The sequence below is a fragment of the Miscanthus floridulus genome, chromosome 13 (genome assembly GCF_019320115.1).
Source record: "Miscanthus floridulus cultivar M001 chromosome 13, ASM1932011v1, whole genome shotgun sequence".
Taxonomy (NCBI): Eukaryota; Viridiplantae; Streptophyta; class Magnoliopsida; order Poales; family Poaceae; genus Miscanthus; species Miscanthus floridulus.
This window is the reverse complement of record NC_089592.1, coordinates 77,963,545-78,035,633: the sequence shown is the minus strand read 5'-3', so window position 1 is coordinate 78,035,633 and position 72,089 is coordinate 77,963,545. Positions and strand designations below refer to the sequence as shown.

The window sequence follows — 72,089 nt, the reverse complement described above, 5'->3', positions numbered from 1 at the left end:
AGGCAATTTATAAATCTACTTCTTATACTATGGCCTCTTTTTCTAACCTTAGCAAAACCTATGCAAAAGATAATCTATTTAAATATGCAACTATGGTTTTGCTAGTGTGTTGCTATCTCTACCGCAAAAGGAGTAATACAATCAATGTAAATACGAAAGCTAAAGAGCAAGGTAGAAATATGCAAACTCCCGTCGATGACTCTGGTATTTTTATCGAGGTATCGAGAAGAGCGCAAGCTTCCCCCCAGTCCTCATTGGAGCCCCTCGCAAGGAATCCCTCACAAGGGCTAAGCTCCTAGTTGGGTAACTCCGTGGATAGCCTTGGGCCTTTCCCACACACAAGTGGGTCTCCGACGTGCCTTCCGGCAAGCCTCTCCGGGATGCTCCCCGCCGTCTTCACTATCAAGCTTTCGATCGAAACGCCGCGGGCCTTGTTTCCTCTAGTACATGGTGGCGGCCACACCATAAACTCGGTTGGTGTGATCTCACAAGACTACAAGCCCCTCCGATGTACAACAATGGTGCACACAAGCACCAAGTGGTAAGAGGTATGCAAACCTCACTAAACACTAGGCCTAAACCTAGAGCAAGCGCATAAATGATGGTCTAATCAACCTAAGCATTTCGCAAAGCACCTACGCTAATCACCTAATAAAACACTAAGCACTATGCAAGTGGAGATCACTAAAATGGTGTATCAACACCCTTGATATGTTTCCTCAGCTCCACCCATGTCAAATGGGTGGTTGAGGGTTGTATTTATAAGCCCCACTGAGAAAGTAGCCGTTGGGGACGAAATCTCGCTTTTCTGCTACTGATCGGACGCTGGAGTCATCCTGATCGGACGCGTCTAGTCATCTCAACCATTAGAGCCGCGAACAACTGATCGGACGATGCCAGCGTATGGTCACTTGCCACCGAACATGTCCGGTCGCAAGTTTGCCGCTCTGGAACCTCTCCGTACTCGATCGAATGCTGCTGTCCTACGTCCGGTCACTTGCTGAGTGTGTTGTCAGACTGATGAACAGTGCCACCGGTGCATCCAGTCGATTCACTTGTTCAATGTTCGGTCGCTGCTACTGATGCCTGCTGTTGCCGAGCCACTGATCGTAGCGTCCGGTCACTTTCTTCCAGCGTCCGGTCGCTTATGTGAGCTCATTTCTTCACGATCTTGCATGCGGCTTGGTTCCTATCTTCATGCTTAGACTTTGCTTGATATCTTGGGTCTTCTCTTGTGCTCCTAAGGTCTTGCTTGAGGTGTTGATCATCGGATCATCACGTCGCCTTTGTCCAAGTCACGTCTTGCATCCTATTGAACTACAAAACAATCACTTGCAAATTCATTAGTCCAATTTGGTTGTGTTGGTCATCAAACACCAAAATCCAAAGTAAATGGGCCTAGGGTCCATTTTCCTTACAATCTCCCCATTTTTGGTGATTGATGACAACACGACCAAAACAAGCAAATAATAAAAATTTTGAATTAAAAACCTATCTACTTGCTAGGATGCAATGCAAGGGGCAAGATTATATGATGCAAAAAGATGCTACTTGTAAGTCTACATAAAAACTCATCTTGCCTTGCAAATGTCCCCATGTGGTATTATGGATTTAAGCCTTGCTTCCTACAAATTCTTCCCATTACATAGGCTAATCCATAATCCACTATCCTCCTTTTCTCGGACCATTACTACAAATTAATGCTTGCTTTTGGTCCTCTAAATTCTCCCCCTTTGGAATCAAACACCAAAAAGGAAGACATTAGTAGCACAAGGGAGGGTCAAACTTTGTGATCCTTTAAGTGTAGAGTAAAATAGATCACAAAATTTGAGTTTCACATTATATAGACTAAGCTCCCCCTAAATATATGCATACATATGATAGAAGGCAAAGCATATGCATAATTGGCAAAGTATTGCACAAGGGAATTTAATCTATATAATGCATGGAGAAAGCATATAAATATCAAAATGAAATCAACATGATGATATTGGTTTAGAAATACCACATGTAGAAATCAATTTGATTTCTACCACTTGCAATCAGTGGTGGATATTTGAAGTATGATGCTTAACTCCGGGGACTCCATTTTCCTTGTAATGAGACTACTACACACATGATAAGCTTGAAAAGGTGTTAGTCTCAAAGCATCCAACTTGTAGAGTAACCTCCTCCTAAATTTGTGCACACAAGTATGGAATACTTGTAGGAAACATGCACATTGATTTTAGAATAAAAAATACCACTTGAAACATGACATCACATGAATGTGAGAGTTATTTTTGAAGGCGATATTCAGGAGAAATTATCTACAATTTGGACTTTGGCACATATTAGATGGACAATTGAAGGACAAGCTATGTGTCGTGCTCCTAAACAATTTTAAATCATGTAGGATTGCTCCAAGGAATTAGAATAAAACCGAGCAAGCCTACCATATGAAGTACCTAGTGTATGCATGACAAAATATATAAGAATGCAAATGCAAACCTAGGCATGAAGAGTAATTAGATGCTAAAAGATACCAATTGTAGGAAAATTTAAATCTAGTACCAATTGAAGTAAATTGAATCTAGTTACCTAACATGGGAAGGGGAATTTAGGTCCATAGTATTCACTAACCTACTTGGCAATGTCTTTGTCCATCTTGATGCACCCCATGAAATGCATCCACACTTTGCCAAGTCTCCAAATTCCCCGAAGTCCATTGGACTTCTCACTTCCCTTTCGGGATCCAAACCTTCTTGGTGCTTTTCATATTGGAAATGAATTCCTTTGGCACCCAAAAGCGTTTGACTCCATTGTTGGCTTGCTTGTTTACCTTGATAACCATCACCTTGTCATTTTTCTTCTTCTTCAAGAGATAAGGTGTGGAGGCCTTCTTGTCCACTTTGTTGGTGTAGGTGTTGGGGAGCTTGCTTGTTTGCTTTTTCTCCTTCTTCTTTGCTCCTCCCTCATTCTTCACCTTGCACTCATAGGACTTGTGGCCTTCTTTGTGGCACACATAGCAAACCACGGTTTGTCCTTCATCAAGCTTCTTCACTCCCTTGATAGTGTTATCTTGATGAAGTTGGGCCTACTTCGCCTTGCCTTTCACTTGAGTCAAGTCCTTAGTGAGACGGGCTACTTCTTGCTTGAGTTGCTTATTCTCCTTTGCAACCTCTTGTGTGTATGTATCTACAACAATTTTCTCAACACAAACTTGGTTGCACAAAGGTGAGTCTAAACATAAATCATTACAAGAAGTAGAGTCATCTTTTTTAGACATGTTAATGATAGAACTTTTCTTTTTAGATGCCTTGGTGGGGGTTGTGCTAATGGCTTCAAGATTAGCAACTTTATTAGTTAGCTCATCATAATGTTTGCACATGGTTTCCATTTTAGCAAGCAAACTTTTATAAGCATCTTGTGAGCTAGCTAACTTTTCTTTTAATTTTTCATTTTTCTTTACAAGTTGCTCATCATTGATTGTGCATGCATTTGTTGTTGCACTAGCCTCAAGTCGCTCAATTTTAGTAGATAGTTCAACATTAAGATTAGCAAAGTTCGCATATTATTCAAGCAAAGTTTTATATGCTTCTTGTGAACTATCTAGCTTTTCTTTAATCTTTTCGAGCTTCTTTTGTTGACTAGTGCAAACTTTAGCATAATTAAGATTTTATTGCATAATTTCTTCATAAGAAGGCATTTTATCATCACTATCACTCTCACTAGAGGATGAGCTTGTGTTACCTCGTGCCATAAGGCACATACGAGAAGAGCTTGATGATGAGTGCTTGCACCCTTGCCTCTTGTGATGGTGTTCTTCTTCACTTGAAGAATCATCCTATGTCCTTATTGATGTGAGGGCTTATTTCTTGCATGCCTTCTTCTTTGTCTTGGGTGTGGGCTTATTTGGACAAGCTTCCACAAAGTGCCCCAACTCACTATATCCATAGCATCCTCTCTTTCTTTGCTCATTTCTTTGATTTGTGAAAATGAGATCTTGGATTTGGATGGGCACACCCTTGACATTGAGCTTTTGGATCATCTTCTCCACCTTGTTGATTAGTTTGATTGATTCTTCATCAAGGTCAGAGGTGGAGGAGGAAGATTGATCATCATCATCCTCATCATCTTCTTCATCTTTACTTGAGGAGCTTGAGCTTGAGCTTGTCTCAACTTGCTTGCCCTTCATCTTCTTTTTCTCGCCACATGCGAGAGCTTTGCCTTTGCTTGATGAAGAGGCTTCTTCTTGACCCATCTTGCATGACATTTCAAATGCCACTATCTTGCCAATGACTATGGCCGGAGTCATGGTGCTCAAGTTCTCCATGTTGTGAAGGATGGTGATGATGTTTGCATATTTCTTTTGTGGTAGCACAGAGATGATCTTCCTTACGATGTCCGTATCATCTAGCTTTGTTAGTCCTATTGAATGGAGCTCATTGATAATTAGATTCAAACGAGAATACATATCACGAATAAGCTCATCATCATTCATTGTAAAGGAATCATAATTTTGTTTAGCTAGACAATGTTTTTGCTCATGAACATTAAATGTGTCGTCATGGAGCTCTTGAAGTTTTAACCAAATTTCATGTGCCGTATTTAAAGTGAACACTTGGTTAAACACATTCATACTAAAAGATTCAAACAATCAATTTTTAGCTCCAGCATTGAAGTGCATTTCTTTTTCATCACTCATTGTGGGTTTTTTGGGATTCTTAATGGGTTTCATCCTGTCATGAGTGACTCTCCAAACATCTAAATCAACCGCCTCAAGGTAGCAAGCCATTCTAGCTTTATAATAGGGGAAGTTAGTGCCATCAAAGTGCGAAGGCCTAGAGATATCCATCCCAACCACTCTAAATAGCGTCGGCTCAACGGCGGTTAAGCCAAAGGTTCAAAATTGAGCCAACCCGCTCTAATACTAATTGAAGGGAGACCATGACGCCTAAGAGGGGAGGGGGTGAATTAGGCAATTTATAAATCTACTTCTTATACTATGGCCTCTTTTTCTAACATTAGCAAAAGATAAACTATCTAAATATGCAACTGTGGTTTTGCTAGTGTGTTGCTATCTCTACCACAAAAGGAGTAATACAATCAATGCAAATGCAGAAGCTAAAGAGCAAGGTAGAGATATACAAACTTCCGTCAACAACTCCGGTATTTTTACCGAGGTATCGAGAAGTGCGTAAGCTTTCTCCTAGTCCTCGTTGGAGCCCCTCGCAAGGAATCCCTCACAAGGGCCAAGCTCCCAGTCGGGTAACTCTGTGGATAGCCTCGGGCCTTCCCCATGTGCAAGTGGGTCTCCGACGTGCCTTCCGGCAAGCCTCTCCCGGATGCTACCCGCCATCTTCACTATCAAGCTTTCGGCCGAAACGCCGCGGGCCTTGTTCCCTTCAGTACATGGTGGCGGCCACACCACAAACTCGGTTGATGTGATCTTACAAGACTACAAGCCCCTTCGATATACAACAATGGTGCGCGCAAGCACCGAGTGGTAAGAGGTATGCAAACCTCACTAAACACTAGGCCTAAACCTAGAGCAAGCGCATAAGCGATGGTCTAATCAACCTAAGCACTTCGCAAAGCACCTACGCTAATCACCTAATAAAACATTAAGCACTATGTAAGTGGAGATCACTAAAATGGTGTATCAACACCCTTGATATGTTTCCTTAGCTCCACACATGCCAAATGGTCAGTTGGGGATTGTATTTATAAGCCCCACTGAGAAAGTAGCTATTGGAGATGAAATCCCGCTTTTCTGCTACTGACCGGACGCTGGAGTCATCCTGACTGGATGCGTCTAGTCGTCCTAACCATTGGAGCCATGAACAACTGATCGGACGCTGCCAGCGTTCGGTCACTTGCCACCGGACGTGTCCAGTCGCAAGTTCGCTGCTCTAGAACCTCTCTGTACTCGATTGGACGCTGCTGTCCTACGTCCAGTCGGTTTGCCGCCAGCGTCCGGTCACTTGCTGAGTGTGTTGTCGGACTGATGAACAGTGCCACCGGTGCATCCGGTCGATTCACTTGTTCAGCGTCTGATCGATGCTGTTGACGCCTGCTGTTGCCGAGCCACTGATCGGAGCGTCCGGTCACTTTCTTCCAGCGTCCGGTCACTTCTATGAGCTCGTTTCTTCTCAATCTTACATGCGGCTTGGTTCCTATCTTCATGCTTGGACTTTACTTGATATCTTAGGTCTTTTCTTATGCTCCTAAGGTCTTGCTTGAGGTGTTGATCATTGGATCATCATGTCGCCTTTGTTCAAGTCACGTCTTGCATCCTATTGAACTACAAAATAATCACTTACAAATTCATTAGTCCAATTGGTTGTATTGGTCATCAAACACCAAAATCCAAAGTAAATGGGCCTAGGGTCCAATTTCCTTACACGTACCACAGGGTGCCCCGCATCTTATGTGCAATGTATTACTACAACCATGGCTTGAAATGGTTTGTGGACACCGGAGGGATGTATTTTCAGGGCCCGTTGAGGCATGTCATCTATCGTGTGTTCTAGTCATTCGTGCAAGCGGAACATGCTTTCTAGTTTTGTTGACCAGTCGTACTTGTTGATGGCACTTTCTTGACAAGAAAGTACAGGGGCACCTTGATGATGGCTATTGGTGTTGATCCTGAGGACCAGATAGTACCCATGGCTTTTGCTTTGGTAGAGGGAGAGAATAATGACTTGTGGCCATGGTTCATGTGGCTTCTACATGTACAAGTGCTTGGCACATCTCACACTATATGTTTGATCTTGGATCGTCACCTAGGGCTTCTTAATGCTATAGCTGAGCATATAGATGGGTTCCCGCCTCTAGTGCATAGATGGTGCATGAGACACTTTGCCGCTAATTTATGGCAGCATCGGAGGAAGAAGGAGGTATGTGACAAGGTAAAGGCTCTATGTTGTGTACATATAGAGCACCAGTTCAAGGAGATAAAGAGAGAACTAGACAAGATGCTAAATGAAGCGGGAAAGGCCTAGTTAGAGGCGCAGATGGAATAGAAGGCTCAGTGAGCGTTAGCATATGACGAGGGGGTTTCAGGTATGGCATCATGACCACTAACTCCTTAGAGTCTTTCAACCATGTATTCACTAGAGTTTGATTGTTGCATGTGTCTAGAATTGTTGAGTTCTCCTTTTCATAAGTGCAACGAATATTTTATCAAGAGGTGGGAACTTGCGCAGAGGAATATAGCTAAGCAAGGGTGTTTTGGAAAGGCCAGAGCAGAACATTTGAAGGAGGCTGAGGAATTGGCCAAGCAGCACACCGCTGAGCCATATGGACCCTACCACCATATCTTTAGTGTACGGGGCAAGGGTGGCACAAGCTTGGGCAGCGAACGTTATGGTGGATGAAACTACCGAGTTGATTTTGAAAAAGTAGAGTGAAGTTGCAATGTCCCTCAGATCATGCATGCCCCTTGCTCTCATATGATCATGGCCTGCAGGGTTCGCAAGTATAACTATGAGGATCTGCCATATATGTCACCCTTGTATCTCCATTCGAACATCGTTAGTATTTAGGAGATGAGCTTCGAGCCATACCTTGACCCAACACAGTGACCACCTTATCTTGGTTATGACTACGTGCCGCATCTAGATCTAATGAAGGTAGGTAAGGGTAGGAGGAATAAGAAGTGACTCAAGGGGGACATGGACGCTATGAGAGGGTACGACGAAGACATGTATGGAGGGGGAGACTTCAACGAGACCCATGGCAGGAATCTTTGCTCCATTTGCAAAGAACCTTGTCATAAGGCTAGCAGACATAGAAGGCAAGGGCAGCAGGTGCATATAACATACATTTTATTATATTAATGTTAATCGTTTGCTATGCTATTTAAAACTACTATGTTAGCACATTGGAACATTGGAGCTATGTTTATTATGATATATGTTTATTCTCTAATTTTGCATAATAGTTTAATCCTTTTACATTTACTTTGTTTTTATGCACTAATGTTCCATCAAATTATAGTACTCTTAATGTTTGTTCTAACATATCTAATTGAAATTTGAACCAGGATGGGGGATCATCATCCATAGTACCCCATTCTTGAGGTGCACTACGATAAGGACCACCGAGCCAAGCGCCTATCAGAGCTTCAAGAGGACTTGGTACCTCTTAGACTACGCACATTCCAGCCGCACCGCTGGGACGAGCGATACCGGCCGTACATACAGCATGCTGGCTTCCTTGAGATTGTCTGCGTCTTCAACACTGGGCTACCGATCCTTGACCCTGCACTTCTCACTGCTGCTGTCGATAGGTATGATTTTATACACGTTTGCGATAGTACAAAGCATTGATTTGTCTCATTGTTTGAATTAAAAACTTCTTGTATTGGATTAAAAACCCACAGGTGGAGGCCAGAGACCCACACCTTCCTTGTGGCGAGATGACTATCATGATGCAGGATGTGAAGATGATTCTGTGTCTACGGTTGGGGGGTCTTCCAGTGACTAGGATACTTGATAACGATCACTGGATGGACTTGGTGGAGCAGTTCTGTGGCAGAAGACCACCCGAGGATGAGGATGCTAAGAGAGCAAAATAAGAATTTCTATGTTCCAAACATTTACCATTTTGACACCAGCACATGCTAGTCTTTGGTTGGTCTCTTATATCACGATTATATTTTATGGTCTAATTCTATCGTTGATCTACATATTCTGCAAATTATTTTGCTATTTAAATGAAGGGTGTAGTACATAACTTTTATGATGCGTATTGTCTTTGTCTAATTTAATGTTTACTTTTGTTCCCTCAACTCTCATGTAATTGTCCTTCAAAAAAATTAGGAAAACATTCGGTGTCAGTTTGGTCTAGATAACAGAAAACTTCGGGGCGCCGCTGCACCCAGACGCTCCAGCATAGGAGATCAAGAGGTATGCTAGGGTGTGGCTGTGGCACTTCTTATGCACCTTCCTGTTCCCCGACGCATCGGGTAACACCATTAGTTGGGCCTTCCTCAACATACTAAGCCAGCCATGGGAGAATATAGGAGCGTACAGCTAGGGCAACGCGGTCCTAGCATAGATCTATCATCAGCTCTGTGTTGCCTGCTGACGCAGTATAGGGGGTGCCAACTGAGAATGTTGTTGCCACCTACTACAAGTTTGGTGTTGGGAGCGATGGCCAGTCAAGAGGCCCGTTGTTCACGGTTTACCTATAAGTGCATCAATTTTTTATTTTCCTCAAACTTGATGTCGCACTTGTGATTGACTATCCTATTTAATGCAGGCATGGAATCACGTGGACATAGGACCGACTGCTCTATATGTCTGGCAAGAAGCGAAGGTAGTTAGAGGGAACCTAAAGCGACGGTACATGCAGTACTCAGCGATGGTGTTAGTTCAGAAGATTGCAGCCATGCCCACTGCCGCTGTACACAACCAACAGAAAGTTGCACGGGTGCGACAACTAAAACATAATAATTTAGCAGTCATGTGCATACATACAATCACTAACTTACATTATACTTGTAGGTATGATCGAAGGAATAGGTACAAGGAGAAGAATTGGGCCATGATGCACACCCCGTTCATCCACAAATGTGACAGTTGGCAAAGGGTCCTGATCGCCGAGATACTGCTGCCTGACCAATGCAACTTCGATCGCTACCTCCAATGGTTGCATAGGAGTACCCACACACATATGCAGGCACCCTACACTAACAAGCCAATTGATGAGGATGAAGACGAGGATGACATCACTGATGCATACGACGATGCGACAAGGATGGAGACACAACTTCAGAGAGCCCCGCTACAGAGATACATGGTAAGAAATTTGAATTTCAATACAACTGCACGTTGGCGTTCCTATGAATTGTAGTGATACGAACTTAGCTCACTTGTGTATGTAGGCATCATAGTTGACAAGTCTATCCAACGAAGCAGCCGTGTGACTTCATGAGACTAGAGGGGAGCCACACGGCATTCTACATGTCTTTGTCGATGTACATTCTATTCTCAAAGCCATGACAGTGGTTAAATGGTTCCCATGACTCATTCATCCGTGTTTTTTTGTAGAAAGTGAGGAGGAGCTATAAGAAGCTGGCACAGAAGCTTAGCTGCATGGATACTCTATGGGAGATGCCCTATGACCTAGACCTATCTAGTTCCTTACGCTCAAACACTATGCCGACACGAGCAGGTTCCTCCGACACGATGGCTGGTGGGACCTCTTATGTTCGTACTCCCGACAGTCGCGGCAAGGGTCCTATAGAGACCGACGTTGAGGAGGACGGGGATGAGGAGGACGAGGAGGAGGACTACGTGAGATTGGGATGTCTAAACTTGGTGATGCACTATTTCCTACACAGTTCGACACAAGGTACTTGAAACAACCCTTTGCCATATACGTCACAATTACTTAAACATTATAAGTAACGATGCCTATATTGAATTGTAGGGTCCTATTTACACTCAACAGTACCGCCGGGTGTATCGCCAGCGAGACCGTACCGACATTGGGTTCACCCCTAACGTGCTGCCTTCATGTCCGAAGAGGCAGCGACGTCCACGGTCACCATATACTCCTGGGTCATAGGAGTTCTTTAGGATGCACTTGTACTTGGACACCCATATACTGATGGAACATGTAGTATGTCGAGTAATGTCAAACTTATGTATTGATGAACTTGTGTCGTAGTTATAACTTGCTAAACTTATGTCGAATAGTGGTATTGTCGAACCTACGATGAACATGGGATGCGTACAAGTTAGTATTGCTTAACTTGTGTATTGATTGTCTCATGCACTTATCCTTCCTGTTGACCTATTCGTTAAACCGACATGACAACATAATAGAAGTGCCTTGTTCCTTTTGATGCCACTTTGACCGCCGCGCCATGCTAGGCGCTAGCCAGACTCCCTTCTGAGCGCATCAGCAGTAGCATCAATAATACCATTTTTCATGGCGAAAGTTTTATGAGATAACACAATGTCCGTTACAAAAATAAAATAGTGTTTGTTACATGGGTATAATACGTAAATAGTTCAAATGAAACACAATGCAGCACTGAGAAAGTTCTACTATGATACAAATACCAAATCTAAAATATTGAACTAGCACACCTATACCAATCCTCAGTCTAAAACATACTGAGTAAGCAACTCGTCATCTGAGTACCAATCCTCTACCACAACCTCATTGCTATGGCTAAGCTCATCAGCATTGCCCTGATATACCTGTCGCTTGTAGTAAGCTACCTCTGCTTCACCTATGGCCTCTATGGCCTGAGTCAAGAACGCGTCCTCCTCTGTCTGGCTCATGTGGCTAGGCTCACCTACATTGCCTTGATCTATCTATCGCCTATAGTAAGTGGCCTCTGCTTCATTTGCGGCCTCTACAGCCTAAGTGAAGAACGTGTTGTCATCCTCCTCCACCTGCAAGCTTGCCTCTATTAGAGCGATGAGCTCACTCAGTCTGCCAGTGTCATCCTTAGCCTCCTCCACCTGCAAGCCTGCCTCTGCTAGAGTGATGAGCTCACTCAGTCTGCCAGTGTCGTCCTTAGCCTCCTCTGCCTACAAGCCTGCCTCGGCAAGAGCGATGAGATCGCTCAACCTGGCAGTGTCGTCCTCATCCTCGCCCCCCTCATCAGACAACACAATCGAAGATTGAACGGTGCAACCAGCTCGCAATATGTGCTCATGTAACTTCTTTTCCTCAAATCTTTCATGAGCCACCTTTGTGGCATGGTCCTCGCTACATCCAATCCCTTTATGTATGAAATGCAACAAGTTAGCAACGCGATTATATTACATTTAAAAGTAGGCAATGAAAATAACAAGGCTTCCAATGACTCACTGGCACACAATGCAACAACATGGTCATTCAAGACCTACATATGTACTCTTTCCTCCAACCTTGCCTCCTTCCTTGCCCTCTCCTCCTCTAACACCCTTCGTCTCTCCAATCCCCATTTGTTAAGCCCAACATCGATCGGATTACGAATACCGCGCTGTCTAGCAAACTCACGCATCTTGTTTTTATGATGTTTAACGAATAGGTTGACGTACTCAGGTCCATATCCCCTCTTCCATGCAATTACTTGCCTCCCTTTTAGTTCATCTAAGAACTTAGCTTGACCATCATAACATTCCCACCTGCATTTTCTAGTGCTCTGTTCAAACAAAAAATTATATCATATATGTCTTAGCAAAAGAAATAAAATACGATTTCATGTTTACCACAAAAATAATCAACCTCATCATAGTCAACCATATGGCTACAATAATGGCCTATTCCAAGCTCTGAAAGGACTAGACCATAGTTGGATTTAACACCACATTCGCACTTGACTGGAGGTGCTTTATAAATTAACCTTTTATTTTTCTTTTCCTTTGCCTTTGGTGGCTCCGGCCATTGATTCTTAGGACCGTAGAGCCACTCATTGAAACAACACTTCGCAAATCCATAACGCTACAAGAGAATACATTAGTACATGCACACATGTAGAGCTAAACATTGAAACAGATACACTTTCCACTTACTTCATGTTTGTTCGGACACACAAACTCCAACATATTCTCAGGGTTTATCACAGCTCGATCTCCACATTCGCACAAAGGAGGTTAATCGAGTCGTCTAACTATGGCTAGGTGCTTCTCCTTAGCCATCATTGGTGGGGGTTGGGGGGTGGAACCCATCGCTTGAAGTGCTCACGTGGATGTCTCCTTCTACACCAATCGTCAAAAAGGAGGTACCTAGGGTCAAACTTGTCTGCACCATCAATCCACTGAAAGAAAAAGCACCTCACATGGTCCTACACAACAAGATTCCAACAAAATAATAGTAGTCTACTTACACAAATGAAGAAAAAAAGATAGTGGAAACAATTACTTACATTAAAATGACTGCATGTGTAGAAGCAATGCGACGCTGTGTCTAGATGTCTCGATTGAAAAACGTCAGCCGAGAAACCACAGTCATACTTAGGGATAGGGAGGTCATGAGGGATGGGGGCATCTTTGCTAGACGCGTTGGGGTATAATTCTCGAGGACAACCCCATTTTCGCCAAAACTCCTCCCGATACATTTCTTACATCTAACAAAACAATTGTAATTTAACAAACAAAAATCAAAACATCACAAATTAATGTCAATGAGAACCATTTGCATTACAACAAATAAAATATAACCTACACTTTGGTGCAAACTCTATCTTAGATGCAAACATGAAAACTATATAAAACTATACTTTGGTCAGTAAAAAATAAAATTTAGTACATCAACAGTGTGTCCATATATTTATTCATGTATAAAAGTTGAGATGCAAACTCAAACAAGCAAAATGCATGGTAATCATAATTCTAACTAACCAATTAACCTTAATGAAAGGATCAAGATGCCCAAGAGAGGGGGTGAATTGGGCTAATTCTAAATTTCTTTGCAATAATTAAACCCTACGGTTAGCCCAGCTTCACCCCTTGTGCCAAGAAAGTGCTTCTAATATTCTACCACACAAAAAGTCTTGCAACCTAAGTTCCAATCCTACTCTAGCATGGCAATTCTATGAATGTAAAGACAAGAATTGAATTGCTTAAAGTAAAGAGAGAAGGAGGAACGCGGTGATGTTTTGCCGAGGTATCGGAGAGTCGCCACTCCCCACTAGTCCTCGTTGGAGCACCCACGCAAGGGTGTAGCTCCCCCTTGATCCACACAAGGATCAAGTGCTCTCTATGGGTTGATTCTTTGACACTTCATCGCGGTGAATCACTCACAACCGCTCACAACTTGAGTTGGGTCATCCACAAGCTCCGCTAGATGATCACCAAGCTCCCAATCACCACCAAGCCATCTAGGTGATGGTGATCACCAAGAGTAACAAGCACGAACTCTCACTTGACCACGACAAGCCTAATGAGAAGGGTGGATGCACACTTTGCTACTCTTGCTTTCACTAATGAGGGCTCTCTTTTGGATTCTCAAATCTCAATCACCTCACTAGGACCTTGCTCTTCTTGGCACTCTCAAGGATGTTTCTTAGCTGTTGGAATGAGCAAAAGTGCCCCCTCACATGAATGAAGTATTTATACACCCATGTTTAAAACGAACCGTTATGTGCCTCTGTGGGGTGACCAGACGCTCCGGTCAAGTTGACCGAACACTCCGGTTAGTTCTCCCTAAAACCCAGTGTTTAAGTTGTGACCAGATGCGTTCGGTCATGATTTTCCTTTTCTGGAACCTTATCGGAGTCGACCGGACACTGGCACCCAGCGTCCGGTCACTCACCTCTCAGCGTCTGGTCATGCCAGACAATTTCACCTTGATTAAATGAACTGACCGGACTTTGCGCCAGCGTCCGGTCACATTGGAACCAGCGTCCGGTTAGCATTTGACCCTCTATTCACTTCCAACTCTCAATCATGTGTGAATGAAGTTTGCTCCAATTGATCTAATGGCTTTTTAGGAGCTACCTAGTGCTAGATTTAGCAAGTGTGCACCACACCTAACCCACTAGACTCACCTAGGTCAAGCTACCCATCCATACCCCCCTTAATAGTATGGCCAAAGGAAAAACAAAGTCCTAAACTACTCTAAGTGTCTCTCCAACTCCAAACGACACTTAGAACTAGTCCATCCTTAACCTTGTCGTCCATCCTTTGAAAACCAAAACAATTTCCATCGTAGGGGCATGACAACCATGATTGCCCAATCAATCTCTATTACCATGACCTAACTTAATTGCCTCTATAAAACACACATTAGTCATAGTAATTACGTATTGTCATTAATCACCAAAACCCAACTCGGGGCCTAGATGCTTTCAATCTCCCCCTTTTTGGTGATTGATGATAATACCACCTCGAGTATGTGAAAGAGATGAGGTTTTTAACATGCTTGGTTCATATAAGCTTTTGACAATAAGAACAAAAGAGTTAGGCAAGCTTATATGACCCAAGCCAACATGATGTACTCAAAAGATATGAAATAAGCATGAGTACAAGTAATAAAGCTCATTTGCATCAGAGTAAAACACGGAAGCAAAGCAAATGAGCATAACACAAGTGATATGACATATAAATAATTTAAAGTAGAGAGCACACATGTCATATATCACATAACTATCACGATCACGTAGATATCACTATCACATAAAAATATAGTTCAATGCATGAAAGTAAACACATGAATGCATAATAGTATATCTAGTGTATCACACATAAAAAACCAAATATAATAGATAAGCTAAACTCCCCCTAGATAAGTCGCTCCCCCTAAGTGTAACATACTCGATCCCTCTCTCCCTTTGGCGTCAAACACCAAAACCTAAGGGTCGATCGGTGGGGCTGTAGTGGACGGGTCGGGCACTGAGGTACAAGGAGCGAGCTAGAACTGTATGTCATCATCATCTGATCCTGAGCTCAGAGCTATCTAACCCTCTATAGCTAGAAGCGATGCTAAAGTGGTCTAGGTCGGATCAGGGACTAGTGCAGCCTGAGACTCTGTAGGTATGACTATAGCAGGCAGCTCTGATAATGTAACTGAAGAAGGGAGCGTCTCTGTAGTCCCGATAATAGGTTCAACTATGGAAGGACCTAGGACATGTAGATATGGCAGAGTAGGCTACCCTATCAACTCACTAAAGGTAGCACCAAGGCTCTTAGAAACAATAGTATCTAGCACTAGCAGTGAGGAAGTCTAAGCCAGTGTGAAGCCCATCTGAAAAGGTGTGAACTGTGGGGCTGGCACTAGCGAGGCAAGCCACTAGGACACCTACTTTGTAGGAGAAGGAAACTATGCTGGTGGCTATCCCTGACTCTAAAGCCCACTAGGCTATAAAGCTAGAGTCATAGAAGTGGTGGTAGGCTGGCTGATCTAGGGCGAAGGCTATGGCGGTAGAGCCCCAATAGCTATCACAACATGCTGCATAAATCTAAGGAGCCGTTGCTGCATGAGGAGTTGCTGCTGATGCATGGCCTGCTGCTGCTACTACTGTATAGCCTGCTACTATTACTAGAACTCATCCTATCTAGTCTGGAACTGTGCAAATGTAGCAACAGTCTCCTAAGCCTGGCGAGCCTAATCCTACCTCATCCGCTCAAGGATAGCAAGTAGAGTGGGGTCTATTTGTGGTGCAGGTGGAGCTGAGCTGGAGCTACCAGCCTCATGATCATGTCATCGTGAAGGCATCTAAGGGATAGCCTGGTAGTCATCATCTGAGCTGTCACTGGGGCAAAGATGGTGATAATTAGCAATTCCTCTAGGTGGACATCTATGACAATGGAGAACCTCAAGAGCCTACGGTTTGATACATCTTGTTTCCTCACAACCATCACTAGTGGGGAGTGTTGAATAATCTACTGCTTTCTTGTGTGAACACACAACAAGGGGAAGGCATCATCGAAAAAGCCCCCTGCTGTGATACTGTAGCACTGCAGGTGCATGCACCGAATGGCTCACCTGCAGCACTATAACCACATGTAGAGGCCAGCGCAGAGTCAGCCCTATTGTGTTATGTAGTTACTGTTACAGCATGTGCACTGTACTAGGACTAGATAGATAGAGTTGTATAAATAGACTACCACAACAACTCTATAAAGAGAGTTCATATTTGCCATCTCCCATACAGGTCTTCAGCCAACGCTGGTGTCTTGTACTGTGTGTGTATGCTCTATTCTCCCTCTTCTTCAACCTCTAGCCATAGTGTGTGGGGACAGACAATGCTTGTTCATGGTTGGCTTAGCTAGTGGGTGCTTGGCAACACTAGTGGGTGATCGGCAAGACTGGTGAGTGGTTCACTCACCTGAGCCGATGATCCTATGGGCTAAAAAGTGGTATCAGAGCCGTACAAACGCCATCGCCGGACTAACCGCTAGCGATAACGGGCGGTTTAGAAATGGGCGACAATAGTGGCACTGCTGTGGCTGCCTAGCCATGGCCAGAGGTCATTGTTCACATGGTGCGGGAGGTCAGCGGCACTAGTTGGCCGACGCTAACTTGCACCAACTATGGAGAGTGGTTGGTGACCATGAAAGTTAATCTTAGAGCCCGACGGCTCTAGAATGCTGTTGACAAGGGCATCGACAATGAAGAAGATGACATGTCAACATTGGAGGTTGTCCTCGCTACTATACCAATGGAGTAAAGGGAGCTATTGGGGACAAAGAGCTCTGCTAAGGAGGCATGGGAGGCTATTGCGGCGATGCACGTCGGTTCCGACTGCGCAAAGAAGGCGATAGCCTAGCTTCTGAAGCAGGAGTACGCCAACATCAAGTTCAAGGATGGTGAAATGGTGGAGGACTTCTCCCTCCGCCTATAGATGCTCATCAGTAAGCTAAAGAGCCATGATGTCACCATCGATGAAGAGGAGGCAGTCTCCAAGTACCTCCACTCCGTGCTGACAAAGTACATCTAGACCACTCTCTCCATAGAGACGATGCTAGACTTGTCCACCCTTACCATTGAGGATGTGACAAGCCGTCTGTGGGTGGTGGACGAGCACCTAAAGCAAGCGACAACAACGAAGGACAGCGGCAAACTGCTGCTGACAGAAGAGGAGTGGGCTGCTCGGAGGAACTCCAAGAGGGCAGCCTCCTCCAGCCACGGTGGCGATGGCCAATGCAGCAACAAGGCTTCTTTGGAGAAGAAGAAGCAGGTCGACCCCAACACCTATCGGCGCTATGGGAAGATGGCCCATTAGGCACATGAGTGCCCAAATCGCAAGCAGGAGAAGAAGGCTAAGGCTCATCTGGCGCAAGCTGATGATGAGGATGAGGCCACTATCCTAATGGCAATGTTCTGTGCACTGCATGATGTCAAGGTCGAGGAGAAGGAAGAGGCGATGATGGTGGAAGGACCTAGGAAGGCCCTGAAGACTATCAACCTCGACAAACCACGCGCCCAAGTCCTCCTCGGACATGTGGCCGCTGACCAGGAGCAGCGGTGGTATCTGGACTCTAGTGCCAACAACCACATGACGAGCTCCAAGGCATCCTTCTCTAAGCTCGACAATGATGTTACAAGTATGGTGAAGTTTGGTGATGGCTCATGGATAGCAATCCAAGGGCACGGCACCATCATCTTTAGGTGCCATAATGGGGAGCACCGCACACCAACGGATGTATATTACATCCTGTAGCTATGAACTAGCATCATCAGCATTGGTTAGCTAGATGAGTGCGGTAGTGAGGTACTGATCAAGGACGGAGTCCTTAGGATCAGGGACTAAGAGTAGCAACTTCTCACCAAGGTGAAGAGGTCCCTAAACTGGTTGTATCTGCTTGACTTGAAGGTAGAGCAGCTGGTGTGCCTGGCTGCAAGGCACACCGAGGAACCATGGATGTGGCATGCCTAGTTTAGACATCTCAGCTTTGATGCACTTGGTCGGCTAGAGAAGATGGTCCGAGGGCTACCCCACAACAAGCATGGAGGTGAGCTATGTGATAGCTACATGGCCGAGAAGCAGAGGAGGCTACCTTCTAAAAGGCAACCAAGTATCGTGCGAAGGACGCTCTCGAGCTCGTCCACGGCGACCTCTATGGGCCGATCATGCCTGCTACAAATGGTGGTCGGTGGTACTTCCTCCTGCTCATGGATGATTGTAGTCGCTACATGTGGCTGCAACTCCTGACAAGCAAGGACGAAGGGGCAGTGATGATCAAGAAGTTCAAGATGTGCGCGGTGGCCGAGAGTGGCAAGAAGCTCCATGTGCTAAGAACTGATCATGGCGGCGAATTCACTTCGGTGGAGTTCACTGCGTACTGTGTGGATCAGGGTGTGGTACGACACCACACTGTGCCATACTCGCCACAACAGAATGGCGTGGTGGAGAGGTGGAACCAGATGGTGGTCAGCATGGCCCGATCCATGATGAAGGCCAAAGGCATGTCGACAAGGTTCTAGGGTGAGGTAGTGACCACGGTGGTGTTCATCCTCAACCGCTCTCTAACCAAGGCCCTGATAGGCACGATGTCGTTCGAAGCTTGGTATGGGCGTAAGCCGAGCAGTCCTTCCTCTGAACATTTGGCTACATTAGCCACGTTAGAAAGACGAAGCTGAACCTCACCAAGCTAGAGGATAGGAGCACACCAATGGTGTTCTTAGGCTATGCGGAGGGTACCAAGGCGTATTAGCTCTACAACCCACGTAGAGACAAGGTGCTTGTTTTGTGCGACGTAGTGTTTGATGAGAATGTGGCTTGGCACTGAAGCAGTCCGAGCACAGGGGAAGCTGACAGCTTCACCAACACCTTCACTGTCAAGCACTTAGTCATCCATGGTGGTGGAGATGCTGGGGAAGAGGTGCCGAGCACTTCAGGGGGGTGTCGAGCACTCTAGCGGTAGAGCCGAGCACTCCTAGGGTAGTGCCGAGCACTTCGGGAGGGATGCCGTGCACTCCAAGAGGAGTGCTGTGCACTCCTAGAGGGATGTCGAGCATGCTAGGAGTGGTGCTGGGAGGTTCTATAGTGGTGGTGACCAATCCAGGATGGGTGCCAAGCACTCTTGTGGTGGAGCCAAGATGTCTTGTGGTGGTGCCGACCACACCAAGACTGAGGCTAAGCACTCCTATAGTGGTGCTGAGCACTGCAAGAGTTGAGATGAGCTGTCTAGGAGTAGTGCCAAGCACTGCATCCAGAGTGTCGAGCACTCTAGGTGCTGTGTCGAGCACTCTGGCGGAACAGGGAACTCCATCGACACCGATCGAGTTCGCCTCACCTCCAAGTGACATTATTGAGTTCATGGATGCCTTCCATGAAGGTGAGGAGGTGTGGTTCCATAGGCTGGACGACATTGTCAGCGGCATAGGACCCTCAGGACTAGCTAGTCAGCTGCTCAATGACATAGAGCTACTGCTCATCAGGGCAGAGGAACCACCCATGTTCACGCTGGCCGAGCGGGATAGAAACTGGCGACGAGCGATGCTAGAGGAGATGAAGGCGATCGAGAAAAATGAGACATGGCAGCTCATCGATCCACCTCTAGGATGTCGTCCGATCAGCCTGAAGTGGGTGTACAAAGTCAAGCGGGATGAGTTTGGCGCCATTGTCAAGCACAAGTCATGCCTTGTCGCTCGAGGCTTTGTTTAGCACGAGGGCATAGACTTCAAGGAGGTCTTTGCACCGGTAGCGCGCATGGAGTCGGTCCATTTGCTACTAGCCTTGGCAGTAGCAAAGGACTGACACATCCATCACTTAGACATTAAATCAGCCTTCCTTAATGGTGAGCTGGCGGAGATGGTCTTCGTCAGGAAACCTCTAGGTTTCGCCATCAAGGGAGAGGAGTATTGGGTGCTTCAACTATGCAAGGCGCTCTACGGGCTATGGCAGGCCCCACGAGCATGGAACACCAAGCTTGATGCCATGCTGGGCGAGCTTGGGTTTCAGCGGTGTGCAAATGAGCATGCACTCTACGCGTGGCGATGGGGGAAGGAGGAACTCATGCTCGATCAGAGCACGTATGCCTCCAAGCTATTGGAGTAGAGTGGCATGGCTGAGTGCAAGCCATGCGTGACTCCAATGGAGGAGCGGCTAAAGCTGACGAAGGCCAGCACCGAGGCGAAGGTGGATGCAACACTCTATTGAAGCATCGTCAGTGGTCTACGCTACCTAGTCCACATGAGGCCGAACATTGCGTTCGCCATGGGCTACGTTAGTCGCTTCATGGAGGATCCCAGAGAAGATCATTGGGCTACGGTGAAGCAGCTACTACGCTACGTCAAGGGGACAGTAGATCAAGGGATTATCTTTCCCAAGACTGGTGGTAGTAGGCTATAGCTCACTATGTTCAGTGATGCAGACATGGCAGGGGACATCGATGGACGACGGAGCACCTCTGGCGTACTCGTCTTCCTAGAGTCAGCCCTAATTTCATGGCTATCGCTGAAACAGAAGGTGGTGGCACTATCTACGTGTGAGGCAGAGTACATAGCGGTGGCCATAGTGGCATGCCAAGTTGTGTGGCTACGCCAGCTGCTGGGTGAGTTGATCGGTGTGGAAGCTCACCCACCAGCACTGATGGTGGACAACTAGCCCGCCATCGCCCTCGTGAAGAATCTAGTTCTGCATGATCGAAGCAAACACATCGACATGAAGTTCCATTTCCTTAGGGACTGTGTCAATAGAGGGCAGATCATCATCTAGTTCATCAAAACTGGTCAACAACTTGTATACGTCCTCACCAAGCCGCTCGGACGTCTTCGACTCATGGAGCTAAAGGAGATGATCGGCATGGAGGGGGTACAAGGGATAGTCGTAGGATTAGGGGAAGAATTATTAGAATAATCTACTGCTTCTTTGTGTGAACATACAACAAGGGGAAGGCAAAGCCAAAAAGGCCCCATGATGTGATACTATAGCCGCTATAGGTGCGGGCGTCGAATGGCTCACCTACAGCACTGTAGCTACATGCAGAGGCCGGCACAGAGTCAGCCTTGTTATGTTATCTAGTTACTATTGTAGCATGCGCGCTGTACTAGGACTAGATGGATTGAGTTGTATAAATAGACTACTATGACAACTCAGTAAAGAGAGTTCAGATTTGTCATCTCCCATATAGGGCTCACTATACCAAACACTTTTTACAGCGACTACAGAAGAGTCGCTATAAGTCGTTATAGCGACCGATAATCGGTCGGTATAGCCCTTTACCAACTGACGTCATTAGACGGTGTAAGTGGCGTCGGTATAAAGTTATACCGATCGACATATTTATACCGACCGATAGTTGGATGCTCTTAGTTATACCGACACTTGATCTGTTACAATCTTTACCGACCAATGGTTTGATGGTATATATCTTTTTATCGACCAACAATCCATCGCTATGAACTGACGTGATTATATATAATTAATTTACATTTACCATATAATTTCAAACCTATTCAACATCCACACCAATCCACATTACTCATTAACCGCATAATAATCCATAGCAATTCATGTTACTCATCAATCGCATGTGGTTAGATAAACATATCTCAAGTTTCATTGAAGCCAACATTTGCACTTGTACAGTTGTACATCTTTACAAAAGAAAAAGTACATAGGCAACCTAGCTAGCATGGTCAAATGGCAGCCACATGTCATATGTTGGCTTGGACAATCTAATTAGTTCACTACAAAATGCCTCAACTCCAATTACTCAAACAAAATATCATCGGTGAGTATTTCGATTTATCTTGTTGTTGACATTATCCAACATCTCACAACCTCTAGGTCCTCCTAGCTGAACAAAGTCAGGGTGACATTTGTTAATAGAACAGAATTACATAAAGCTACAATACATCTCTGCATCGACTAAATCTAAGTCAAAAACGAATATTAAAATCATCTAGATTTTTGTAGTCTCTGTTGCAAGAAATGATAAAACATATTTGACGTTTGTTGTTAGAACGTGTCATGACCATATTTGAAAATCAAGTTGTAATAGGAGGCAAGAGGGTTATTCTTGTTGACAAACGACAACTAAACATTTTCCATTCATTTATCTGACATAAGTTAACACAGGTTAAGATAAACCATTCTACTATATCTGTTTCATAAATGGTTAAAAAATACCTATAGAGGGAAGATTGATCTTGTTCATTTGATCTTCTGAGTAGAAGGGAGTTTAGCCTCCAGTTTCTTTTCATGGACACTATTTGTTTTCTGAGGCCTTAGTGATTGGAAGTGAAGTTTGAAAATGCATCTTGAAGGAGAAAACAGTTTGAGGAGCATGATAATATGGGATATTGACTTTTATGGTGTTTTCCTGGAATATGAAGTGGAACACCACTTGCAAGATTAGTAGCTTCTTGTCAGCCTTTGCATGTAGTAAATTATTGGCAATGTTCAGATGAATATGAGATGATAGGTTAATTCTATAAGGTGACCCTGAAGTGGAGCACCACTTGCAAGATTAGTAGCTTCTTGTTAGCCTTTGCATGTAGTAAATTATTGGCAATGTTCAGATGAATATGAGATGCTAGGTTAATTCTATAAGGTGACCCTGAAGGCCTGAACATTTACTATCCCCTGTTTTGGTTGACTAACCACACAGACCATATTTGGCCTCCTAGCTGGTGTTTTGCAAGCATATGCTACTGGAATAATATTTGTACTACTCAAGTGGAATTCTGCTTTCCAATATTTACCAAATTTAATTATGATTTTACTACTTCTAAAATAGACATATAATGGATTAATAGCTAGATCTTACAGGAAACTACTTAGATTTTAGTGCTTTTAATCTATTGTCAACACTCTATAGTTTGGAAATCAGCTGAAATAAACTTAAGTCACTCAGAGGAGAAACATACCTGAAGTACCATGATTGGTTGTTGATGCCTTGCTAACCTTCATCTATCACAAATATCAATAGTTAGAAGTCTGGTCACTAATCACATATGAGAAAACAGGAAACAATGACTAGGCCAGTTTATTACTCTATTGTATGGCCATGCAATTGGCAACTTAAGAGCGTCAGCCATCTTCTCCACACCAGTATAAGGGAGAGGCAGAATTGTATCCCTTTTGATCACAACATTCACAACAACTTCACAATAATGCTTTCCAAGAGCTACACCTCCAAGAGTGGTTTTAGGATTTACTGAAATAATTGTTCCCCTAGCCACAACTGTATCAGATCTGACTACTTCATATAATATCACATCCCTTCCAATCTAAATCAAGTAATGCATCTATGAGAATTAAATTAATGATAAAGCAAATAATGCAATTATGATAAGAAACTTTGTAGCATGGATGAGAGCATTACATGTTCTTCATGTGAATGAGAGCTAGGGGCATTTACATTCATTGCCTGTGCTAGTTTGGTTGCCTAGGGTTGTGCTAGTTTGGCTACCTTAATATGTGCTGGTTTGGCTGCCTAGGGTTGTGCTGGTTTAGCTGTTTGAGGCTGTGATGGCTGGGCTGCATGGGGCTACATTGTAGGGGCTGCATTGGTGAGGCTACACTGATGAGACTGGACTTGTGAGGCTACATTGGGATGCACTACTGGGAATAGATTGGTAGGGCTATATTGAGAGGATGGGGCTGCACGGGGCTGCATTACAAGGGCGGCATTGGAAGGGCTTTGCATAGTTGGGGCTACAGTACGGCTATCCACAAGCAAGTTTTCACCCACATCAATGGCATCATTGCTCTCATTATCTTCGTAAGCTTCATCTTCTTGAAAATGAGCATCATGATATGCCTCATGAACATGTTCTGTAGATCTTGGGCTCTACAAACAAAATGGAAAAGATAATGAGATAAATCTGCACAAGGTATTAAGAGGCCAAACAACTAGCTGATGTATTGTTATAGTAGTATATACCACACGTTGTGAATTAGATCCATTCTGTGACATTACTTATGTATTTCGCCATTCTTGTGCAAACCTGTTCTCCATCATTTGCATTTAAGTCACCTTGTTGAATAAAGCAGCAGCAAATACATCACCTTGTTGAATTGTTCTTTCTGTCAACTCTGGACAGGCCTCAACAGTTGCTTTAAGTTTGCTCTACATAAATGAAATGTCAATATTTACATTCCATAAAGATTACATACTATAATTCAGCAATCATACATGAATAACTTACAATTATTGGTTCTGCATTCCTTATTGCAACACCATTTTTTCTTGTATGAGTTTTGATATAGAGTTCATCCCTTCGAGGAGGGCATCCAAGTTCATCAACCTATAAGTGTTTTAGCTTTTAGCATAAAAAATCTACACAAAGCACCTATATAAGACACAATGGGAAATAAGTAATTATAGTTCTATGTAGTATGTACCATTTCATGTCTAGAACAAGCAAAACTCTTAGTGCCCGTTGTATGATGTATCTCCAACTTAGCACGGTTCGCTTTGGCAATTTGCGTCTGAACCTAAGATAGAAATTGTTACATTATGCAAAGATATTGAACAATACAAGTTACGTATGTATATAATAAGATTAGCCATACATCACATTTAGGAGACTTCCAATCATTTATGAGAAACTTCCAATCCTCATCATTAACTCTATCACCGTGTCTTTTCTTCAATTCCTCATCTGTTAAGTTCTCATTAAAATACTGCTCCTTTAGGGTTGCCTTCAATTCCTTCCACTTCCTTGCAACAGTGATTAAAAACCAATTCTTACCAGCATCATCTATATCATAGAATTTCTGTTTTTTCATGGAAAAGTACAAACTCAGTTGTACACAAGAAAACAACATACTGCTCTAGCAGATAAATAGTGACATATTGTTCTAGTAGATAACCATATCACATGTTCTATAATATAATCTAGATGATTGCTGTGTAAAAACAACATACTGTTCTAGCATAAATAAATTGACATTTGATTGAGTTATTTTTTTGGCATCAATAAAAAATAGCATACTATTCTAGCATAAATTTACATGTACTTCATCCCAAACTGCATTCTTTTCTTCAGCATCAATAAGCCTCCAATCAGAACAATGAACTGATAATTTCTTCCTCACCAGGCAACCAATAACTCTAGAAAGTTGCCTATAATTATTCCCTACAGGCTGACCATATTCATTAAGGGTAATTATGATTTTTGGCATGTCAGGTGTCCTTGCAAATACAGCCTCCATTCTAGTGATACTCCTCCCATTCCTTTTCTTGTGTGGACTAGTGTGAACATCTGTTACAAGAAATTTTAATCATGAGAAATAGCTCAAATGACAGGACATGATATTGTTGCAATAACAAGATAGAAGACATGGTATAATACCTTCTTTGTCACATAAAAAGTCTCCAATTGATTCACAATTCAGATCTTCATCAATCCACTCGTTTATTGCACTCTCAACATAATTTCTTTCTGGGCTTGGGCACAAATTATGGTGTTTAGTTGTAGCAGCACTTGTGTGATGAGTTCTCTACAAGTAACATGATAGCATAAGCACTTGTCATTTAATATTCAAACACTAGTAACAATCTTTCTATAGAACCTTTGTTCTTCTCTTAGCTTGACCATGTTGCACTTCTGGCCTAGGAGGGATCAGGCTCACTAGCATCTCTTTGTTTCTTGCAATGTTTGCATTCCTTTCTAGTTCCATCTCGGTGAGGGGAGCATCCTCATTATTTCTTCTAGCGCTTGCCATTTTTCTCCTAAAAAATGAAAAACAAATCAGCAACCTTTTACGATCAAATAAATCACCACATTATTTAAACAAGACTTACTTTTTGGACCCCCTTTTAGATTTTTTGTCAACAATTATACCATCTATGTCTGTTCTAACAGAAGGGACAACCCCATTAATAATATCCACAATCACATTATCATTTAGATTAGGAAATGACATAATCAATCCATTATCACCATCAATGTGTTCATTATCCAAATTATCCAAGTCATACACATTAATAGGTTTTGACTGAACAGCAGCAACCCAATTACTATCGCCGACTTGATCAGGAACATAGTAAACTTGAAGTGCTTGTGAGGCTAGAATGAAAGGCTCATCTGATATCTTTTCACCTGTATTGAATAAATGCTTAAAGTTGACACTTGTGATCCCAAATTGATCAGTTTGTACCCATTTGTCCTGCACCCGGTTATCAACCCAATCACACATGAATAGCACCAGATTTCCTTTTTTATGATAGTTTACTTCAAGAATTTCCTTTAGAATACCATAATAGACCTTTTTCCTATTATAGTATTATCATTATTGCCCCTCTCAAAACTTGTTGACTCTGCAACTACAGCAACCCCACTATTTGAACAACTCTACCCTCATCATAGGATCTTGTGTGAAAATTAAATCCATTAATGTTAAAGCTACTGTACTTATGTGCAGTCATCGTTGGCCCCTTGGCCAAAATTTTAATCTCATCTGTTGCTTCCTCATCCATTTCTTCCACCTGTATTCATGAAAACCTGCTATTAACCTAAATGTGAAATCCATGTAAAGTTACATTTACTGAGATTTCTTCTTACTTACATGCAACCTGAACCACTCATGAAAGGATGAATGATGCATGCGGTTGATGTCTCGTTTATTTTGAACACCAATTGAGGATAGATATTGAGCATGCTTGCTGTGAATGTGTTATTTTATCAGTTGAGCAGGCGATGGAAATTGATCAAATGAAATGTTAAATAATTGAGATGTCTTACTCCAAGTAAGGTCCTATATCAGCATAGTTGAATAGAACATATCTATGAGCTTGTAGCCATGTCTTGTGATCTATAGTCACCGCACACTTTCCAGCCAATCCTCGACCAATGTTACGGAAGAAAGGAGTTGTGCTACAATCTTCATGATTTATAATTTGATGGTTCAATTGATTTGCACCATGTAGATAGCGAGAACAAAGTGTAAGGCACTCAGTAAACATAGACCACTCCATAATTGATCCCTCAAGGTGACTTTTTGTATGAATAGAACCCTTTAATCGCATTAGATATCTATATAAAAACAAAAGGCACATTGACAATGTTATAAAAATAGTAGGTACTTAAACCTTCAACTATGTTACAATATTTAGATGTCTAAAAAGATTACCTCTCTACAGGCCACATGCTGCGAAAATGAACTGGACCAACTATTCTTGCTTGGGCAGGAAGATGCACCATCAAGTGTATCATAATATCAAAAAAGGAAGGAAGAAATATAGTCTCAAGAAGGCTCAAGGTTTTAGCTATATCAGCCTCTAGACTTTCCATATCACTTATTCGAATGATAGGTGAGCTAAGTTTTTTGAAAAAAAATTACTTATACGAATGACTGCAGCACTGACCATTTCAAGCAATATCCTTCTCATAGCAAGTGGCAGCAAGTGTTGTAGAATAATATAGCTCTCATGACTCTTTAGTCCAAATATCTTTTTCTCATTAACATGTATATTATGTCGTATATCAGATGCATAACCATCAGGAAACTTGACCCCTTTTAGTATTTGACAAAATATTTTTTTCTCATCCGAACTCATTGAGTATGGTGCGGCTGGTAAATATATTTGGTCATCCATGTCAATAGGGTGACGATCAATTCTAATACCTAGAGCTTGAAGGTCGAGGCGAGAATTCAGATTATCCTTAGACTTCCCATCTGTGCCCATGAATGTATTAAGTAAGCTTTCACTCACATTTTTTCCTATGTGCATGAAATCAAAATTATGACACAACATCAAATCTTTCCAATATGGAAGTAAGAACCAAATAGATCTCCTTTTGTAAATTACTAAGGGCTCCCCTTCCTTACGTCTCTTCCTAGTTGGTTTCTTTCTAGATGGATCCTTACCAAAACTATTACTATGATCTTTAGTGCACTCCAAAATTTCCTCTCCGAAAAGTGGTTTAGGTGCTGGCCTAAACTCAGTTGTACCACCAAATTTATTGGCATCAAACCTAAATGGGTGATTTTCATGCAAGAATCTTCTATGACCCATATAGCAAGTCTTGCTACCATTACCAAGTCTAAGTGAATCTGTAAAGAAGTGACAATCTGGACATGCAGCTTCACCAGATGTGATAGATCCGGACACATATCCTAGACCAGGGAAATCAGTAATAGTCCACAATACTACTGCCCGCAACTGAAAGTACTCGCCCCTTGAAGCATCATAAGTTCTAACACCATGTTCAAACATATCTAACAAGTCATAAATAAGTGGCTGACAATAGAGATCCATATCACTGCCAGGAGCATTTCTACTAGGAATCAGATAAGATAGGATGAAATTTGATTGCTTCATGCACATTGAAGGTGGAAAGTTGAAGGGAATACAAATACTAGGCCAAACACTATAGCTAACATTCATGGTTCTAAATGGATTAAAACCATCAGTGGCGAATGCTAGATGTATGTTTCGGCTATCTATAGCAAACTGTGGATGCTTTTTATCAAAGGCCTCCCATAGAGGTGAATCTGCAGGTGGCCTTAGTAGACCATCCTTTTTTCGGTCTTCATTGTGCCATCTTGTTAGCCTTGCTGTTTTTAGGACAAAATAACCTTTTGAGTTGTTTCTTTATAGGAAAGTAATGAAGAACCTTCCTAGGAACCTTATGAACATGTTTCCCATCTAAACTCTTCCTTTCTGATTTCCATCGTGAAACTTTACATTTTGGACACATTCAAATCCACATTCCCCTTCCAATAGAGAATGCAATCATTTTCACATGCATGAATACTATTGTAACCAATTCCAATGGATTTCACCAATTTATTAGCTTCATGAAATGTTCTAGGTAGTGTTGAACCCTTAGGAAGTGCATCATTAAGTAGATCTAAAAGCAGATTAATAGATCTATCAGACCATCCTCCAAGGAGTTTGATATGGAGAAAATCTAATTAGGAACCTTAGTTGTGTATATTTCTTGCAATTTGGGTACAACTCCTTGTTATTTTCTGCTACCAACTTATCAAGGGCAACTAGTTCAGGACAAGGCTCTAGAGTAGAACCGTTGTCCTCAAAATCTCCTCTATCATCCAAACTAGCAACTAAGTCTCTAAGAAAATTAGATATATCATCATCCTCACTAGAATCCTCTATAAACTCAGCATCATCATAATTCCCATCATCATGATTCACATGATTCATTGAAGAGCTACCTTCTCCATGTAAGGTCCATGTTCTATACCCTTTTAGAAACCCATCACATATCAAGTGCTCATGGACTTCACTTGCCTCTTTCCAAAATGAGTTAACACACTTTCTACAAGGACATAATATCTTGCTGTCTACCGCTGAATTCCTAAATGCAAAAGCTAAGAAACTATTCACCCCTTGCAAATATGTCTTGGTGTGCCTATATGAAAATTTTAGGTTAAATTCCATTTTACCTAAAAATAGCACTCTCAGTAGTTGTGAAGTTATTATCTTTTACCTAGCATTATCATCAATCCATATTTTATCCATCATCAACCTTTATGCAAGAGATCCAGCAGCTTACAATATTAAATAAAAAACACATCACAAGCATTGAAATAGTTGCATACTTTGACAATACTAAAAAAAGATGAATAGCTAGCGAAAGGTAGGACCCTTCCGATGGAAACAAGGAGAGCTGCTGCCACAATATTGTTCGAACATCTTCTCAAGGTGTGCAAGTAGAACTACCTGTTGTCCAGCAGCAGCAACACCACGCTCAACACCTACGCCCATACAATGAGAGTTGTTGAACAAGATAAAATCACAGAACATAGGAACTGAAAATATATATATATATGCATCTATCCTAACACAGCAGTTTAGTTCTATACTTATGACCTAAAATTGCTGAAGGCTTGGTCCACAGCACGTTTTCACAGCAAGCAACCAACACCACAGCACAAGCAGACTAGCAAAGTGAGTTTCAGCCAATGGAGAAGCTGCCCTTGCACGTCGTCAAGCACTGTCCAAGAAAGCAAAAAGATTAATGACATTTAGCTAAAACTAATTCATTCAAAATTAAAAATGAATCTTTAAGACTGCTGAGACTAAAGTCTAAAGAAAATCACTGCTCGGAGTGAGCGACTATTGAAAATGAAGCCTGACACCACACGGTTGGAGACTACGGCTCCCAGCTGGGCGTGGCCCTCCTACGTGGCGCGGCCCTGCTGCTAGGCGTGGTGGTGTGGCCACTTGTTCGTGTGTAGAACCTGGGAGTAGCAGCAGTGTGGACCCTTGGGAGCGATACGGACCCCTGCAGCAGCAGCGGTGCAGACCCCTGGGAGCGGCGCGGCACCCTACAGCAGCGGCAGCATGGACCCCTATAGTAGTGGTGGTGCGCCCCCCTAGAAGCAACGTAGAACCCTACAGTAGCAGCGGCATGGCCCCCTGGGAGTGGCGCGGACCCCTACAGTAGCGATGGCGCGTACCCCTACAGCATCGACGACGCAGCCCCCTAGGAGTGTCGCGGCACCCTGTAGCAGCGGCGGTGCGGACCCTTGCAGCAGCAGTTGCACGACGCCCTAGGAGCAGCACGGACCCCTACAGCAGCAGCGGCACGGCCCCCTAGGAGCGGCGTGGAACCCTGCAGCAGCGGTGCCACGGACCCCTAGGAGCGGCGCGGCACCCTATAGCAGTGACGGTGCGGACCCCTACAGCAGCAGCGGCATGGCGCCCTAGGAGTGGCGCGGAACCCTAGGAGCTATGTGGTCGCCTGTAGTGGCGTGGCCCCTGACCGTGCGTGGTGGTGATTTGGGATCCCCTGACCATGCGTGGTGGTGATTTGGGATGGAAGGATGGGTCGCAGTGTTTTTTTCATGGATGGAAGGGGATAAGGTCATAAGGGGAGCACGAGCCAGAAAAAAAAAATGGCGGCCTTGAATTTTTTTTACACACATACCAGGGTTTTGGAGATTCGGTTAGCAAATTTTTAGCGCGAATCGGTAGCTGCAGCGTGCTAGATTTTAGCTCTATATATACCGATCGACTATCCAACATTATTACTGACCTATAGTGATCGACAGTACGACTCTATCTATAGCGACCGATGTATGGCCGCTGAAGGCGCCTTTACCGACGGATGGTTCGTTGGAATTCTTTACCGACCAATGTTACATCGCTAAATAACTAGTTTTAGCGATCGATGTCTGACGCTAATTCTAGTGTGTGGTATAGTGGCTTCGGCCAACACTGGTGTCTTGTACTGTATGTGTATGCTCTGTTCTCCCTCTTCTTCAACCTCTAGCCATAGTGTGTGAGGACGGACAATGCTTGTTTGTGGTCGGCTTAGCTAGTGGGTGCTCGGTAACACTAGTGGGTGATCAGCAAGACTAGTGAGTGGTTCACTCACCTAAGCCAGTGATCCTATGGGCTAACTAGGAGCTCACACATCAACACCTTCAGAAGTAAGCTTCCTAGGGCTAGCTTCTTCTGCTGATAGAAGTTATATTTGTGCTTATTGTCCCCTTTAAGGATGTAAAACTTGATAGATGTCATAGTATGATAGGCTTTAAGTTACCTTAACATTTGCTAGGTTCTGAGGGTTTCATTTTTACATTGGACTACACATATCAACCAATGGTTATGATACTACCTGTTAGCACAATGTAATTATAGTAGGCTGATGTATTTATGGTAGGCTACCCTTGATTGATTGTGTCTGTATTTATGGTAGGCTACACCTTGATTGATTGTGCCTGTAATCTTGCCTGTGTGGTTGGCTGCATGCCACCCTGGCTATATGTACACCTATACAAGATATGAAGGTCAAGGTATTCTAATCACGTTTACATGGTATCAATCGCGATTACAATTTGCTACTCTTCCACAACCCTCACCAGCCGCCGATCCGATCGCAGCCCCCACCGCTGACACCGTCACTGGGCGCATCGCTAGTCCCATCGCCTATGCCTCCACCAGATCACCGGCCCCTGTTGTTGACCTTATCACTAGGTGCCGTCGCTAGTCTGCTAGCCTACCACGCTGGTTTCCTGATGGCGGATGACGCTGACGCTGCTGCGGCCGCGGCCGCCGCCAAGGAAGTCGAAGATCGCCATCTCGCCACGGCCACCGAAGAACGTTGCCTCACGACTGAGGCCGAAGCCCATGCTGAAGAAGCACACTATGCCGAGGAGGCCCGTCTCCTCGCCGTTGCACTGGACACGTACGAGAGCACCCACAAGGCCCTTTGGGCACATGCCACTACCATTATCAACATCGAGGCCCTCATCCCTGTCGTCCTCGATCATGCCACAAACACCTACAGCAAGTGGCATAGCATGTTCCTCACCGTCCTTGGCAAATATGCCCTGACTCACCATGTTCTCGATGACGAGGCCTTCCCCTCGCGCCCGGCATGGGTGCAGGCAGATTGCGTCATCTTGACATGGATCTATGGCACTGTCTCCAAGGATCTACAGTAGTCCCTGATGATGCGATAGTGACCCACTTATGGTGCCTGGTGCTACCTCGAGGATGAGTTCCTCGGCCAGCGGGAGTCCCATGTGCTCCTCCTCGAAACGTAGTTCCACAACTTCCGCCAAGACGCCAGAGCATCACCGACTATTGTTGCCGTCTCGAGTCAATGGCCACCTCTTTCGTCGAGTTCAGCGACCCCATCAGCGATTGACAGCTAGTGCTCATGCTCCTCCGTGGCTTGAGTGGCAAGTTTCACCATATGGTGTCCATCCTCAAGATGCATCACCTGTTCTCGACATTTGTAGAGGCCCGGACACACCTCCTGCTGGAGGAGATGGAGATCGACGCCCGGCCACCATCACCGCTATCCGCTCTCATTGCTGCCACTCCGCGCTCAATGGTGCCTAGGGCACCAGTGCCTCCACGCCTAGGGACGTTCCCCCTGTGTGTCCTCCTAGTGCACCCATTGGTGGCCAGCGCAATGGTCACCATCATGGATGCGGTGGACGCGGCAGCCCATCAGCACCCCTTGGTGGTGCGGCCCTAGGTGTGCACAACGGCATGCACCCGTCCTTCATGCATTCGTGGGCTGGCACCATACAGATGTGGCCCTACGACCGGTCTAGGCGCCCTCCACTGGCGCCTCCTGCATTCACCGTCGTTCCTCAGTATGGTGGTTTCGGTGGCGCATATGGTGGTACCTACAACCCTCTGCCTCCTTAGTATGACCTGTCCTTTAGGAGCATTAGCTCGTACTATGGGGGAGCCACGCCTCCACTACCGGCACTGTCGGCCTTCCAAGCGCCCTCACCGGCCCACCAGGTCACTCCAGCGGTGCCCTAGAATCCTACCCATTGGGTCTCATGGCATCAGGACTCCTTGGCGCACTCCTTCAACACCATAACGCTCCACCCACCGGCTCCATCACCCGAGTGGTACGCCAATTCAGGGGCTGGTTCCCACATGACCACGGACGCTGGTAAACTCTCTACCATTTCCCCACCTTTTTCATCTACTCCTTCATCTATCGTTGTGGGAAATGGTGCACTACTTCCTATCACTGCCACTGGATCACACACTTTTTCTTTCACAGGTCGCAATCTTGTTCTTAATGATGTTTTGGTGTCTCCCAACATTATTAAGAATCTGATTTCTATCCGTCGTTTTACCACCGATAATAATTGTTCCATCGAATTTTATCCTTTTGGCCTTTCTGTGAAGGACTTGCACACCAGGAACGTGATCGCTAGGTGCAATAGATCTGGCGACATCTACCCATTCTACCTCACCTCCACCAGCGCCACCACGTTCCCCACCGCTCCCACTTCCCTTTGGCATCGTCGTCTCAGGCATCTTGGGCGTGAAGCTCTGTCCAAACTTATCAGTTCTAGTGTTATTTCTTGTAATAAGGATGATCTAGACCACATATGTCATGCGTACCAACTTGGTCGTCATGTGCGTCTTCCTTTCAGTTCCTCTAGCCCTCGGGTTGTTCATAATTTTAATTTAATACACTATGATCTCTGGACATCTCCGATTGTTAGTGTGTCAGGCTATAAGTATTACCTTGTTATTCTTGATGACTGCTCACACTACATGTGGACCTTTCCTCTTCGCCTCAAATCCGAGACTTTTTCTGTTCTTTCTAACTTTTTTGCTCATATTCGCACGCAGTTTGGCACTACCATCAAGAGCGTCCAATGCGATAATGGTCGAGAATTCGAGCATTCTCAGGCCCGTCTGTTCTTCCTCTCCCATGGTGTTGCACTCCGCATGTCGTGTCCATATACATCCCAACAAAATGGAAAAGCAGAATGTTCTATTCGCACCATCAATAACATTCTGCGTTCCCTTTTGTTTCAGGCGAGCCTCCCTCCGGTTTACTGGGTTGAGGCCCTTCACACTACGACATATCTTGTGAACCGACTCCCCACTAAAACCCTCACTTTTTCGACCCCTCACACCTCTCTTTATTCCACTCAGCCCTCTTACGCCCATCTTTGGGTTTTCGGCTGTGCCTGCTATCCCAACACGTCATCCACAGCACCTCACAAACTCGCCCCCCATTCCTCTTTATGTGTTTTCCTTGGGTATTCCTCGGAACGCAAGGGCTATCGGTGTCTTGAACTCCAATCCAATCGCATTCTCATCTCTTGACATGTCATTTTTTATGAATCTTTTTTTCCTTTCTCTGCCATGTCCACCACGCCCATGGCATCCTCCGCCCTGGATTTTTTAGTTGATGAACATGATTTTACCGCTCCCTTCCCTAGAGCCCGTGCTATGCTTGTAGGTCTTCCACCATCAGCTGTCGCCGTGCCGCATGCTGTGCATGGCCCTATGCACGTGCGTGGCCCTGTAGCCGCACCTGTAGGTTCATCACCATCGGTGCATGGCCCTATGCAAGTGCATGGTCCTGTAGCCATGCCCCTATGCTGTAGTCGCCTGGGCCACTACTGCCCAGTTCTACTATGCTGCCCTAGCCGACCAGCGCTGTTGTCAGCCGCGCTGCCGCCTCATCCTCAACGGCGCCTCCGAGTGCTGTCGGTTCTACTACCCCTGATGCTCATGCGCAGGTTGTTGCCAGCGGCACCAGCCACACTACTGCCACCAGGACAATCTCCATTACCCCGGTCACCAATGCGCATTCCATGCGCACACGTGGCAAGGCTGGCATTGCGTAGCCCGTGGATCGTCTAAACCTCCATGCTATGTCCATGTCACCATTGCCGCGCTCTGTTCGGGATGCTCTGTCAGATCTCAATTGGCGTGCTGCTATGCAAGCTGAGTATGATGCACTTCTCGCCAATGACACCTGGAGTCTTGTTCCTCGGCCCCCTGGCGTCAATCTGGTAACCGGCAAGTGGATTTATCGTAATAAACTACTCGTCGATGGTTCTCTTGATCACTACAAGGCTTGTTGGGTTCTACGGGATTTCACACAGTGCCCCGGTATTGATTATGATGAAACTTTCAGTCTAGTGGTCAAGCCAGTGATAGTTCAGGTGGTTCTGTCCTTGGCCATCTCTCAGCATTGGCCCATTCATTAGCTTGATGTCAAGAATGCATTTTTACATGGCACTCTGACAGAGACAGTCTACTATGTCCAACCTTCCGGTTTTGTTGACTCGTCCCGTCCGGATTTTGTCTGTCCACTCAACAAATCTCTTTATGGTATGAAGCAGGCTCCTCATGCTTGGCATACTAGGTTTGCCACACACCTCCTGTCCCTTGGGTTTGTTGAGGCCAAGTCAGATACTTTGTTGTTTACATATCATCGACACCGCCTATCTGCTATTATATGTGTGATGGCATTGTTCTCACTGCCTCCTCAGTTGGGTTTCTTCAACATATCATTGCCGCCTTACAGTGTGAGTTTGCTATGACAGACATGGGCTATCTTCATCATTTTCTTGGTGTTTCCGTCGCACACTATGACGACGGTTTATTCCTCTCTCAGCGGCAGTATACTCTAGATATTTTGCAGTGCGCTGGGATGAGTGCTTGCAAGCCTTGCAGCACACCCGTCGACCTGCACTCCAAATTGTCTGTAGATGGTCCTCCAGTTGCTGACTCCACACACTACCACAGTTTAGCTAGCGCTCTCTAGTATCTGACATTGCCTATGCCGTCCAGTAGATCTGTCTCTATATGAATAATCCTCGAGAGCCACACCTTGCTGCTCTCAAACGGATCTTACGCTACTTACAGGGCACACCGTCACTTGGCTTGACTCTGCGCCTCTCGTCACCTGCTGAGCTTGTTTCTATACTGATGCTGACTGGGTCGGCTGCCTCGACACTCGTCGATCGACCTCTGGCTATGCAGTGTTCCTCGGGGATAATCTGGTGTCCTGGTCCTCCAAGCGTCAACACACAGTCTCTCGTTCGAGTGCAGAGGCCGAGTATCGAGCTGTGGCAAATGGTGTCGCTGAAGCTTCTTGGCTGCGTCAGTTACTCATGGAGCTTCGCCACCCACCTCGCCGAGCCACGTTGGTCTATTGTGATAACATTAGTGCTGTCTACCTCTCCACCAACCCAGTCCAGCATCAGCGCACGAAGCATGTTGAGATTGATCTCCATTTTGTTCGGGAGCGAGTCGCCCTTGGCCAAGTTCGGGTTCTTCATGTCCCAATGACATCTCAGTACGCCGACGTCTTCACCAAGGGTCTCCCAACCTCTGTGTTTCAGGAGTTTCGATCCAGCCTGAACGTTCGTTGTGCTCTCGTTCCGACTGCGGGGGAGTGTTAGCACAATGTAATTATAGTAGGCTGATGTATTTATGGTAGGCTACCCTTAATTGATTGTGTCTGTATTTATGGTAGGCTACCCTTGATTGATTGTGCCTGTAATCTTGCCTGTTTGGTTGGCTGCATGCCACCCCAGCTATATATACACCTGTACAAGATATGAATGTCAAGGTATTCTAATCACGTTTACACTACCAGCCAGAGGAGTTCATTTTTATTGTATGTAATAATATTGGTCCCGTGATGTGACTTACTGGAAATTGTAGAAAAATTATCTACATTTTACTGCAACATAAACTGTCTATTAATCCCCCTCTACGATTTAATTAATCCATGAATATAGGAGAAACGACCCGTGGTTTGCAGCCCTTGGAAGGAAGTGTATCCATATCACTTGGGGCGATCGAGGAACAATCTCTCTCGAGGTTTGTCTCCTGCCACTTCCACTTAGCATCGGAATGGATTTATTCTAATCAGTTTTTCATTTTCTCATACTATAGGGCCTTGGTTTGCAAGTTGTGAACAATGTTGATGATGCAGAGTTTATATTAGCCCACGGTACTTAAGCCCTTGCTTCACCGTCTGGTGATCCTCTTCCCAAAAGTCTCGAGGAGCTTGAGCAGGTTCTAATGCGTGGCCTAGAAAAGCTACTTCCAATGGTGGTAGCTAATCCAGATTATGTCACTGTTGAAGCTCGAGATCTCCGTGTCATGCCTGGTTTTTTTTTCTCGAACACGCTGGACAGATGTGTATCATTATAGAGTAGAGAGGAAAAAGGAGGAAAGAATCCCATACAAAGCAACCTCTTTACCTCACCTAGGAGATAAGAGAAGGTTCAACAAAGCACCAAAGTTAATCACCTAATGTATATGTAAACAATGAACCGACCTTACTAAAAACACTCACACTAGACCCTCTCCGCGACGAAAAAAAAACTAGCTCCTGGAGTTTTTAGGCACCAGAGCCTCAACTCATCCAGTGTTTTAAAGGCGACTAGGCGTCCAGGCCGGTGCTAGGTCGCCTGGACGCCTAGGCGACAAGGCACCACTATTTTCCCAAGGCGAGCTGGGTACGTCTGGACGTCTAGGCGACACCTTTAAAACATTGAACTCATCTTTAAAGAAGTGTTGGGTCCGTTCGCTGGTCAGGAAGTTCCAGACCAGCCGGCTGCTCCCCCTTGTATTTTACTTTTCATCAAACCAGCCGAACAGTGTTTCTCTCTCATACAACCAGCCAGTTTCAGCCAAGTTTCAGACCAGCGAACGGGGCCGTTGTGCTGATGGCAGCAATGGGGTTGCACAAAAAAAAACTGTTCCTGTTATTCCATAGGGCCCAAGCTCCCTGGATTACTGCACACTGTTAAAACCCTTTCTTTTGGACTTCTCAACTTTTTTTGCATGCTTTTATCCACCACTCGTGTGTTGTTTCATGGCTTATGATCATGATGTTAAGTATTACTCCTATGTCGCTTAGCTTAAAATGAATCTGAATGGCTGCACTACCAATTTAGATATTGCTTAACTATAAGAGTATGATGTAAAGCTTTTGCTTTGCTTAGTATGTAAGCCTATGTTGCCTTTAATTTGTACATTTCTGGTTATTCACTCAAATGCAATCTCTCCTTTTAGGCACTCTGGCAGCTAAATATGAGAGTCTTGGTGGTGAAGTGAAATGGATGGGGAAGCCTGATAAGGTATTCAACTAACCATTGCATGTCTACTTATGTAGATTAAAGAACAATGCAACTGCATCTTTTCTGCATGTTCGAGAAAAGAAAAGGAACCATTCAACTCTATCTGCATGCAGCACCGGAGCTTAATCGAGGGACATGGCTCCTCCTCAGTCTTCAGATTTCTCAAGAAATCACTTGATTTTATTCAACAATTTGTTAAGCATAACTTGATTTAGCTTGCCCCCCCCCCCCCCCCCCCCCCCATATCTGTCATCAAGCCACATCAGCATCAGCATGATACTTAAGTTGCAATGGCACCCGAAGAATATGATGAACCACACGCTAGTGCACCCTTCTATAGTTTTTTCCTTGCTAAAATTTTGTTCTTGTGTGGTAGGTGCGGAGAACCTTTTGTGTTAGCTACTAATGTGTTATGTTTTGTCAGGTGATCTATACATCAGCGATGTCCCTAGCAGGTGTTGATGCTCATGAATGTATCATGGTGGGTGATTCACTGCACTACGACATCAAAGGAGCAAATGCGTCAGGAATCGCGTCTGCGTTCATTACTGGTGGGATTCATTCAGATGAACTTGGACTCGTTGAATTTGGAGAAACTGCTGGGGAGGATGCCATCAATTCACTGTGTAGCAAGCATGGATCATATCCTTCTTATGTTTTGCCTTCATTCACGTGGTAGAAACACGATCTATATATTTTGTTTTAGGTGCACTGGAAAGTGATTTTAGGCAGATATTTTTATGGAAATGCCACACGAGAATCAATACATTGGAGGTATCATTGTACTTAATAATTACTGTGGTTGTTCGATAATCGCTGTTAATTTGATAGATAGAAGCTGGATGTATCTATGCTACGGCGTTAAGAGTTTGAGAAATAAGGGATACCGGAAACAATAATCCAAATGAGGCATTGCTTATTTCAGTTCAGCACAGCAATCAGTATGTGATTACTGAATAGATTTCAGGACAATCCAGCTAGGATGTTGATTTCCTTGTGATACTCTCATTTCAGTTTCTCTAATCTTTCTAAAATGTGACCTGGCAGCTGAAAAAAAGTGATAATGTCAATTAAAGTTGTCTCGTTGCTAAACATGGGTGAACGCCCAAATTAAAAGACCAAGTTATACTGAGCATATAAAAATACTAAAGTTCACTGTCTGCCAATCGAGTGTTTCCCTTTTTTTTTTTTTTGTGTGTGTGCATTGTTATGATGGTCTGCGTTTGAGAAAATGGTGAAAAAGTAATGATCAACAAGAAGGTTGTTGCTATGAAGATAGTGAACTTTCTGGATATATATGCTTATGCTGCCTATTCTTGCATACTGTCCGATGGTACTGCCAGACTATCGGACAGTAGTGCCAGGCTTAATAGCTTTTGGTATAGATTTTTCTATGTAAAGATGATGAGGCTCATGATTATCAAGTATGCAATCCTTGGGTCGGTACATCTGTTGTGCCGATGAGAGGTTCGTGTGCTTTTGCAGGCCAGATGATATGCCGTGGGACGGAGGTGACATTCCCAACTCTGACCCACACTCTGCTCTGCTGCTCATTTTAGTGCCCATGATGTGATTGCTACTTGCTTGAAGGTAGTTTGATGCGGAATCATGCAGGTGTTACTGTAGATATTCATGGAGTATAAGATATTTGGTTGTCACAGGAACTCAGACTCATTCGGCACCTCATGAATGTTTTAGCTAAGAGTAAAATGCATAGATGGTCCATTAACTTGTGAGGGTGTGTCGATTTGGTCCATCAGGTTTGAAAGTGCATTTTTTGGTCCAAAACCTTGACGAGTGATGCATAAATAGTCCATACCCCTTCGTTTTATGTTTATATTTATAGAAACCCCCTGTATTTATTTTTCTTTCACACTCCACTGTCAGATGTTGAACTACCTGCTCCCAACCGCAAACGCCACCGCGACGGCGACGCCACTGCTCCGCTCCTCGGTGTTGGATTGCACCGTGGTGAGCTCTAGGTCGTAGATGTCAAACCCGAGGAGGTTGGTGATGGCCGTGATGAGGCTGGTCTTGCCGGTGCCCGGCGGGCCGTGGAGCAGGTACCCGCGCTTCCAGGCGCGGCCAGCACGCATAGTGCTCCCTCCGCCGCACGAAGCGGAGCAAGTCCGCGTGGATGCCATCGCGGAGCGCCGAGTCGATGGCGAGCATGTCGAACGTGGATGGGTACGCAAACCAATGCGACAACCACAGCATCCCGTGCGCGTCCAGTCCGACGCCGCTGAAGCCACCGCAGTAGGCGCTGTTGGTGTAGAGCTTCTGCTCCCTCATCTTGAGCCGCAGCTGAAAGCTCTAGTTTGGTTTTGGTGAATTGATGAAACCCTAAGTGCTAACCCTTTGCTCTAAGTGATCATGAGATAGGTTAGTACTAATCCAAGTGGTGGAGCAAGTGAATGATGATCATGAAGATGGTGGAGGCCATGGTGATGATCAAGTGCTCAAAGCTTGAAAAAGAAGAAAGAGAAAAACAATATGGGCTCAAGGCAAAGGTATATTTGATAGGGCCATTTTATTTTAGTGATCAAGACACTTAGGGAGTGTGATCACATTTAGGATAGATAGTCGTACTATTAAGAGGGGTGAAACTCGTCGTGAAATGCGGTTATCAAAGTACCACTAGATGTTCTAACTCATTGCATATGCATTTAGATTCTAGTGAGTGCTAACACCCTTGAAAATGTTTTGTGAAAAGTTACTAACACACGTGCACAAGGTGATACACTTGGTGATTAACACATTTGAGCAATGGTGGTGAAGTTGCAGAAGTGGAGGAGCAGCTCAGGGTTGACCAGATACTGGCTTGGCAGTGACCAGACCCTGACCCTACGTCCGGTCATCACACGCAGAGAAGGGCGCGGCCTCGGTCTATGATCGGACACTGGTCCAGGTGAAGGACCAGACGTGACGGTGATGACGTACGCTGACATGGCTTTATTGGGGCTCAGCTTGCAGCGCAGAGGTGACCGGACTCAGGGTAGCGTCCGATCGTTGTCGATCTAACGCGCCCGGTCGTCAAAATTCCTCTCTGCATAGTTTATGGAAGTGACCTGACATGGTGTAGTTGTGAGTCAGGTCAGTGGAGCAGCACGTCTGGTCATTTGCCTGCGCGGCTCACATGCGCGCGTGACCTGACGCTGGCTTGGCGCGTCTGTTCGGCGTTCGGTCGTGACTTAAACACTCACGCGATGGAAATCGACCATTGGGATCTGGCGGCACAGATTTCATAACGGGGGACACGTGGACAATGGTTAGAGATCGGATGCTAGGGCTAGTGCGTCCGATTAGCCTGACCAGCGCGTCCGATCGCCTCAAGATCAGTGTAGACAGGGGGCCAATAGCTCTATTCGTTGGGTCTCCCTATATAAACGTGGTAACCGGCTTGGGCTCACCCTCTTGGCTATTTCTATTAAGAATACATCCTAGTGAGCTTAGCCAACACTCTCTCACTCACTTAGCTTGATTGATTCATCATTTGGTGAGATTGGAGAGCATTCAAGTGCATTGCTTTGATATTACATCTAGAGATACTTGGTGGTTGTGTTTTGCTGTGGATTTTGCTTGTTACTCTTGGTGGTTGCCGCCACCTAGATGGCTTGGTGCGGCGAGGATCGTCAAGCGGAGGAAGGTGATTGTCTTTGGCTCTGATCGTGGTGATTGTGAGGGGTTCTTGACCTTTTCCCGATGGAGAGACAAAAGGTCCTCTAGTGGATTGCTCGTAGCTTGTGGATCCCCATCTTGTGTTGGTTGTGCGGCATCAGATTGCGGGTTAGGCGTGTGATGCCGATTAGCGCGTGAACCTCCAAGTGGGTGAATTGCTACAACGGAGACTAGCTTGTCGGCAAGCAAGTGAACCTCAGTGAAAAATCATTGTGTCATCTTGTCTCCGAGGAATTCATTTGGTACTCATTGTGGTTGATTGATCTTCTCTTGCCACGGCGGTATAAACTCACTACCTCTCTTGTATTTACTTTCTTAGTGTAGCTTAGCTCTTTAGTGTAACTAGTTTTGAGAGCTAGCTTGTGTCTTGTTAGTTTGGTTAGTGAGTGAAAGGTCCTAATATGGCTAGAGGAGGGGTGAATAGCCTATTTAAAACTCTATAAAGCACTAGAGCAATTGATTAGTTCAACAAACAGCGTAATGCAATTTTGCTCTAGCTCTACAAGGGTTGCAAGCCATCTATCCCAACAATTCTAGTTGCTATGAACACTAAGTACACACAAGAGCTAAGTCACTACTCACTAAGCTAGTGTGCTCTCAAAGGCTAACTAAAGAGCCACACTAACCAAACTAACAAGCTTTCAAAGACTAAAGAGCTTATCAACTAGTTTGTAAGAATTGTAAGGGAGTGAGTAGGGTGATTATACCACCGTATCGAGGAATGAACCAATCACAATATGAAGACAATCCAATCATCGGGAGAATTTCAATCACACAAGGGACACAAGATTTTTCTCCTGAGGTTCACGTGCTTGCCAGCACGCTAGTCCCAGTTATGTCGACCAATACTTGGTGGTTCGGCAACTAATAGGTATCACACACCTAGCCAACAAATGGCACCGCAAGAATCTACCCACAAGTGAGGTAGCTCAATGACACGAGCAATTTACTAAAGTTGTCTTTAGCGCTCCACCGGGGAAGACACAAGACCCCTCACAATCACCGGGAGATGGCCACGAACAATCACCAACTCATGCCTATGCTCCTCCACTGCTCCAAGCCATCTAGGTGGCAGTAACCACCAAGAGAAACAAGAAATCTACAGCCACAATGATCTCCAAGTGCTATCTCAAGCAAATGCACTTGGAATCACTTCTAATCTCACTATGATCATGAATCAATGATGGAGATGAGTGGAAGGTGTTTGCTTAGGCTCACAAGGATGTCAAGTATGTCAAAGTGCCAAGAGAGAGAGCCCCAAGCCAGCCAAAGTCTATTTATAGACCCTCTCAAACAAATAAAGATGTTGCTCTGTGCAGGGTTGATCGGACGCACCAACTAGACGCAGCCTAGTGTCCGGTCACTAGCGTCTGGTCGCCCGATGCCCACCATAGGTCACCTCTTTGAACTACAGCCGCCTGATCTCAATAGTCAAAAGACTTAGCGCCAATGGCTAAGTGTTGACCAGATGCGCCATTAGAAAAGACCTGACACCATGCAACGCGAAGTCCGGTTAAGTACAGAAACTACACCGAGAGGTTTTCCAATGACCGAACGCATCCGATCAGCATCGACCTGATGTGCTCGGTGTTCGGTCCTCACATGGCTCACTCACAAAGCATGCATCAGCATACGTCAGTGTAGAACTAATGCAGCCCCTATGCATCTAGTCGCCTGACGTCTCCCGCATCCGATCGCACCACCGAGTGATGCCCTCACTGCGCGCCACAACCTGACATTGCGCGCCACGACCTGACACTGCACCAAGTCAGGTCCAGTGTCTGGTTAGGACTTGGTCCTCTTGACCAGTGCTTGTGCCACCTAGGGTACACTGACTAGATGTGTCCGGTCAAGCCGAGACCAGCATCCGGTCACGTGCAGTGATCTCCTTTTCTTTTTCTAACTCCTCAATTGCTTCACCCTTACTTTCAAGTTGCTAACCATAGTGTGTAAAACTCATGTGCTCATGTGTTAGCATTTTTCAAAGCATTTTACTAGGGTCAAGGTTAGCACACTACATTCCTAAATGCATATGCAAGAATCGTGCCACCTAGTGGCACTTGATAACCGCTTAGCCAAATATTTCCCTTCTTTATAGTACGACTATCGATCCTAAATGTGATCACACTCTCTATAGTGTCTTGATCACCAAAACAAAAACATATTTTATACCTTTGCCTTGTTATCCATAGGGTTTTGTTTTTCTCTTTCTTCTTTTCCAAGTTGAGCACTTGATCACCATCACATGTGGCCATCTCATCATTTCATGTGATCATCACCATCTCTTGAGTGCCACCATTGCTCCACGCTTGGATTGTACCAACCTAACTCATATCACAACTCATGACAAAGGTTAGTACATAGGTTTCGTCAATTATCTAAAACCAAACTAGGGCTTTCAATCTCCTCTTTTTGGTAATTGATGACAACCTTTTCACAAAGATATTCAATGAAATTTTCTTGGATTCATGTTGCTTGCCCACGCATTTTACCATCTATAAGAGATATGGAAAAGTTTCATAAACCCAAATTGGTAGCATTAGCTCCCCCTACATATGTTGTAAGAGTTTGGATTTGAAAGCTTGCACATATGCATGGAAGAGGAAGTGTGGGAGAGTAATGGCTACCAAATGATGCTAAGGTGTAAAGAATGGACCTTTGAAGCATGATACCAATTGTAGTTGCCAATAATACCATCTTTAGCACCATGGTTAGTTAGATAGCTCTTGCAAAACACAAACACTAGATACCTCGTGAGATCAACATTATAAGCAAGGCTCTAGTACCACTTGAAAAGTGAGCAAGGCACATCTAACTATCATCCTATGCATGCTAGTTTTGCATACACCACACAAGCATGGATGAGGAATTTAAAGACTTGTGTTATGCAAGCAAACATATGTAATGCACATTCAAATGCATCAAACAAGTTTATGAGCTTGTTCCCCTACATGTGTGCTTCAAATTTTAATTGATACCCTTACAATGTCATTTCATTTATTTGCTCCCCCTATCTTACAATCTTTATGAATTACTTCTCCCCCTTTGGTATCAAATACCACAAAAGGTGAGCTCAAATTTTAGATAGGTTGGGGTAAAACCATGTAAAGTGAGGATCATATTCCCATATTTGGTTCAATCTAGATCACTTGCAAAAGATATTTAACTCAGTTTGATTCAAGGGCAAGCTTCTTCACACCTCATTTCAAGGGTTATCTTGACCATGTTGAGTTAAATACTTATAGCTCATTTTCTAGATTAAACACTAGGTTCACAAAGCCCACAAATATGTCGTATGCTACGACTAGATCATTTTAAACATATAAGCAATAGTGGTACCATACAAGCATTAAATCCATTTGATTTTCATGAATGAGCCTAAGACATGTGAGGAATGACTACATGCACTAAACAAGTCCTTAGCAATGTATGAATGACATGTCAATCAATTTTACCTTGCTTTGCTCGAAGGAGAGACATGTCATATAATGGGGGTGCATCAACACATATTTGAGAAGTCAAGTATGTTCAATTCATTCCTTAGCTTGCAAAACCTCTTCTCATCAAGTGGCTTGGTGAAAATATCGACAAGTTGATCATCGGTGTCCACACTCTCAATGTAAATGTCCCCTTTTTGTTGGTGATCTCTAATGAAATGATGGCGGACATCTATGTGCTTTGTTTTTTAATGTTGAATCGGGTTGTTGGTGAGCTTCACTGCACTCTCATTGTCACATAGCAATGGCACTTGTTTGAATTTGATTCCAAAGTCACTCAAAGTAGCCTTCATCTAAAGTAATTGAGCATAACAACTATCGGTCGAAATGTACTCCGCTTCAATAGTTGAAAGTGCTACACTATTTTGCTTTTTTGATGAACAAGATATAAGTGATCTTCCCAATAATTGACATGTGCCTGATGTGCTCTTTCTCATAATCGGAGTCCGAATATCCAATCAACTCAAATCTTGCTCCTTTGGGATATCACAATCCAACATTTTGTGTATGCTTTAAGTACCTCTATATTCTCTTGATTGCCTTTAAATGATTCTCTCTAGCTAAGGCTTGAAATCTAGCACACATGCATACACTAAACATCACATCTGGCCTTGATGCGGTCATATAGAGTAGGCTTTCAATCATAGACCGATACATCTTTTGATCCACCATGTTGCCACTAGCATCACTATCCAAGTTTTCATTTGTCCCCATTAGTGTACTAATAGCTTTAGCATCATCTATTTCAAACTTCTTGAGCATATCCTTGATGTACTTGCCTTGACTCACGAATGTGCCATTCTTCATTTACTTGATTTGAAGACCAGGGAAGTAACTAAGCTCTCCAATCATGGACATCTCAAATTCATTTGCCATCATCTTTCCAAACTCCTCACAAAAGTCTTGATTGGTTGATCCAAAGATAGTATCATCAACATAGATTTACAACAGAAACAAAGTCATTGCCTATCTTCTTGGTAAAGAGAGTGGTGTCAACCTTGCCCATCTTGAATCCCTTAGAGAATAGGAAATCCCTCAACCCCTCATACTATGCTCTTGGTGCTTGTTTCAATCCATACAAAGCCTTCTTCAATTTGTAGACATGGTTGTGTTTCTTCTCATCTTCAAAACTAGGTGGTTGTTCAACATAGACTAGCTCATTGATATACCCATTGAGAAATGCACTCTTCACATCCATTTGGTATAACTTGATGTTGTGGGCATAAGCATAGGCTAACAAGATCCTAATTGCTTCCAATCTTGCAACTGGGGCATATGTTTCTCCAAAGTCAATACCTTCAACTTGTGTGTAACCTTGAGCCACTAATCTTGCTTTGTTCCTTACAACTATCCCATCTTGATCTTGCTTGTTGTGAAAGACCCATTTAGTTCCAATCATATTATGATCCTTAGGCCTCTCAACTAATTCCCATACTTGATTTCTTGTGAAGTTGTTTAGCTCTTCATGCATAGCATTCACCCAATCAACATCCTTCAAAGCTTCATCTATCTTCTTAGGTTCAATGGATGACACAAATAAGAAATGTTCATAAAATGATGTCAATCTTGATCTTGTTTGCACACCTCTTGAAATATCACCAATTATGGAGTCCAATGGATGATCTCTTGCAATATTTATTGGTTGGAGCACTTGAACTTGATTGCTTGCACTTGATTGATCATTTTGTTGAAATGATGTACTAGCCACATGTTGTTGGTCTTGCTCTTTGTCATCACTTGTACTAGCTTGATTTTGATCATGAGAACCACTAGCTTGCCCATTTAAGTTAGAGAGCACTTGATTCTTGTCATCTTCAACATCAATCACCTCTCTAGGCCTTATATCACCAATGTCTATGTTCTTTATTGCATTGACCAATTGAGTGCCTCTCACATCATATAGATTCTCATCTTCCTTTTGGAAACCATTGGTTTCATCAAATTCCACATTATGAACCATCTCAAGAGTATCACTAGTCAAATTCCAAACTCTATAAGCTTTGCTAGTAGTGGAGTAACCAAGTAAGAATCATTCATCACATTTCTTCTTAAATTTGCTCAATCTAGTGCCTTTCTTTAATATGTAGCATTTGCAACCAAAAACCTGAAAATATGCAATATTGGGCTTTGTTCCATTCAAGAGCTCATATGGTGTCTTCTCTATCATTGGGTGACAATAGAGGTGGTTGCTATAGTAGCAAGCCATGTTGATTGTTTTGGTCCAAAATGGATGACTAACATTGTACTCACTCAACATTGATGTGTTTGTACCAGTGCTAGTGTATGTGGTTGGTCCAAACAAGTCCATGTGCAATAACTCAAATGCCTTAGATGTACTCATCATGCTCTTCTTAGGATGTGTGTTACCAATTTGTTTTCCGGCTTGACATGCACTACAAAGCTTATCTTTCTCAAATATGATATCTTTCAAGCCTCTTACAAAGTCATGCTTAATCAACTTGTTCAATTATTTTATTCCAACATGACCAAGCCTTCTATACCATAACCAACCCATGTTAGACTTAGTGAGCAAACATCTTGACAATTGAGCTTCTCTAGCATTGAAATCAACCAAGTATAAATTCTCATATCTAAATCCTTTGAATATCAAGTTAGAGCCATCTACACTTATGATCTCTATATCATCCACACCAAATATGCACTTGAAACCAAGATCACACAATTAAGCTACCAACAATAGGTTCAAGTTCAAGCTCTCTACTAGTAGCACATTGAAAATGTTCAAGTCATTGGATATTACAATCTTACCAAGCCCTTTGACCTTGCCGTTGCCATTGTTACCAAATGTGATACTATAAACCCTATTGCTCTCATTTGTGTTGATTGAATTGTACATTCTTGAATCACCGGTCATGTATTGTGTGCACCCACTATCAAGCACCCAATGCCTTCCTCTGGCTTTATAATTGACCTATAAAAGAAGATTAATTCCTTTTAGATACCCAAACTTGCTTGGGTCCTTGAAGGTTAGTCACTAAGCTCTTTGGTACCCAAATAGCTCTTTGGTCCCAACGTAGATGTACCAACAAACTTAGCCTTCACACCATTGGCACCCTTGGTAAGCAAATAACAAGAATCAAACTTAATTGAGGATACATTAGCATGTGATTTCTTGTTCTTGCAATCATGCTCTTTGTGACCAACTTGCTTGCAACTAGTGCAAAACCGACCACTGTTCTTTACAAAAGTCTTGTGAGGAGCAAAGGTCGTCTTATCTTTCTTAGGGGTATAGCCCAATCCCTCTTTGTAGAGAGATGATCTTCGGCTACCCAAGCACATAAGCAAGCGGTCCTCACCACCAAAGGTTTTGCCTAAGGCGAGAGTGATCTCATTGACCTCCTTCTTGAGGGTCTCATTTTTCACCATTAGTGAGGCATCACAAGTAAAATCGTCACTCAAAGATGAAGTGGAAGTAGTAGTGCTACAAGAAGGATTAGTGGGAGCAATAACAGTGGGCTTATAAAAAGATTCATCAAGAATATCACATGTTAGTCCCACATCACATGACACAATCACTTGCTACTTCTTAGCTTTCTCCTTCTTGACTTGCTCGAGGAGAGAGGAGTGAGCTTTTTCAAGCTTTGAGTGAGCTTTGCCAAGTTTCTCATGGGCTTTCATTAGCCTCTCATGAGTGGCATTGAGTTCGTCAAAGGATTGGTCAAGAGATTTGACCTTCTTGCGTAATTCTTTGCACTCCTTTCTCTTCATCTCAAAGCAAGTATGTACTTGCTCACACATGTTCATGAGCTCATCCTTTGTGTACTCCTCATCATCATCATCACTCCTACAATTATCACTTTTACAATCATCATCATCACTCACATCATATTTACCTTGGTAGGCTTTGCCATGAGGCAAGTCGATGGAGAGTCAAAGATGGAAGGCTTGTTGTTGATGGCGATGCTTACTAGTGCCTTCTTGAGAGACTTCTTGTCACCATCACTAGAATCACCATCATCGGATGAGCCATCACTATCCCAAGTGACCATATAGCCTCCACTTTTCTTCTTCTTTTGGAAGATCATGTTCTTTTCAGTCTTCTCCTTCTTTTCTTTCTTCTTATCATCCTCATCATTGTCACTATTGTAGGGGCAATCCGCTACAACATGATCCTTACTCTTCACTTGTAGCATCTTCTCACATACTCCTTGTTATGATCTCTTCTCTTTCTTACACCATAGCCCTTCTTCTTCATGAATTTGCCCATCATGCACACAAAGAGAGCCATGGCTTCATCATCAATATCACTAGCATCTTCATCCTCACTTGATTCTTCCTTTTTGGACTTGCCCTTGTTCTTGGATGATGAGCAAGCCTTGAATGTTACACTCTTCTTTTTCTTGTCTTTATCCTTCTTCTCTTCTTGATCAACCCCTTCTCTTTCCACATGGTATGTCTCTTATGTTATGACATCACCTAGTACTTGGTTGGGGGTTAGTTGCTTCAGTCCTCCTCTAATGATGATTAATCTTAATGTCTCAAATCTTGGAGGTAAGCACATCAAGAACTGATAAGAGACATCATCATCATTGATCTTCTCACCCAAAGTCTTCAAGTCATTGATGATCACTTCCAATCTATGGAGCATCTTTGAAATGCTCTCATCATTCTTCATCTTGAAGCTTGTCAACTTGTCCTTGAGGATGTACAACTTGGCACTCTTGACCGTTGGTTTGCCCTCATATGTCTCCTCCAATCTCTTCCACACCTCACTAGCTCTACCATAATCCTTGATTTGCTCAAACACCTTTGAATCAATGGCATTATAGATGGTATTGAATGCTATTGTGTTGCATTGCTTGTTGGCCTTGTCATTGTTGGTGAGATTGTCCGGATCAAGAATCACAGTCACTCTCGGTCACATTCCACACTTGGTCATTGATTGAACCAAGGTACATCTTCATCTTTTTCTTTCAATAATCATAGCATGTGTCATCAAAGAACAGTGGTTTGCCCCCCACATGGTTGAACATAATTTGAGTCATCTTTTGACACCGAGGTTGTTAAGCCTTCAATCAAATAGTGACCATGGCTCTAATACCACTTGAAAGGTCCTAATATGGCTAGAGGGGGGGTGAATAGCCTATTTAAAACTCTACAAAGCACTAGAGCAATTGATTAGTATAACAAATGATGTAATACAATTTTGCTCTAGCTCTACAAGGGTTGCAAGCCACCTACCCCAACAATTCTAGTTGCTACGAACACTAGGTACAAACAAGAGCTAAGTCACTACTCACTAAACTAGTGTGCTCTCAAAGACTAACTAAAGATCCATACTAACCAAACTAACAAGCTCTCAAAGACTAAATACACTAAAGAGCTTGGTAACTAGTTTGCAAGAAATATAAGGGGTGAGTAGGGTGATTATAACGCCATGTCGAGGAATGAACCAATCATAATATGAAGATAATCCAATCACTGGGAGAATTCCAATCACATAAGGGACATAGGATTTTTCTTCTGAGGTTCATATGCTTGCCGGCACGCTAGTCCCTGTTGTGTCGACCAACACTTGGTGGTTCGGCGGCTAATAGGTATCACACACCTAGCCAACAAATGGTGCCGCAAGAACCTACCCACAAGTGAGGTAGCTCAATGACACGAGCAATTTACTAGAGTTGCCTTTGGTGCTCCACCGGGGAAGGCACAAGACCCCTCACAATCATCGGGAGACGGCCACGAACAATCACCAACTCATGCTGATGCTCCTCCGCTACTCCAAGCCATCTAGGTGGTAACAACCACCAAGAGAAACAAGAAATTTGCAGCCACAACGATCCCCACATGCCATTAGATGCAATCCCTCAAGCAAATGCATTTGGAATCACTTCCAATCTTACTATGATGATGAATCAATGATGGAGATGACTGAGAGGTGTTTGCTTAAGCTCACAAGGATGTCAAGGATGTCAAAGTGCCAAGAGAGAGAGCCCCAAGCTGATCAAAGTATATTTATAGACCCCCCCTCAAACAAATAGAGTTGTTGCTCTACATAGGGCTGATCGGACACATCGACCAGATGTAGTCCAGTGTCCGGTCCCCAGCGTTTGGTCGCTCGATGGCCGCACACGTTACCTCTTTGAACTGTAGTCACCCGATCTCAATGGTCAAAAGACTTAGCGCTAACGGCTAAGTGATGACCGGACGTGCCGTTAGAAACGACGTGACGCTGCGCAACGCAGAGTCTGGTCGAGTACAGAAACTACACCGAGAGGTTTTTCAATGACCGGATGCGCCAGATCAGCATCGACCTAATGCCCCTAGCGTTCGATCCTCACACGTCTCACTCACAAAGCATGCATCAGCATACGTTAGCGTAGACCTAATGCAGCCCCTGCGTGTCCGGTCGCCTGACGTCTCCCACGTCCGATCGCGCCACCGAGCGACGCACTCACTGCACGCCAGACCCGATGCTACGCTAAGTCTGGTCCAGCATCCGGGCAGGACTTGGTCCTCTTGGCCAGCACTCACACCACCTAGGGTACACTGACCGGACGCATCCGATCAAGCTGAGACCAGCGTCCGATCATGTGCAGTGATCCCCTTTTCTTTTTCTAACTCCTCAACCGCTTCACCCTTGCTTCCAAGTTGCTAACCACAGTGTGTACAACTCATGTGCTCATGTGTGTTGGTATTTGTTAACGCAAGTAGAGAAATCCACAAATGCAAGGATACAGTTGTAGCTTTCACCCAGGAGTATTCTAGGGTATCATATTTATCCTTAGGGAAGCAATGGTTAAAGAAGTTGATAGTTAACCATCATGTATCTGCTAACTAGTATACCGACTAGACTAAAGTAGGGGTAAGTGGTAAAATATGAGTTTTGTATAAGTGACACACAGGAGAACTCCATGATAAGATAAAAGAGTAGATAGGCTAAGCTGGGAGGACAACAGGAGAGCTCAAGGTTCCTATACACTTCTCTATTACTATGGTTCTTTTCTAGTTCAAACCAGAGGGATTAGCTAAGCATAGGTCAAACATAGCGATCACACCAAGAACACTTCAGAGCAGCAGTACCTTTTTGACCCTTGAGGGGGTTGAGAAAGCGTGGTCAGGGGAAGGCTGCCAAAAGTTCTACGAAAACACCAACCCGAACATGGTGGATTACAAAGGCCTAGTTGGAGCTATCACCTATGGGGCTACCACAGCTATCTGTAGGGTTGGGCACAACCTCAGGCAACCTATGGTCAAGACAGCATGTCTACACTATCGATTACTACTCTAGTCACATATGATAACTAGAGCACTCGATCGAGCGGAGATCCCATGTCAAAGTGTAAACCACTATACTAACCATGCTTTAGTTAACCAACTAAAGCATGAAATAGATAACCATGAAGGACAATTAAGTAATTAAAGAAGATAAATATAAAGTACTTGAGTCTTACAAAGGACCGATACAAGATTATACTGGAACTCCAAAGACTTCTCTTGAACTCGAGCATCTCTCCCTAACTCCCAACGAGCTAGTACTACTACTACTTTTACATCTTGGAAAATGGTATGAGAAGAGCTCCTTGTGGTGTGTGTGGAATGAGGAGGGGAGGCCTTCTTTTATAGGTGGAGAGGAGGGGATCTTCCATGGAATATTCTCTTGATGCCCTCATAAATGCACCAAACCGCCATTCTAGATGCACTGAACGTGGATGAAACCTTGGGAACCGACGTAGGTAAGGCGGTATGAACTGACTAGAGGAGGTTGGACCTGAGGGAGGCCAGCAGGGGTGCACCCAAGTGCAGGCGCACCCTGCATGGGCCACCTTGAGTCTAGTTTCATCGTGGGTTATTCTTTGGTCTTCTAGAATGGCCTTCTAGAGGTTTCGCGCCAATTGGAGCTAGTTTGATCTGGATTTGGTCTTGTTCTCCCCCTTGTTAGGCCTTGGTTTGGCCCGATAGTGGGCCTTCTCCCCTTGAGCTCATGTCGGATGTTCGTAATGTTGCGTTTCTTGTACACTTTAGACACGTTTTCCATGTTATTCTGACATGTCCTCCAGCAAATGGTAAATCACCAAAACTCATGGAATTGATTAGTTATAAGCTCTAATTTTAAGTTTGGTGTTTATTTTAGAAGTTTTAATATGAAAGTTGGTGGCTAAAAATAGGAGTTAAGAGCCGTCAACAACGTGTTAGCATTTTTCAAAGTATTTTACAAGGGTCAAGGTTAGCACAGTAGATTCCTAAATGCATATGCAAGAATCATGTCACCTAGTGACACTTGATAACCGCTTAGCCAAAGATTTCCCTTCTTTATAGTACGGCTATCGATCCTAAACGTGATCACACTCTCTATAGTGTCTTGATCACCAAAACAAAAACCTATTTTATACCTTTGTCTTGTTCTCCATAGGGTTTTATTTTTCTCTTTCTTCTTTTCCAAGTTGAGCACTTGATCACCATCACATGTGGCCATCTCATCATTTCATGTGATCATCACCATCTCTTGAGTGCCACCATTGCTCCACACTTGGATTGTATCAACCTAACTCATATCAAAACTCATGATAAAAGGTTAGTACATAGGTTTCATCAATTATCCAAACCAAACTAGGGTTTTCAGTGAGGCTCTTTAGTTAGTCTTTGAGAGCTCGCTAACTTAGAGAGTAGTGACTTAGCCATTATGTGAAATAAATATCATAATCACTAGAATTGTGGATAGGTGGCTTGCATTTTTACTAGGCTAGCGCAACACTTACTTCGCTTTATAATTGTCTAACCACTTGGATTAAGTGTTGTTGTAGAAATTTTTATAGGCTATTCACCCCCTTTAGCCATTAGGACCTTTCACCAGCCTCGCAGCCACGTCTAGGACGTCGGGGATGTACGCGTCACGCATGATGTCACGGTAGCGGCATGGGAACTGGAGGGCCAGTCACCGCTGTTGTTGCCCGCCGTCGTCGCCAACCGGGTAGTTCACTACCGGAATCGCAAGCTTTGCCGAGTGCCAAGAACTTTGCCGAGTGTTTTATATCGAGCACTCGGCAAAGGATGTCTTTACCGAGTGCCTAAACTCGAACACTTGACAAAGACACGACCCTCGGCAAAGCTGCTCTTTGCCGAGTGCTCAGGGTCAACACTCAGCAAAGACGTCCTCTTTGTCGAGTGCTCAGAGGTAACACTCGGCAAGGACTTTCTTTGCCGAGTGTCAACGTCTCACACTCGGCAAATTTTGGCCCGCTGTCAAACCAGCCTGCCGCCGTCAGCTCTTTGCCGAGTGTACAAAGGCAACACTCGGCAAAGAGGCTCTTTGCCGAGTGTCAAAAGTAGACACTCGGCAAAGTATAATTTTTTTTGGCTCCTGCACTTCAAAATTTTTCACCTCTCCACACACCACATGTGGTACTCCATGCTTAAGTTTGGTGTATTTTTGAATTTATTTGCTATATTTAACTAATTAATTGCATTTCAAGCAATTTTTTGAATTAAGTTAAATTTGAACTGCAAGTGATTCAAATATTTGGAAAAAATGAGTATAAAATGATATTCATGTTATTCAACCCAGTTTGAGGCCTTACCTATAAGATTATAAGGTTTTCGAACATCTTATTTCAGAAACACGACCCCGAGCGTGTGGTTGAATGGTTTTTAAATTCAATAAAAAGCAAAGGAAGTCCGAAAATCATGAAATTTGATAAGATGTCATGATATCATATGTGGAGGCTGTGGTAAAAAATTGAGAAGGTGTCGCATAAGTTGTCACGTACATTGCTTACAAACCGAAACATCTCCGAAGAAGTTTCATGATTGTTGAGAATGATCTGGTAAGATTTGTAGTGAAAGTGACGGTCGAGTTGTGGTTTGACTCTAAAACTTTTTGTATAGCCAATAGACATCAAATATCGTGTCATGTTAAATTTTAGTGATTTTTTTGATCCATTTGATAATTATTAATTTTTAATTGCAATTATATAAATGGAATTTGAGCTATAACTACATGAAATCATGGTCTATTTTTCGCTAAATTTGCATTGTTGAGTGAATTTGACAAGGTATTTTCAAAGTGTATTGGAACAAATTTGGAAAAAACGGTTAAGGAAAAGGGAAAGGAAATAGAAAAGTTTTTTTTAAATACCTTTACCGAGTGTGCTAGGGTTAGCACTCGGCAAAGTATAGTCTTTGCCAAGTGCCTTATCGGTTTGACTCTCAGCAAAGATGTTTAATGTTTTTTTAAAAAAATCCTGGCTTTGCCGAGTGCTGGATCGCGGACACTCGGCAAAGGCCTCACCCAAGATTTAACTGGCACGGCCGAGACTCATTCACGCACGCCCCTGCCTCACCGCCCCTCGCCCTCGCTCCCTCACCGCCCCTGCCAGCGCCGCCCCCCGCCCTGCCCGTCATCCTCGCGCCGCCCCCGTCACCGCCCCGCACGCCACCCCGCCCGCAACGCCGCGCCTGCGCGCCGCCCCGCGCGCGCGCCCGCCGCCCATGCCGGCCGCTCCCGCCGGCGGCCCGCCGCCTGGACTCGTCTCGCCCGCACCCGGCGCCCGTCCCCGCGCGCCGACGACGCAGGCTCCCGCGGCTGGCCCCCGGCGTCCCGCACCCGGCGCCCTCCCCCGCGCGCCGACGACGCAGGCTCCGGCGCCCGGCCTCCTGCGCCACCTAGGTAATCCCTTGTCATCAATAACCTACATATTGGATATCAATCTGTATTAGGCAAACTTATTTCTGGTTAAAACAAAAAAAAGAAGAGATGTACAAAAAAAATATCACCTCTGGAGCAACATAGTTAGGTGTTGCACATGTAGTATGCAGCAATCCATCATTCTGCTAGCATTGAATTAGTTAAAGATTATGGTGTAAATTAGTGAAATGCAGTGAAACCAAAAGAAAGAAAGAAAGAAACAGAAAGAAATAAAACACAATAATTTCTGTAGTATCTTGTCCGATAGTACCTTCACTTGCTGGTCTGATAAAGCACTTAACCCGAAATCTGAAATCTTGAGGTTTCCAGCAACATCAAGTAACAGATTCTCTAGCTGCATACGAGAAATATCAACATTTAAGTTTCATACTATTTCCTTGATCATAACTGATGATACAAACAAAGAGCAGAATCAAGGATGAACAATACTGCACCTTCAAGTCTCTGTGGTATACACCCCTACTGTGGCAACAGTCTACAGCATTGATCAACTGCTGAAAGTATCTACGTGCTTCCTCCTCCTTCAATCTTCCACTTGTGGCCTGATTGTGAATTTGGACAGTGAATCACAAACTGTCATGTAGAGAAAAGAAGCAAACGTGCTATATATATAAAGCATGGAATGTTAAATGTCTCTTCATGCAAAGTTTAGGCTGGAAAAGCAGCTAGCAACTAGCATGCTATATAAATTATCATTGATGAGAAAAGAATAAGGTCAAATGACAGAGGAAGCATTGGCAATGATACAACAGTGCTTACAATGATATCATGGAGCTCTCCACCCATAACAAACTCCAGCACAATGTAAATCCTTGTTTTACTTCCCATCACCTGTCATAAAAAAAGGAACAAAAACAATGCAAATAAATGGTTATGAACTGTAGACCTGGATGTGCATCCCATTCCAATGCAAGAAACGTAATACTGAAAAAATAATATATTTTTACATTTAAAGTTTAAGCTTTATTACCTCATACAGGCGAACAACATTGGGATGCTGTACTAACTTCATTGTACAGATTTCCCTCCTAATCTGCCATACAGTTGAGAGGGTGGGATCAGTAATTATCTTTTTTTCTCACTAGACATATATCGCAAACAGAAGGGAATTCACTGTAAATAACTTTTTTTGAATCGTGCAGTGAAAATCTATGGAAATAGAATGCAGTCTTAACACTTCACCTGTTCAGCTAGTTTGTTCTTGTGAACCTTTGCCTTGTCAAGAATTTTGATAGCAACATGATCCCAGTTCTCCATGTTCTTGGCGATCCGGACCTTTGCAAATGTTCCTTCCCCAATGGTGCGTCCGAGCTCATACTTGCCAACGCGGCGCTTTGCTTTGAGCGAAGCAGCCCTCTTAGCCCTGTACATCCTGCTGCTCTAAAGCCAGTCTTTGCCAGGCGCCTTGAAACTATAGCTAGCTACTTCTCAAAGGCCTGCTGCACCTGAAAGACGAGCAAAGATTGAAATGTGCAGAAAGCATAGTATTTTGGCATTCAGAATTGACAGCCATTTGTCACCAGAGCTAGCGCATGTAGCTAATGTATCTCATAGAAATGGTCTAATGCGTAGTACTACGTACAAAATTACCAAGCTAGCTAGCCATTATATATATAGCATAGCACCTTTTTAATCTCCAGGTTGGTTGTTGAATGATGGAGTACATCGATCACACAGTGATGGCCCATGCTGAAACTAATCATGCATATGATTAATATATAATCCAACTTGAGACGACAAAAGATATGTGTGAGGATTATATATATAGGCGCGTGCGTGCTCTTCGGCCGGCTGGCCAGCTTGGAGCTTGTAGTGGCTAGTTAGCTAGCCTAATATATACATGCATACTGAGAAAAGCTAGCTTCCATTAGCATAAATCCTTTTGCGATCACTTGCTTGTTATTTGTGGCGGCCGGCTGCAGTGATGAGTATTAGTATTTTGGCAATGTCCAAATAAAACGTCGTCATCACTTGTTACTTTTGGCTGTGCGTGCAGTGAGTGTGTGTATATATGCATACGTGGTTATCGGCCATCGTGCCATATTTTTTTTTTAGGTTTTAGAAACCTCACCGTGTAGGGGAGGTTCTGTCAAAATTTTCAATTAAGCCCGTATGTTCTTTTTTTTGCAGAGAAGAGCGAGCCGGAGTACCTCGGCGACCCCGATTGTATTCCTCGCCACTGCGGGTCTGCCTGCACCGCGTTGCCTCGCCACTGCACCGACCCGCCACGGCCCCGCTAGCCTGACTCCACCGCCACCCAAGGTATAACCCCTCTTTCCGTATCATGTTCGTAGATCACATAACCAAGTTAGGTGTCTCCCGTTCGAAAGGGATACGGTTGGAAGTATGCAGATCTTTGCATATCTATAACCTTATATGTTTTGAATTGTCCATATTTTTTGGACAGCCCGAGGATGCGTAGATGGGGTTAGTTTTCATGGTCTACTCCGATCCGAGACAGAGTTTCGACATCATCTTCCTGTTTTTCTCCGGATACACAATCTCCCTGCCGGGACGTGTATTTGGAGAAGAGCGGAGAGGTGCTGCCGAAATTCTATCTCGGATAGGAGTAGAGCATGGAAACTAACCTCATCTACGCATCCTCGGGTGGGATTAGGACCTATCTTCACCTATTAGATAGTAGGATCCTCGTGTAGATGCAATGGATTCTTATATTACTCGCGTATGTGGTAAAGGATGGATGACCGTGAGTGGATGTACACTGGTCGAAGGGGTTATGGAGACTGGACTGATGAATGGATGAAGAAGACCAATGCTTTCTTGGAAGCAGCATTTCGGGAGGCTAAAGAAACGGATAAAGTTTGGTGTCCCTGCAGCGAGTGTGAGAACAGGCGTAAACAAACAAAGGTGGACATGGGTAAACATCTTGGCAAGTATGGATTTATGGCAGACTATACCCGGTGGACCCTCCATGGTGAAGGACGTAGGAGAGATGAGGTCATGAGACAACGCATCGAGGATCTTGATGCTGATGGCGGGGTAGGAGACATGTTAGGTGACTATCATGAAGCACACTTCGGTGAAGGACATAGGGATGAGGAGCCAGATGCAACCGCAAAGGCGTATTACGACATGTTGTCTGCGGCACAGAAACCCCTTCACGGCCAGACAAAGGTCTCTCAACTAGATGCTATTGGACGCCTTATGGCTTTCAAGTCCTAGTGCCACCTGAGTCAAGATGCCTTCGATGCTATGCTGACAGTTTTTGGCACTTTGCTTTCGGAAGGTCACATTCTACCAAGGAACATGTACGAGTTGCGGAGACTCCTCCATGTACTTAAGATGCCATATGAGCAGATACATACTTGTCCAAAGGGGTGCATCTTATTTAGGAACGAACACATGGAAGCTAAGCACTATCCAAAGTGTAAATCCTCTAGGCTCCTTGAGGTAGACTATGGTGATGGTCTCAAGAGGCAGCTTGACATCCCCGTGAAAATCCTACGGTACCTTCCGTTCGTACCGAGGATCCAACGGCTATACATGACCGAGGAGTCCATGAAATAGATGACATGGCACAAAAATGGACGTCGATACAATCCAGATAAGATGGTACATCCTTCCGATGGTGAATCATGGACACATTTTGATGACATTCATCGTGAGAAAGCTCTAGAGGTCCATAATGTCCATGTTGCACTGGCAACAGATGGGTTCAATCCTTATGGAATGATGGCTGCCCCATACACTTGTTGGCCTGTGTTCGTTATCCCGCTCAATCTCTCCCCCCCCCCCGGCGTAATCTTTCAACGACAGAACATATTCTTGTCGTTGATAATTCCTGAACACTCGAGGAATAGTATGGGTGTGTTCATGGAGCCTGTGATTGATGAATTGCTCAATGCTTGGGACGAAGGGGTATGGATATACGACCGAGCTACAAAGAGAAGCTTCAAGATGCATGTTTGGTACCACTACTCCCTGCATGACTTCCTGGCATATGGAATATTCTATGGCTGGTGTGTTCACGGCAAGTTCCCATGCCCAGTATGCAAGACAGCTCTGAAGTTTATTTGGTTTAAGAAGGGTGGCAAGTATTCCTCGTTTGACAAACATCGACAATTCCTCCCTCTTGACCATGCATTCAGACAAGGCACCAAGAACTTTACGAAAGGCCTCAAAGTTACAGACCCTCCACCGGTGATGATGACAGGTGCCGCGGTCTGTGCTCAGATAGATGCTCTCGAGGTCAATGAAGTAGAAGGTGGTTTTGTGGGATATGGCAAGCAACATGCATGGACTCACAAGTCGGGCTTAGAGAGGCTCCCCTATTTTGATGACCTTCTTCTTCCACATAACATTGATGTAATGCACACTGAAAAGAATATCGCTGAGGCACTTTGGGGAACAATCATGGACACTGATAAGTCAAAGGACAACGTTAAGGCTAGAGTGGATCTGGCAATGTTATGCGACAGACCAAAGCAAGAGATGCAGCCTCCTAGAAATGGCAAGAAATGGACTAGGCCTAAGACCGAATTCACGTTAAGCAGGCCCCAAAGGAGGGAAGTACTAGAATGGTTCCAAATGTTAATGTTCCCTGATGGGTATGCATCGAATCTGAGGAGGGGAGTGAACTTATCTACTATGCGAATCAATGGGCTCAAGAGTCATGACTACCACATATGGCTTGAGCGGCTTCTTCCGGTGATGGTTCGAAGCTATGTCCTAGATCATGTCTGGCAAGTGCTGGCAGAGTTGAGCTATTTCTTTTGCTAGCTTTGTGCTAAGGAGTTATCTTGGGCCATGGTTGCAGACATGGAAAAAATGGCACCTGTGTTGCTCTGTAAGCTGGAGAAAATCTTTCCACTAGGCTTCTTCAATCCGATGCAGCATTTGATTTTGCACCTCCCGTATGAGGCACGAATGGGGGGCCTGTGCAGGGCCGTTGGTGCTATTCAATTGAGAGAACCCTAAAGGTTGTTCGAAAGAAATGTAGAAATAAATGCAAGATTGAAGCTTCCATCGTAGAGGCATCGATTCTGGAGGAGGTGTCAAACTTCACAACAACATACTATGGTGACAACCTTCCTAGCGTGCATAATCCACCCCCTTGTTACAATGCTGGGGAAAATGAATCGAGCCTTAGCCTTTTCCGAGGGCAACTCGAAAGGGCAAGTGGTAAGACCCTCAAGACCTTGAGTCCTGAAGAGTGGCACACTATCATGCTATATGTACTGACCAACCTCGAAGAAGTGGAGCCGTACATGGGGTAAGTCACGTTTTCAACAAACTTGTTCTCAACTAGTCACTATTCTGCATCCAACCACCTTGTTTCTCATCGGTACAGGGAATTTACTCATGAATTCTGGCATCGATCAAGGGCGCCTACCCCATGGGAATTTCACACCCTTCTTAAATGAGGTGCAGGAAATGGAAAACCCAATTTCATTTCTTGGTTCAAATGCAAGGTACGTTCTAATTTAGCTCGTACTTAGTTTGACATTACAAGTTGCTTGTATGTACGAATGATATAACGAACTATCCCGCTTTAGCTTGTAGGGCCAAACCGATGCATCTATGAGCGCCGAGTTGAGTCAGGTTGCCGGTGGTTGTGCCTTTAGGGTCATGTCATTTACCGGTTATGATGTGAATGGATATCGTTTTCACACAAGACACGAGCAGAGTTGGCCCAATCGAAGAACCACAAATACCGAAGTTTTCATGCCCACCCTTGATGGGCTCGATTATTATGGAAGAGTTGAAGAAATATACGAACTCACGTTTCATGGCCGCAAACCTCTTAATCCTGTCATATTTAAATGCCATTGGTTTGATCCTAAAAAAATAAGACAGACCCCTAATCTTGGGCTAGTCAAAATTCGACAGGATTCCAAGTACCTAGGAGACGATGTCTATATCGTGGCTCAACGACCCGCATCTTAAGGGTTAGGATGTTGTGAACAAGGTATCGCCACACAGTAAACTACCTGTCCCAAACAATGAAGATTACAACTTTGACCCAAACACATATGACGGAGAGTTCTTTCAAGAAGAGGGGCTACAAGGGAGCTTTGTGATAGACATAACTGATCCGGTCATAATGGAAGTAGACAATGAAAGGGTTGATGATGAGGACGATGGGGATGAGGTTCAAAATGTGAAGGACTTAGAATTACTTCGGCGATTAGAATTAGGCAATGACAGTGATGACAACATTGCTCCTCCGGATGGTCATGATATCAACATGGAAGTAGACATGCATGAATGCATGATAGTGATGATGAGACTTATGATCTAGCTAATACCGATCATGATGATTATTTCTAAGACATGTAATATTATGTTACCTTCTAATTATGTTTTGTTCATTTTGCACTATGTCTTATTTATTTTACATCTCTTTCTAATTATGTTTTATTCATTTTGTATCTCTTTGTAATTGCAGGTGATTGAACAAAGATGCCAGGCGGCGGGGGTCTCTTAAGGGGTTTAAGGAATGTAAAGTCGAAATACAAGAGGGTGGAGGAGGTAGCTCCTCCGCCACCACCAAGGAAACACAGGGGTCGTCAGGCTCCTCCACCACAGAGGCGGGAGGAGGAGGTGCCCAAGGAGCACGAGGAGGTGGTGGAGGACGAGGAGGAGGTGGAGGAGGAGGACGACGACGAGGAGGACGAGGCTGAGGAGGCGGCGGGGGGGTCCTCTTCCTGTGGTGCGGCGGTAGGGGGCTCCTCTTCCTCTAGCACGGCTAAACTCTATCAGCGAGGTCCCTCGCAACTCCCGAAGCGACCGATACCTCTTGAAAGACGCCCGATGGTTCGACCCGGTGGTTCAAAGTAAGTAACTTTACATGCTGTCACTATTTTCTCATTTGTTATGTTGAAACTAATAATTTTTCTTGATCACTTGGGCAGGGGTTTCGTGATTGTGGGTGCAGGTGGTCACGGACGCCATCCCAATGGCGTTCTTGGTCTTTTGTGCAAGACACACTTCCCTGGCTTTGTTGACTTTGTCGCAGTGCTGCAGCTGGCCTGGACGTTTGCCCACTACGTCGTCTACGCAGATGCATATGATTGGGATGGCAGGATCTACGGCCACAAGGCAGAGCGGGTGATTACGGAGCTGTGGGTAAGTCTTCGTCTCACTACACTGCTCAATTCATCGCATTCATTGGACATTCTTCAAATAATGATAGGATACATTGCGTCTACATACAGGATTTCTTCATATGCGAGCCGGGATGGGAGGTGGCAGCGATGGCGGCGGCTAACAAAGCTTGTCACAAACTCGTGGGTGACATGCACTACGAGGCGCGCCTCCAGGCCGTCGTGACATACAACGCGACCTTCGAGTTTAGGAAGGTCACAAAAAAAGAGGCAAGAAAGGAGACGCTTACCAAGGAACAATACATGAAGGTAAATATATAAGATTAATATTGATTTTTTCTAAGATTAAATAAGCTTAATTTGATCTACATATACTTGATGTCGTGTAGGTGGTTCCGTGGTGGTGTACTGGGCACGAAGACTGCTGGGAGGCAATGGTGGACAAGTGGTGCAACCTCGAGTGGTGGGAGACGCACAACGCTTGTCGGGAGCGGCGTTTGATGATGCCTGGTGCACCACACCATCAAGGCAACCTTTGCCTTCCGGCCTACGCAGCTAAATGGGTATGCTGAATCCATTTCTTTATTGTAAAGCTCAACTATGCAAATTTCTAATCATCCTGTTGTTTCTTTCGCAGTCGGCGTCACATGGTGGCGCGCCCGTCTCCTAGTTCGAGGCGTGGGCAATGGCCCACAAGGGCAAGGCGACGTCCGACGTCCACTACAACCCGGAGGACCCGCCCGAGGCGTACAGCAACTCGTCCATCCACACCCACCTCACCGATGGCAAGGGAGGTCCATGGGCTAGAGTATGATCCCACCTCTGAGGACCTTGATGGAGAAGTCGTCATGAGGTTGGGAGGAGGGAAGAAGAACGGGCGGTACTGGATTGGCGACGGCGCAATCGACCCGACCGTACTAGGTCTCTCTCCCAGATTCGAGCAAGGAGCACGAGCTCGAGCCTGGCCATACGCACACGGCCGGACTGTACATAGCACACGGTGTAGGCACTCAAGGTTATTTCTGTTTTATTCGTCGTTCATTGATTTTTACATACCTTTGCTTTGCGTTGTATCATTGGGGTGAAATATTATAGGCCGAGGTGGCGGAAGAGAGGAGGCGATGGGAGGAGGCTGAGGCGAGGGCTGAGGAGGATCGACGGAGGATGGCGCAGATGTTTCAGTATATTCAAGATCTTGGAGCTCACTCAGGCTATGTTCCACCACCGATGATATTCACTCCACCAAATGATCCTGCTATCACTCCTGTGAGTTTCTCTACCTTAAATCTAAATGTGAATGTGGATATGGATATATGAATGTGAATCCAAATGATATGTTGAGACAAATGCACCATGATATGTGAATGCGGCTTTTGCAAGGGCAGTTGTCTTTCCTTTCACAAAGCAGAAAAGCTCTGGGAAAGTGTGCATTGGCACTCTACTATCCCAAAGGTCCAACAGCTTTAGGATGTCTCTGCCAGTTTTTATTCGCTGTCCGTATTCAAATAAACATGTCACATTTGTGTCTTTTTTAAATTTTAGCCCACGTTGGAGCATATAGGGTCAGCGACTAACATACATATAGGGTTTGGTGCTGCCATGAAACGCAGCTTTTTCTAGACTTTGACTGAACTTAAATAGAAGATCCAAGAGTCAAGCAAACTAATTAACACCACCACTTAAATAGAAGATCCGAGACTCGTCGCCATTGCCGGTGGCCGCAACCCACCGGCCTCCCCTCTCCACCTCCCACCTCATCCTCTCCCACAGCACCATGTCAAGCCCCACACCTCCAACAGTGGTTCTCGCCGCCGTCGCTGGTCGGAACCACATCGCCCCATCATCCGCCTAGGGCGCGCCTGCTTGTACCGGGCTGGTGCCGCCCAGCATCGCCATTTGTTTACTCCAAATCCACTCAGTAGCTAGCAGCATCCAACGCTGTAGTAGTAGTAGTAGTACTGTGTTTGTGTGTGTCTGAAGTCTGTTTGGACTCCGAACATTGACCTGTGGCTGTGCTGCGTACTTGGTGTCGATCGGTGCCGGAACAGTGGGCAGCAAGCAAGTGTTGTACTCTACGACGTGCGCTTGCTTGCTTTTGTCTGTCCTCCTGCACCAGCAGCAGCAGTCCAGCAGTATATCATCAGCATGGCATCCATCTCCCGTTGGTGTCAGTCAATGAGATACGCGTGCATGCATCCATCATCCATGATCCATGCATCACTGTAACAGGTCTGCAGGTGACCTGTTTAGTCATCTGTGCTACTGCAGATCAGATAACTGGGGACAATATAAAGTTCATGGGCGTTTGGAGAAATGTTCACATGCATGTGTATGTGTAATAGAAAATATGGGTACCAAAATAAGGGCATATGTGTGTCAGTACAAAGAAAAATTATGATAAAAAGATTGCTCTCCCAATATTTATCTTGAGAACAGAGTTGCATCCATCCTTTGATTTTTTTTTTTTTGCCATTGTTTTCAATCGAGAAAGAAGCTAGACTAGTAACTTTTACTACAATCTATGATCGATATTCATTTTCTTCTGGTCCAAAAGAAAATAATTTGAAATAAAGTAGAGATCACAGATGGTGCATCAGAAAATAAATATATTCACATTGACAGTGCTGATTGATTCTACATTGCTGAGCTGACATGGATTGCATAACCGATGATAAACAAAGTTGAGTAAGGTAAGCTTGCTAGCTCCACCAATCAAATAAGATCAAATCAAATTATATTACGTATGTGCGCAGAAATAATGCGGATAAGAACCTCCATGCAGCTGCTATGTAGGAGCAGGAGCCAATTAATTATCGGAAATGCTATGTGCCGGACGTCCGACGGATCACACAAAATGCTAAGAGCCTCTTTTGTGCAGGGGCAATCGGCGGCGTCGAATGATGTTCATGGCACACCTCCAGCTCAGGGCACACCTCCATCGCAATGGGACCGGTGGAGTGGCCATCAACAATAGAGGTAGATGGACTTGTGCTTGTGATGCTTATTTGTGAATGGTGGCACTTGTGGCGGCACTTGGATGATATTTGTGGACTATGTGATACTTGTGGACAACTTGTGATGATATTTGTGGACTATGTGATACTTGTGGACAACTTGTGATGATATTTGTCATGGTTATGGATTATATGTGATGGTTGTGTGATATATGTGATTGTTGTGTGATATGTGATATATATGTGATGGTTGTGTGATATATGTATGTGTGGATGCAATAAACAAAAAAATGCAAAAAAAGCAAATTTCTCAGCTATGCCGAGTGCAATGACCAAGACACTCGGCAAAGCTGGGAGGCTTTGCCGAGTGCTATGGCCATTGCACTCGGCAAAGGCAGGGAGTCTTTGCCGAGTGTCACAAGTAAGGCACTCGGTAAAGCCTCTCTGCCTTTGCCGAGTGTCACCAGTAAGCCACTCGGCAAAGCCTCCCTTCCTTTGCCGAGTGTCACAAGTAAGACACTCAGCAAAGCCTCCCTACCTTTGCCGAGTGTCACCAGTAAGGCACTCGACAAATCCTCCCTTCCTTTGCCGAGTGTCACAAGTAAGGCACTCGGTAAAGCCTCTCTGCCTTTGTCGAGTGTCACCAGTAAGCCACTCGGCAAAGCCTCCCTTCCTTTGCCGAGTGTCACAAGTAAGACACTCGGCAAAGCCTCCCTGCCTTTGTCGAGTGTCACCAGTAAGGCACTCGACAAATCCTCCCTTCCTTTGCCGAGTGTCATAAGGAAGACACTCGGCAAAGCCTCCCTGCCTTTGCCGAGTGTGACACTTGGCAAAGAGGGCGGGCTTTGCCGAGTGCCCCCCGTGAGGCGCTCGGCAAAGCGGCCATCACCGTCAATTGACGCCGTAAGGCAACTTTTCTTTGCCGAGTGTTTTGCTGGCACTCGGTAAAGCCTTTGCCGAGTGCCCAACAAAAGACACTCGGCAAAGAGGCCTTTGCCATCACCGGATTTGCTGAGTGATCTTTGCCGAGTGTATATGAGGATTTGTCGAGTGTCATAGGCACTCGGCAAAGCGCCTGAGTCTGGTAGTGGTTGAACCTGCCCGACCAGCCGCCGCCCCTATCATCGAACAACCCAGACGGGGAGTAGGCGTCGTTTGACTCCGCGCGCCACGACGCCCACAGGACGTAGACCCCACGGAACGTGTCCCATGCGGTGTGGTTATCCGGCAACGATGCCACGACATCGCTCGTGCCTTGCATCTTGTGGAGGTGCAGCTCTGGCGGCAACGCGAGGCAGCGCGCACCGAGGTACAGCTGTGCCGTGTCGTAGAGCTCGCTGGGCACGCTGTTGGCATCCGTCTCGTGCACCACGATGGTGTCAGGCGGCTAGGCGAGGGCGGCCGCGGCACGGGCCATGAGCGCCTCCACGAGAGCACGTCGCACACCGCCATGCGCACCACCATGGCTATGGCCACGAGCGAGCGCCAGGGAGCTCCAGCTCAGAGCTACCATCCTCATGTGTCTTGGCTCGCTTCCTTCCTTTGACAGAGCTCCTCCCCATGGACGTCGGTGACGCAGTCGCTGTCCACCTCCCACCATGGCGGCTTGGGCGGTGTGACGAAGGGCGGGATAGCTGCAGGAGGTTGTGGTGCAGCTTGGGCATAGGGTTGTGGTGCAACTACAGTGCAGGCCGCAGCAGCTTTGTCCTCCAAAGGGCTCATGTCCATGGCCGACGATGCGCTACACTCCAACATCACCACGCTGGGCTCGCTCGTGCTCCCTCTGTTCGAGCAGCTCTGGTTCCTAGCCGCTGCGTCGCCTACGGAGCCGTGAAGGTGAAGCCCTACGTGCCGGACTTAAAGCTAGCGCTGGAGCACTTCTGCATCCACGCAGGCGGTGCGGCGTGCTGAAGCGTAGCGTCGGCCTCAGCGCCTAGCATAGGCAAGGGTAAGCTTATGAAAGAAAAATAAATACAGGGGGTTTTCTACAAATATAAACATAAAACGAAGGGGTATGAACTATTCATGTACCACTGATCAAGGTTTTAAACTCAAAAATACACTTTCAAGCCTGATGGGACAAATCAATACACCATCACAAGTTAATGGACTATCCATGCATTTTTACTCTTTTAGCTAATTAGCTTGTTCCCGTCGGTTAAGTGTAGAAATTTCACAGAAATCAGTTCAATTTCGAAAGAAAAATGTGGAAACTTGAAAAACTTCCGGTGTTCCAAACAGAGCTAATTAATCTTGGGTTACTTCGAATCATACCATTACAAGTACAGGAAGGGGGCCGGTGAACTGGGAACACGTGTTGTGGTATAAATTAGTGAGGCCCTGCTCGTTTTGCTAAAATTTGGTTGCTGCTGATGCTTATACTGATTTGTTATGAGAGAAATATTGTTCGTTCGCTGAAAGTACTGCTGAAGTAGTGCTGCGGAACAGGGCGTTTGCAAGATCATATTCGTATTTGCTTGGTCATTTGAAGTCCTTTCCTTGCTATTTTCACCCTCTCAAGGCATCCCAAGACAAATAGTGATTTGAACCAAAAATAAATATACATTGAAATCATTTTCATGAAATCCATATTCATCTTCTTGATTTCACAAGCAAACTCCGACCAATCCATATGCATAACCTCATGTCTCATTTACCCTTTCACAATTGTGCTTGCCTTCACATGGTGCAATGATATTTCATAACATACAAGTCATCTCATCGATTTTATTTGTATTGTTGTCTTCTGCTTGAACTAGATTGTTTTCACAACAATACATTATTTTAGCTTCATTTCAACATAATATGGAATATCATCAAGTTTTCCTTCTTGTTGAATCTTTGGTATACTTCAAATCATATAACAAATCATATCTCCAAGTGTATGCCATCTAATTAAATCTTTGTTTAATACTTAGCAAATTTGTTAGACATTTGATCCTATTGTCATTCAATCCAACTAAATGCATGTACAAGATGTCTCGACTGTTTCTGTTTCTGCTAGTCTAATTGGTAGGATCATCGAAGACCATCGGTGGCGTTTAAGTCTAGAGATGGTGGAGATGTTGTCCTTGGTGAAAGATTGGGAGCAAGGGGATACAAAAACTCAGCACACCATGGAGAATTTGGAGCTTCAAGAGTCTTTTAAATATCTGTATCTTGATAATTAAACCAGAGTGTGTAATTTGTAATAATTATAAACATTTGAGCTAGTTGCACTCCCCCTATAGGGTTTTTCCTGGTGAGGCGTGAGTTTTTACCTAGAAAAGTTTTTAACGAGACACCCATTGCACTAAACATAATCAAGTTTAAATTCTATAGTTTGTCTTCAGCTATATGCATATCGGTATCTTCTACGATTGAACTTGGCATCTGTGAATCAAGTTTGAACTTTATAGTGTCGTGTCTTTGTCTATAAGCTTATTATTGTATAGTTCGAAGGTCTACGTATATTAATTTGGTATCTCTAACTGTTTATGAATTGTATGACTTGTACATAGTTAAAATTTCTGATGAAAAACTGAGCTGGACAATTTTTTTTACGTAGAGAATATGGTTGGACCTGAACTGGGCACAAGCATGATGGGCTCGGTGTGCCAACGAGCCAGGCACGACACTTATTGGACCGTGCTTAGCATGTAGACACCACACCGTCCATAACAGACACGACACAATTCGACAAGTCAGTCGGATACTCGGATCATGCCTTAGCAGGCCCGTGATGTAGCGGGCCCGGCCGCCCGTTCGGCCACCTGTTCTGCTGTCCGCGTTCGATTTCATTGATCTCCACGGCCCACGCCACGCGTCCGAAAACCCCTCCCCTCCCGAGCCATCCCGCTCCCCGCGTTTGATTTCTTCCCTACGCCATTCCTTCCCTGCTCCCACAGAGAAAATGGTGATTCTGCCATTATGAAAACTGGGCTTTGCAATTTTGCCATCCCGCAAATGGGATTCGTCCGTTTGCCATTCTCAAACGATACACACCTGCAAATATGCCCTGTGGAGGATTTGTTGCCAAATTATTTTTTTTTTACCATGGCAAACTTGCCTACCCGTTTTGCCCCTCCCTGATGCATCACGGAGGCCTTCTCTTCATGAGTCTCTTCTCTTCATTCACGGGAGACTCACGGTCGTTCCGCACGGGATACAGACGACGCCGCCAGGTCAAGCAAGGGAGAGAGGGAACGGATCCCCGCCGCCGCCAGCACCGCCGCCTCCGACGCCGCCGCCGACGGTCCACTGCAGGGCACCTCCTGGGTTTCCCCGAAGCCAGCCAGGCGTCCCGGCTCTGCCGGCCGACGTCGGTGCTGCTCCAAGTGGTGGATGGAGAACTGGCCAGATCTCTTCCAAGGGTACGTATTCTTGCTTTGCTGGTAATCTAACTGTGTCCAAGCGTGTAGATGAGACTCGACAAGTGTAGATGGAGATCTCAGTGTAGATGTGGTGGTAATCTAACTATGCCACCTTTTTATTTCTTTACTAGGCTCGATGGGGAGCCTGATCTTAGCTTAGCACTGGTAGAACCTCCTGCACAGCAAATGCAGGCACCTCTTGTTGATTGGGATAGCCTACGCATCGAGGACAATCGAGATGAAGAGGGAAGAATTGAGATTGTTGATGATGAGGTGATGTATGAGCTGTTGGGGTTTAGGGCTGACGATGAGGAGGTTGATAAGGCAAGAAAGGCAGCCAGTAAAGCTAGCAATCAACAGAACACCGATACTTGTCAGAGGACTGAAGAAATTGATACAACTGGGGCAGTCATTGAAGTTGATGACTATTTACCAGGGGAGAGGACTGTGGTGCACGATCCAAATCGGCCCAATATGGATCTTGGCACAGTTTATTCTAACATGAAGGAGTTTAGATTGGCGGTGAGACAATTTGCTATAAATAAAGAGTTTGAACTACACGTTGTCAAAACAGATCCTGAAAGATATATTGGAGGTTGCAAGGGGGGAGAAGATTGTCATTGGCATCTTGTTGGGCGTAGACAGCCTGATGGGTGCACCGTTATGGTACTAACTTTCATTTTGCGTTCCATTAATTTTTTCCCTTCAATAATTTTAAGGCTGCCAATGTTTTTTGCCCTTCTATATTAGTTGCCTTGACTAATTTTTTTGTTGTTGCAGGTAACTGTGGTTGTTGATAAGCATACATGTGAATCAAGTGCTAGGAGGAAGACTACCACACCAACCAGTGCTTGGGTTGCTTCAAAGGCAATACATCTCCTTAGGAAGAAAACAGCTATGGGCCCTAAGGAACTGCAAAAAACTTTACAGGATGACCACAAGTGTATAATTCATTATGATACTATTTGTAGAGGTAGGCAAATTGCTTTGAGAGAATTGTATGGCAAATGGGAAGAGAGCTTTCAGCTGCTATTCAATTGGAGGGCAGAGGTCCTGAAGAGGTGTCCAGGTAGTGTTATTGAGATTGGCATCAAGGAGATAGATGGCAATTTCTATTTCCATAGATTTTTTTGTGCATTGAAACCTTGCATTGAAGGTTTTTTAGAAGGATGCAGGCCATACC

The 72,089-nt window shown here is 44.6% G+C and overlaps 3 protein-coding genes and 2 pseudogenes across 3 annotated transcripts in view; 2 read left to right on the top strand and 3 right to left on the bottom strand.

Annotated features, from left to right (window-relative positions):
- Nucleotides 1-23,236: 23,236 nt before the first annotated feature.
- Nucleotides 23,237-25,546, bottom strand: LOC136501893 (uncharacterized). The gene is made up of 7 exons (XM_066497420.1): nucleotides 25,346-25,546; nucleotides 24,734-24,826; nucleotides 24,538-24,636; nucleotides 24,366-24,458; nucleotides 24,081-24,179; nucleotides 23,380-23,616; nucleotides 23,237-23,296 (listed from the first exon to the last, which is right to left on the bottom strand). The coding sequence occupies exons 1-7, from the start codon at nucleotides 25,544-25,546 to the stop codon at nucleotides 23,237-23,239; spliced, it is 882 nt and encodes a 293-aa protein (XP_066353517.1).
- Nucleotides 25,547-25,897: 351 nt separating this feature from the next.
- Nucleotides 25,898-29,741, bottom strand: LOC136501892 (uncharacterized; annotated as a pseudogene).
- A 7,142-nt stretch (nucleotides 29,742-36,883) lies between these two features.
- On the top strand, nucleotides 36,884-39,371 carry LOC136500104 (uncharacterized). The gene is made up of 4 exons (XM_066495513.1): nucleotides 36,884-36,961; nucleotides 37,500-37,557; nucleotides 38,628-38,692; nucleotides 39,117-39,371. Exons 1-4 carry the CDS (start codon nucleotides 36,884-36,886, stop codon nucleotides 39,369-39,371), a joined length of 456 nt encoding a protein of 151 aa, XP_066351610.1.
- Nucleotides 39,372-65,413: 26,042 nt separating this feature from the next.
- On the bottom strand, nucleotides 65,414-65,530 carry LOC136502392 (small nucleolar RNA Z206; annotated as a pseudogene).
- A 5,637-nt stretch (nucleotides 65,531-71,167) lies between these two features.
- LOC136499268 (uncharacterized) overlaps nucleotides 71,168-72,089 on the top strand; it is a 2,720-nt gene continuing 1,798 nt past the window's right edge. Inside the window, exons 1-2 of the mRNA XM_066494981.1 lie at nucleotides 71,168-71,572; nucleotides 71,687-72,089. The exon at nucleotides 71,687-72,089 is cut by the window's right edge and continues 1,225 nt beyond it. Of these exons, the coding sequence (XP_066351078.1) occupies nucleotides 71,183-71,572; nucleotides 71,687-72,089 (793 nt within the window). The 5' untranslated portion in view covers nucleotides 71,168-71,182. The remainder of the gene's footprint in view (nucleotides 71,573-71,686) is intronic.

What these genes read in the sequence shown, in the direction of transcription:
- LOC136501893 (XM_066497420.1), bottom strand. Translation starts at nt 25,546, where the DNA reads ATGGAGGCTGTATTTGCAAGGACACCTGACATGCCAAAAATCATAATT. An exon ending in GGAATGCAGAACCAATAATT is followed by an intron (nt 24,459 to 24,537) that starts GTAAGTTATTCA and finishes TCATTTATGTAG; the next exon opens with AGCAAACTTAAAGCAACTGT. An exon ending in AGAGCAATGATGCCATTGAT is followed by an intron (nt 23,617 to 24,080) that starts GTGGGTGAAAAC and finishes TACTTGATTTAG; the next exon opens with ATTGGAAGGGATGTGATATT.
- LOC136500104 (XM_066495513.1), top strand. Translation starts at nt 36,884, where the DNA reads ATGACATCTCAGTACGCCGACGTCTTCACCAAGGGTCTCCCAACCTCT. An exon ending in AGTTTCGATCCAGCCTGAAC is followed by an intron (nt 36,962 to 37,499) that starts GTTCGTTGTGCT and finishes CTCATACTATAG; the next exon opens with GGCCTTGGTTTGCAAGTTGT. An exon ending in AGAGTTTATATTAGCCCACG is followed by an intron (nt 37,558 to 38,627) that starts GTACTTAAGCCC and finishes CTCTCCTTTTAG; the next exon opens with GCACTCTGGCAGCTAAATAT.